Here is a 72,089-nt window from a genome sequence, read left to right as displayed (position 1 = left end):
TTATTTTCTGGAATTAGGTGGGGGGAGAGGCAGGGGTGGTCCTGCCAGGATATTTTTTCTTATTTATTTATTTTGACATTTTTCAGGGGTTTTGCTTTTCGGTCATTCTCTCTTTTTTCCATCCTTGTGAATTACTTAATATTTTCTTTGAACAAATCCCTATACTGGTAGAAATGAACAATTTGTTTGATTCTTTTATATGTGTATATGTACATATTTATATGCATATACATGCATATATACATATTTATGAAAGCCAGAATATATATTACATATATATGTAAATGTATACACACACAAATACATACATAACGTAGCTTTCCTTCTGCTATTGAAGAAATAACACAATTCTAATGAGTGCCTTTTCTCAGAATGTTGTGTGTTTCACTGTCATCTCTGATTTGGCACCCGTTGCTTAGGTTTGAATGATGACTGGTTCCTAAAACTTTGTTGACATGGCATTAGTAGTAGATTTGGAAATAAAATATTACCTCACTGGTAGAATTCATTGAAAAGGACAGCAAAGCAAGTGTTTAATCGACATTAGTTCTCAGGAATCACCTCCCTCGAGAGCACCTTGGAGCCTAAATGTGCATGAGAATCCTGCTCAGTAGTGGTTCAGTAAAGCACATTCATGTCCTTAATACCTTCACATATTATAATAATTTTGAAAGCTTCAACACATGTCTTCTAATGGTGTCACTCTATATAATGAGATATGCAAATTAGAATGTTATAGAGAGTCTTAATTGCATTATATCATTCAGAGTTGTAAATGTTCCCTTAGTTACTGCCCAGGTAGAGCAATCAGAAAAAAAAAAAGAAAGAAAGAAAGAAAAGAAAAGATGGAAATATTCTTTTGGCTGTTTGACCTGAAAATGAAATAGATTTCTATTACTAATAGGCATATTAATATGCTTCTCAGACATATATAGCAACCAGCAGGTTAACAGAGATGGACCCAAGAGAGGCATCAGTTTTTCCTTATAAATGCTTTATGAATGCTGGCTTCAGTGTTTTGGGGTCCCTAGGCTCTATTTCATATATTGTTTTAAAGCTTATTATAGACCCCAAGGATAAAAAAAAAAAACTTAGATCAAATATAGTTTGGCAAGTAAAGGGCATTGTAGAAACTGCATTAAGTATTCCTGCTAAAGGGAAAATGTATTCCCTTTCAATGCAGCCAAATTCCTCTCCATAATCATACTTATCTCAGAGTTTAAATCGGTTCATGTTTCAGAGAGATGCTGATATTAAGCATCAGAATCACTTGCCACCCCAAAGAAAGTGAGTCCATCCATGTTTCATCAACTTCCAAGAGAGAGAAAATCTGTGACTCTGTATCGGCTACAAAGACTGTTACATCATGCCAATCCATTCTCATCTCTCATGCTCTGCTATGCTTTACTGCTACTGCATGCAAGACCAGAAGCAAAAGCAGCAGACTAATGGGAAAAAAAATAATAATATATCACTGGAATACATTCTTCATGTTAAACCTCACCATCTTTGCCTCCTTATTTACCTTCTCCACAAACCATTATGCTGGGCCCAAGCATTTCTTTTCAGTCAGCTTTGCCTTCTGTCACTTACTGCTCAGTTTCATGACTCCTGTCTGGGACCTTCTGACTCTGAAGTCACACAGACTGGAGTGTATATGAGAGTGAGGACAACAAAGCAAATAGATCTCTGGACTTGGCATCAAGAAGACCAAGGTTCTAATACGACCTCAGAAACATATAACTGTGTGGCCATGGACAAGCCATTCAAGCATTTTCAGCTTCACGTTGCCCACTTGTAAACTGGGACTAATCATACTAGCACCTACCTTGCAGGGAGGCTGTAAGGAAGAGATGAAATGATAAAATGGGACACACCTAGAAATGTCATATCTTTCATAAAAGTTTGCCAATATGGCATTTTGACTAATACAAAGCCCTCTTCTCTTTTTTACTTCCTCAAAGAATTCACCTATTCTCATAGTGTACGCTATCACCTCTGTCCTGTAATGTCTCAACAGAAGTTCCAGCTGTCTATTTGATCCTTCTGCTTGGAACATAGTCCACTAAAACTCTCATACCCACAAGTCACTTTTCTTTCCAGCCTCCCTTACCCAGGGCAATTCAATTAATCTCCTTGCATCTCAATTTCCTTATCTGTAAAAGAGAGGGATTGGTTCCATTGGCCTCTAAGGCCCCTTCAATCTCTAGACCTCTGATCCTATGATCCTAGGAAATGAAGTAATTCATCCGTGGTTATATAACCAAAATGTATCAAAAGTAGGACTTGAACTCAGGTCTTTTGTTGTTGTTCAGTCGTTTCAGTCATATCCGATTCTCCATGACCTCACTTGGGGTTTTCTTGGCAAAGATACTGGAATGGTATGCCATTTCCCTTCTCCATCTCATTTTACAGATAAGGAAACTAACACAGAGTTAAGTGACTTGCCCAGGATCACACAGCTAATACCTGTCTGAGGCCAGATTTGAACTCAGTAGGATGAATCTTCCCAGCCCCAGGCCCAGCACTCTATCCACTGCACCATCTAACTGCCCACATCTTACTAACCCTAAACTTAGCCCTCCATCTGCTACACTGGGCTACCTTTAAAGAACCTATTGCTAAAATAATCTTTGTCAGCCATCATTGCTTACTATTCAATTCCCCTACTTAACAACTAATTATAATTCCTCACTACCTATCACTACCAAAATAAATCTGGCTGCTAAAGCCAATACATTTATAGGTAATTATGGATAGTTTAAAAAAAATGAAGGAGAATTGCCAACAAAATCACATTAGTCTGAGGCCATTTAGTGTAGGGGGAAAGAGCTCAATACACTTCAATAACAACGTCCCTCAAGGACAACAAATACTATAGCACAATACAATAATAAATACTTACAATGATGACCTGAGTTACCATAAAAGTTAATTGTGTTCATGCTGTATTTCTATTGTCAAGGAAATATATGATATACTTTAGGAAGATTTTTTTCAACAATCAGCAAAGTAATCTTTTAAAGGGTTAAGCTTCAATTATTGAGAAAACTCATTGATCCAGATTTTATCAATCCTTGACCCTGACCAATAATTGAAATGTCAATTAAAGTACTTAATGGATTTATTATCTCCTTAATTCAGGTCATCTCTTCATATATATGAAATATATAAATGAAATCACTTACAACTTCTGACCCTGTTAAAAAATTTAACCCCATACCACTTCATACCTATTAGATTGGCTAATATGAGAGAAAAGGAAAAGGACAAATGTTGGAGGGGATGTAGAAAAATTGGGACACTAATGTAGTGTTGGTGAAGTTGTGAATTGACCCAACTATTCTGGAGAGCAATTTGGAACTATGCCAAAAGGGCTATAAAACTGTCCACATTCTTTAACTCAGCAATAGCACTATTAGGCCTATATCCCAAAGAGATCAAAGAAAAATGAAAAGGACCTATACATACAAAAATATTTATAGCCACTCTTTTTGTGGTGGCAAAGGATTGGACATTAAGGGGATGCCCATCAATTGGGGAATGGCTAAACAAGTTGTGGTATATTAATGTGATGGGATACTATTGTGCTATAAGAAATGACAAGCAGGATGCTTTCAGAAAAACCTGGGAAGACTTACATAAACTAACAGAAATTGAAATGAACAGAACCAAGAGAACATTGTACATAGTAACAGCAATATTATGTGATAATCAACTATGAATGATTTAACTATTCTCAGTAATACATGATCCAAAACAATTTCAAAGCACTTATGATGAAAAAATACTATCTTCAGAGAAGGAACTGATGGTGTACAAATGCAGATTGAAGTATGCTTTTTCATTTTCTTTATTATTCTTGGTTTTTTGGTCTGTTTTCTTTTGCAATATGATTAATATGGAAATGTTTTACATACTACACATTTGTAATCTATATCAAATCACTTGCCTTCTTAAGGAGAGGGGAGGGGGAAAAGGGAGAGATTTCAGAACTCAAATTTTTTAAAAAATGTTAAAAATTATTATTTACATGTAATTGAGGAAAAATAAAATAAAAGCTAAATGAAAAATGTTAACCATAGTACCTCAACCTCCAACCTCCCCAGAAAGCATCACATACTCTATATGAGCTCAAACTCTGTGAAGTCCTTGTCCACATCTTTTCAAATGAACTCCATCAGGCTCTAACCAACATTCTAGAAGTTTTCTTGTGGTTTCATAACAAGAAATGGGTACCAGTGCAGGAGTCAGGCTGTCCATCTCCTATACTCTGCTCTTGTTATAGGACCAGCCCACTCCTTTTTCAGTTAAGTATAACTCAATAACATCTTTGAAATGAATTCTTGCACACCAGCCATCACTGTTAAATGTGTTGCAGCCTATATACACCCTGCACACATCTCTTCATTGGCCTTTGGGTGACCCTCTATTTCAGTTCCCCAGAGATTGAAGGATTTCACTATTCATAGCCACTTAACTTCTCTGAAAGAATGTTGCTGATAAATATGGGATTTTGTTTGAAGAAGAAGCTTGGAATCACTGAAAGTGATATGTAATTTTCCAAATGCAATCCAACTTGTTCTCTTCCTCCTGTTCAATTCTGTTATGATGTATTACTTAGTGTGTGTTAATTTGTTCTTCAGGCATGCCCATTAAGGGGGGATAGGAAGGGTATAAGCATTTATGTAGCAGCTACCATGTGTCAGACACTGTGATAAGCATTTTGCAAATATCCTATTTCATCCTCACAACAACCTTGCAGGGTAAATGCTATTTTTTTAAAGTTGAAGAAACTAGGGCTAACAGAGGTTAAGTGATTTGATATGGGTCACACAGGTAGTTAGTGTCTGAGGCCAAATCTGAATTCAGGTCTTCCTGATTCCAGGGCCATTAACAAAAAAAGTGATCACTGCCCATGGGTGATAAGATCTCTATCTACTGGGGTTCCCAGCCACCCAACCACAATCCCCATATAAATTACATTACTTCTTTTGTTCTACGGAAGGGGAGCTGTTCTCAAGATTTGATTGGTTCTAGGGGCGGAGGCAAACCCAAGGCTTAACATGGTTTCATGGTGACCTCTGGCCATATTGGCATGGCTTCTTTGTCATGTAAAGGTATAAAAAAAACTGGCTCATGGATTTGAGGCCTTTCAGATTTGGAAAAAAGAAGCCCCAAATCTTAGTAAATTATCACATTCTGCCCTGCTGGTGAGAAACATTTCCATATGATGGCAAGCAGGTGGGGGGAAGGAAGAGAAACGAGGGCATCTACTCAAACTAAAATATCCTTGTTGAATATACTTTCTATGCTATAGATAAGTAAACCTTCTTTTGTTAATTGTGGAGAATCCTATGAGAGTCTTATTCCATTCTAACACCAAAACTAAACCAAGAGGGGATCAGCCTGAATCTGGCCCACCAATCACACCCTGATGTCATCATCGAGTGTGAACAACATGCAATCTAAATTTCAATTTTCTAGGCAAAAAGATAGAAATAGTGGCACAAAAAAAAATAATAGACAGTTTTTTTTAAAATTGCACTGGCTTTGAAATCTATCTTATGATTATTTGTATTTGTATCAGATTTCCCTTCTTAATTACTTTTTGCAGAGGATAATCTTAAAGTTGGTTGGCACCCTCTGATGCAGCTGATGGCTCATCAGCTGCCAGGGAAACATCCAAGAACTATGGTGCATGATAGGAAGGAAAAATGGACTGCAGATTCTATGCAAAGTGGACAACTCACATAGGGATAACAGAGTTAAAATGAAACTATACAACATATTAGTTTATACATATATATATATAGATATATATAAGTGTGTGTTATATATAATATGTATTTGTGTATGTATATGTATATGTAAATATATAACTATATATGTATATATTGTATATGTGTGTTTCCTTTATGTTTGAGTGCCCCTCCTCCAAGGTACATTTCATGAATACAGGAACTATGTTTTCAACATCTCCTTATGTTGCTTAGAATACAATATCCTCAATAAATTTGCTTTGTTGACTGGCTAACCAGATGCTTTGAAAGTGAAAAGGATCTTGATTCTAACTAGCAAAATTGTATAGCTCACGTGGTATTTATGACTATTCAAAAAAGTTTCTAGGTGACAAATTCTTTATCCTTTGATAATAATGAGAGAATGCAGGTTACTCTAACAAGGTCTTCCACAACAGCCCCTTTCCGTTTGATTTTTTGATTGTTAATTTCTAAACATGATATTATCTTGTACTTGAATTATAATTTATTTTGATTAGAGATTGATTCTTCTTTAGTAAATATTTATAACCTTGAAAGAGAAACTTGAGTAGCTACACAAATACATAAATTTTTACAGAGGACAAAACATTTGTCTTCATCATAAAGCTTTATAAAGTGTAAAATGCCTGATTTTTCTAGAAGTATTTCCCTTCTTTCTAGAGTTGTAAGGTTTATAAAGTACCTAAAAATGGTTGTCAATGCTTAGCAAATTTTTAAGATAAGATCCTTTACTTTGTCTAATATTTTGAAAGCAAATAATTTAAATGAAATATATATTCAGATGCATGTGTTTATATACTTCTCCCCCCTACATGAAAGGATCATACTGCATTTATGTGTCACACACAAATACACACCACACACACACACATCTTTTTCCTCCAGAGCATCTTTTTTCTTTAAAAGAGATTAATAATTTGCACTATCACTATTTAAAAGTACGAATTTTTTGAAGTTTATATAAAAAGCTTTGGAAATGAACATGATTTTTCCTTTTTTTTCTTTCTCCTTCTCACTCACTCCACAGCTTTGCTTGCCTTCACAGGTACTACCACAATGTACAAAAATAAAGAAAGGCTAGATATCACAAACACATATGTTTCTACCAGGGCACCAGAGTACCACTGATGTACAAGTAGCCTGATGCTTTAAAATGTGACCTGGACGTATGAAAGCTGTCTTATTAAAACATAGCTCATCATCACTTTCTGCTCCGGGTGCTACTTTTGCAGAAGGTTTTGCCAGCTATGAGATAGATAACAAACATGAGTATTAATTCACAGCAGCTGAGGACTGGTGGGTGACACCAGGGAAACTGAATGAGGTTTTTCTTTAGAGACAAGTGAGGACAGACAAGATGAGAAAGTTTCCAAAAAGTGAAATGTGATTGACATTGTTGCTGTGCTGGAATGACTTCACATATGCCTACTAAAGAAAAAAAAATTTAATGTCCATCTAGGACTCTCTATTGAATTTCATTTTTGCTATTATATTTTATTTGTTTCGTGCCTAGATCTTAGAAACCTTCACTTGACCCTGTCATCCTCTGGAGTATCCTTGTTCCTTCTTGCCATCAAAATCCTAGAAAGAGGCATCTATAATCACCTTCTCCACTTCCATAACAGCCACTCATTTCCCAGCCCCTTCCAATCTGACTTCCAGCTCCAGCACTGAACCTAAACTGCTCTCTCCAAAGTTACTAATAATTTTTGTTAAGTTACTTGATAAATAGATTTTTCAGTTGCATATTTTTTTCTTCCTATGTGTGTATTTGAGCTCCACAACTAGAAGGTGCTTTCCTTGAAGATAGGAGCTGTGTTTTGGGTATTAATTACAATGGCATATCAGTCCTCATCCTACGTGACCTTTCTGCAACCTTTGACACCGTTGATGCCTGTTTCTTCCTGTTAACTCTTCCTTCTCTTGGTTTCCCTTAGATATAGTTTTATCCTGGTTTTCCTCCTACCTTTGATTACATTATCTCCTTCAGTAACCTCAATAGTTTCCAGGGGTTCGATTATCATCTCTATGAAAATAACTTCCAGGGGCAGCGAGGTGGTGCAGTGGATAGAGCACCAGCCCTGGAGTCAGGAGGACCTGAGTTCAAATCCAGTCTCAGACCAGACACTTGACACTTACTACCTGTGTGACACTGGGCAAGTCATTTAACCCCAATTGCCTCAGAAAGAAAGAAAGAAAGAAAGAAAGAAAGAAAGAAAGAAAGAAAGAAAGAAAGAAAGAAAGAAAGAAAGAAAGAAAGAAAGAAAGAAAATAACTTCCAAATCTCCATATCCAACCTTACTGTCTTTCCAGTTCTTCATTCATTACCCTCACTTGGACATAAGCACCTGGATGTCCCATCAGTATCCCCAACTCCGTGTATCCAAAATGGAATACATCATTTCCCCCCACAACTTACCTCTCCTCCAAACTTTATTATTTCTGGTAAGGAAACAGTGACTCTTCCAAGTAACCAGGTTCATGACCTCCAAGTCACCCTTAACTTTTCCCTCTCTTTCATCCCTTTTGTTGTTGTTGTTGCACCATTTTTCAGTTGTGGCTGACTCTATATGACCCCATTTGGAGCTTTCTTGGCAAAAATACTAGAATGTTTTGTCATTCCTCTTCTCCAGCTCATTCTACAGATTAGGAAACTGAGGCAACAGGTTTAAGTGATTTGCCAAGGGTCACACAGCTAGTAAGTGTCTGAAGCCACATTTGAACTCAGGAAGATGAGTCTTCCTGATTCCAGGCCCAACACTCTACCCACTATGCCACCTAGCTGCCCCTTCATGCCTTAGATTCAAACAATTGCCTGTCACCACATCTATTACATCTTCTCTCCTCTTACCCAGCCATAACTCCAGTTCATACCTCATTACTTCTTGCCTATAATAATATCATTTGTTAACATTTACATAGCACTTTAAGGTTTGCAAAGTACTTTATATAAATTGTCTTTTGATCCTTAAACCCCTGTACGGTATGTGCTATTATTGTCTCCATTTATAAGTGAGGTAACTGAGGCTGAGACCTCCTAACTGGTATCAATCTCCAGTTTCCCTCTATCTCCAAACCACATTCCATACAGCTACCATAATAATGTTCATAAAGCATAAGTCTAACCATGTCACTCTTGTATTTAAAAGCCTTCAATGACTCCCTATTGTATTAGGATAAACCATAAATTCCTCAACCTGTCATTTATGACCCTGTATGATAAGGATAAAACAGCTAGAAACTTACTAGCTGTGTGACCCTAGGCAGTCACTTAACCCTGTCTGCCTTAGTTTCCTCATCTACAAAACGAGCTGAAGAAGGAAATGGCGAACCACTCCACTCCCTTTGCCAAGAAAACACCAAACGGGATCACAAAGATTCAGACATGACTGAAAAATGGCTAAACAACAAATAAATTATATGGATCCAATCTGTATTTCCAGCCTTATTTTACATTATTCCCATTTATAACATTACATATTGGCCAAAATGAACTAACTGTTCCTTTAACTTCCTGACATTCTATCTCCCACCTCTACATCAGAATAGGCTATCTCCCTCCCAATCCTAACATATTCTTTATGCCCACTTCTCAGAATTTTTATCTTCTTTCAAGGCTCAGTATCATCTTCATAAAGCTGGAGAGGGGGCAGTCATAAATATCCATCTCCCATTACTGCTAATGTCTCTTTTCTCAAATTGCCATGCATTAATGTATGAACATATATTCACTAAGCTAGATACAATACAGAGAAACTATAATATGGAAAGAATAGCTGTGGAGACACCCTGAAGATCACAGAAAACAAAATCCACAAAGAATCAGTAGTAAAAAACCTTGACTTCAATATCTATATACGAATTCATAAAATTTGAGAAATGAAAAAGATGGAGTAGAGATCACAACATAAGAAGACAAATTTAATGGCATGGAGATCTCGGAGATTCTACAAGATTAGATCAATGACAGGAGCATTACTCTAATTAGGCATACTCATTCAAGTGTTGGGGAAAAGGAGAGAATAGGTATATACCCCATACAAAAACCGGTATGGGGAAGCATGATGGAAAACATTTGAGTGAAGGTCTATGAAGAGAAAAACTAATATGATTTCTGTCATTGTAGTATCCTACAGAATCCTGAGACAAAAGGAACAAATAAATTAGTTCAGGAAACAGACTAAAACAGACATAGAGGCATTATATGGTGGTGATGGGAGACCTTAATGTGAAAATCTTAAGAATGAAATCCTGAATATACAAAGGGAATCAATTCTAATGGAAACAAAAAATGGGAATTATGTGAAGAGAGGAGTGTTGATTCACAGAAAACACCAGCCAAATCAGATTTTTAAAAATTTTGTACAAAAAAAATGAAGCAAGGGAAAGTAACAGAAGATGAATTCAAAAGTATAGCATAATACTGTACTAGTGTCAGGGGAGATAAATTTCCATATGAGCTAAAGCTGACCAGAAAAGCTAAAAACAACAAAAAGAAGGAGAGTTAGCTATTCTTGGGGTAGATAAGGCAATGGTAATTGACAACAGAGAGACAACAGAACTTTTACTTTTTTATTTTACTTGTGTCTTCTTTGCCAAGGAAATTGATTAACAGACTAGAAAGAATACAACAAAAAAAATGGCTAATAAGGAATTGATACCCTTAATAAATAAGCAGATACTTAGAAAGTACTTAACAGCTCTAAATGAGTTAAGTCACCTGGCCCAGGTGAATTATATCCTCATCTGCTGCAAGAACTGGCATGTGTGATGATCAAAACACTGTCAATATTTGAAAGGTCATAAAAAACAAGAGAGGTAACATAGGAATGAATAAGGGCAAATTTCCCAATTTTCAAAATACTGGAAAAACATATGCATCAAAATATAAACCAATGAACTTCACTTCAACTCATGGGAAAAAAATTTAGGACATATTATAAAAATGATGGCTAGCAAGCACCTAGACAAAGAAGAAGAGATCACGAAGAACCCATCATGGCTTCAACTTGAACATCAGGTCATGCCAGACTATCCTCTCTTTTTGACTGAATTACTAAATAAGGAGAATGCTACAAAGTTTACCTAGATCTTAGAAAAGCATTGATAATTTGCCTCATACTATTCTTATGGAAAAGAGACAAATTAAACAATGGTACAATTAGATGGATGTTGAACTGGTTGAATGGAAAGACTCAGAGTAAACATAAACAGTTCAATGTCACCTTGGAAGAAGATGTCCAGTGGAGTGAGCCAGGTGTCCTTAATCACACTCTCTCAAACATTTTATCAGTGCCATGTATAAAGGCATAAATGGTCTGTTCATCAAATTTGTAAATAACACAAAACTGGGAAGAAAACCCCAACACATTGGACTCAGAGCCAGAATCCAAAAACACCTTGAGAAGCCAGCAAACTGTGATGAATTAATAAAACAAAACTTAATCAGGATAAATTTAAAGTTTTCTTTTTGTCCGGAAAATCAACTTCATAACTGTGAGATTTAGAGTGAAGGCCTGGTTAAGTAACGATTTGTCTGAAGAAGCTCAGGGGATTTTAGTGGAGATAAAGCTAAATATGAGTCAACTTTATGCCATTGAAGCCCAGATAATGAATGGTATCTTGGGCTTCAGTAAGAAATGCATAGGATCCAGGATTAGGGAGGTAAGAACCCTGCTATACTTAACAATGGTCAGATGACATCTGTAGTATTTTGTCCAGTTCTGGGCACCACATATTTGGAAGGACATTAATAGGCTAAAGAGCATCCAGAGCATCCAAAGCAACTAGGATGGTGAGGTGTCTCAGGTGTGTTCTATATGAGAATCAGCTTAAGGAAGTAGAGATACTTAACTTGGGTAAGAGGAGACTCAGGGAAACATGATATTTGTCTTCAAGTACTCAAAAGACTTTCTTGTGGACAAAGAATTGAACCTGTTCTGTTTGACCCCTACAAGGCAGAACAAGGAGCAATGGTAAGCCTTGCTGGAAGGACAAACTTCCTTCCAGTAAGAACAATCCTAAGGCAGGATGGGTTGCTCTAGAAGGTAACCAGTTCCTTCTCATTGGATGTCTTCAAACAAAGACTAAATGGCCACTTGTCAGTTGTTTTAAAGGACATTCTTTTTCTGTTATACATTGGATTATATAATCCCTGACACTTCTGCAATTCTGAAATCTTCTGATTTTGTAACTCCAGGATAGAGGGTAGGGAATAGCTCATTTCTACCATAAATAAACTGTGTGAATGTGGCCTAGTTACTTGGCTACTTTATGGTTCTATTCGTATAATTATGACAATGATAATGTTCAACTCCCTTCCTCATAAATATGGTATGGAACATTATCATATGTTTATAAAACCTGTATGACCTTGGGATAAAAGACATATAAATGTAGAGTTTTGTTAGTGGTGATTTGGGTAGCATAATAGACAGAATAAAAGAGTAAATAAATGAGTAGATTTGGAGTCAGGCAGACTTGGGTTCAAATCCTGACTTTGATACTTACTAATTTTGTGACACTGGGCAAGTAATTTAACCTCTCTTTTCCTCAGGGGACTCCCTAAGATTTATCTAGTCAACCATCATCAAAGGGTGTTTTCACATTGAATTTCCTTAAGGGCTGCACATAGAGAGTACTGAGTTCATTTGTTACGATATAAGTAGCATAAATGTGAAATCATTCTGAGGCATCAGATTCTTCGGTCTGAGTAATTCTGATACTCTCAGTTCTCTACCTCACTATGCCTGAGTAGGCTCTGCCTTTTCTTAATACTTTGGAACTTCATAACAATGCCTCCAGGGTCCTTACTGGGAGATAGTCATAAAAAAATAGCTTTTGCATTTCAGCAGCTCTTTGCTCCTCCTCTCTACTCCTTGAATGGCATCCAAAATAGGTCCCATGCAATACTGAGTTCTCCTCTGGCAGGACAGTCTTATAGTGAGGTTCTTCCAGTGCAAACCCTGTGTACAGGAAATTGGCAGGGAAGGATTTTATATCTACTACATTTTTATTTTTAACACTTCGTGGCAAAGGTGAGACAAACAAACACACTCTCAGTCTTTGGTCTTAATGGACCTACCTATTCAAACATTTACACTGAATTATCTGGTTAAGTGATAGAAACGTCCATCATGATTGACTTAATAAATTAAATTAAAAATTCATTCAGTGAATGAATGGTTGTTTGGCTAAATTAATGGGCTCTTTTGCCATCACATGGACATAGCCATAAAAAGAGCAAGTCAATATTTTTTCCAAACGTCAAAGCTTAAAAAGATCTCTCATACTTGTGAAACCTGCCAAAGAATCTTATAGAAGCATGCAAGATCTCAGAATTTAAGGTCTAATTTGAAAGGCTTTCATTCAATAGCCCTTGCTGATTACCCCACATTTATAAGATAAAGAGTTGACTTGATCATGCTAAGATCAGAACCTACAGTTGGAAGAAACTTTCAAAGTTCTGTCCATGGCAGTCTTCATGTTACAAGGGTGTAAACATTCAAATAAAATACTTTTAATTAATCTCAGGAAAGACTTTGTATATTAAAGATAAAATAGTTTCCTATTATATTGAGTTTTTTTTTCCCAAATAAAATGTGAACTTCTTGTAGGAAAGGGTCATTTTTCTTGTTATTGTGATATCCTCAAAGCCTAACATAGTGCCTTGCATAACCTAAGTGCTTCCTAATGAAGTCTTTACATTGTATCATCCTTGTTATTTTCTTGTTACAATGAAAATTATCCATTAGTAAGTTTCAGTTCAAATCCCTCATATGTTCTCAATGGATATTGTATCTGACCCATTCCACTTGCCTTATAATCACAGCTAACTTTGGAAGACGGTGACAGTTCTGCAGCGAAAAATTACATACCTCATCTTTCAAATGAGGCTTATTTAAAGAGGAAAAAACACAGCAACCACAACAAGGGGAAATCAGATTTCCAGGTTTACTGTGTTATCTATGCAAGCTGCGGAAAGAGAAAGAAAAAAAAACAGAAAAAAATACAGAAACTTCCTTCAACAGAATTGTCTACCACAGACTAACTAAAGGAGATCATTTGATTCATGGAAGGGTTCATTTGATTCACAGAAAAGAATGGCACCGATAAGTCAATTTAACCTATTTATAAGGTAGACTGCTCATTTTTACACCTATTAAGAGCAAAAGTTTCAATAGTTTTGGCAAAAATGGTTAAATTTTCCAAATAGTAGAATATCTTAATTACTGCTAAAAGAACTACTTAAATTTTTTAATTAAAAATCATTATCAGAAACAATAAGATAAACATATAAAGCAAGGGTTTGCAAAAATCTTCCCCCAAACTCTCAGCCTTTAACAAGGCAGAACTAAATGGATTAACAAAAACAAACAAGTAAAGATAATATTTTTGATTTGTGTTCATTTCCAGATCTACCAGAAATTCCACCACCATTGGCTGTTTTCCCTATGAAGTAGGCCACCAGAACATTTGGTGTTATTACTTGTTGTGAACTTTTGGGAAGAAGTAGAGAAGAGGCATTGATAGGCTGAAATCTGTATGACTAGAGGAAATTCCTACATTGCTGATATTCATTTGATTATCTAAGTATAGTCATTATGCTCAATATATATAGTTCTTTTTCTGCTGATTTTGCTTTGCATGAAAACATATAGAATATTCCATATTTCCTTTTATGCTTCATAATTATTGTCTTTGTAGTACTGTGAAATTATATTATGTTGATATACCATAATACATATAAACAAATTTTTAATATGGTCATTAATGTATATAACTCAGGATTGCTGTTGCGTTTTTAACTTGTTTCACTTTACAAAGTTTGAATCACTTAACAATCACAGTAAATAATGCTAACAGCAAAACTGATCATTATCTCAAAACTATTTTCATGATACTCTATTAAAAGACTTCTCTCCAATCCAATAACCATTTATTAAGTACATACTATTTGTAAAGTATAGTGATAGAAACTGGGGATACAAAAACAAAAGTAAAAAATAGTCCCTGCCCTCAAGTAGCTTGTATTCTACTGAAGAGATACAATTCATTCATTCATTCATTCTGAAGTAAATGCCAAATGTATATACAACCTAGATATGAAAAAAATCACCTTATTTTAAAAATGAGAGAATAGAAAGAAGTACCTACACAACTACGGGTAGGGGAGGGGGGATTTCTTAATTAAATAAAGAATAAATGACTTTAAAAATAAAATAGACAATTTTGAATAAATATATTTTTGAAACTTTTGCACAAATAAAATCAGTGCAGCTATGATAAATAAAATTGTCAGTTTGGGGAAAAAAACTTAGAGCAAATATATCTGATGAAAGTCTAATATTCAAGATATATAGAGAATTGGTACAAATATATAACAAGATCCAGTTCCTAATACATAGGTGGGCAAAGGACATGTATGGGTGGTTCTCAAAAGGAAAAATTCAAATTATCAACAACCATATTAAAGAATGCTCCAAATCATTAATTATAAAAGAAATGCACATCAAAGCAGCCCTAAGGCTTCATCTCATGCCTTTCAATTTGACAAAAATAACAAAAAATAAAATGGCGTAAAAGATAGGCATAGTCATCTCACCACTCTTGGGAGAGCTGTGAATTAGTGACACCATTTTATAGTATAATTTAGAATTATATGAGAAAAGTCACTAACCCTTTGACCCAGTGATAGCATATACCACAAGGGGGTCAAAAAAAGAGGGAGAGGTCTCCAATATTCAAGAATATTCATAACACTACCTTTTCATGGTAGCAAGGAATTGGAAGCAAAGTGCAAACCCATCAATTGGGGAACTAGCATTTCACCATATGAAACAACAAATATAAAGAATTCAGGGTAATTTGGAAATACTTATGCAGAATGACACAGAGCAAAGTAAGCAGAACCAGGAAAACAATTTGAACAATGACTACAATGATGGGAAATAAAACAACACTGGAAAATTTTAGAGCTCTGATCAATGCAGTCACCATTCATGATTATTGGACTGTTTATATTTTGGAGAATTGCCATTCCCACCTTGTTATTCTGATGGCTTTCATTTTCTTAGTTGACCTTAATTTTATCTCTTTTGAGTAGGGCCTAGAATAAGTTATATCCCTGGAAGATCTAAATCCAGAAATCTCTCTCCTTGGGCCCCTATAACCCTGAGGCACTCATGATTTCAGAGGTCTCTGTCTAGAAAGGCTAGCCTGAGTGGAATCTTTGGTAGGCACCAAGGAGGTGGCCAGGATAAGTAATGGTGTTTTTGGACCTGCAAGTTCCCCAAAGTTACCATTCCATAAACATATCATATGCTATGTCTGAAAAGGTAGTCAGTGAAACATGTCTTCCTCATCTCAGAAGAAAGGTGGATTATAACGTATGAAATAAGGTACACCTTGTCAGATAGAGCCCACGTGTAGATTCATTTTGAATAACTGTGCTCCTTTGTTATAAGAAACAGGTCTATAGGGAAGGGGAGTCATTGAAGAGTACAATGATGTTTAGAAAGAGCAAAAATAAAATATTTATTTTTTACTGAAAAAGAAAGAAAAATAAAGTGAAGGGATTGGACAAAAGAAATAATCAAAAAAAATGTCAACTAAATTCTATAATATTCTGCCATTATGGTACAATAACCATAAGGAAAGTTTGCCTTCCCTAGAACGTGCCCAAGAAACTCATTCCTGAGACATTCCTCTTGCATACAAAAGTGTTAATACACTATGGAAATAAAATATTTGCTTACCTAATGTGCTTCATTTTGCCTTAATATTTCAGTGAGTCATTTATATCATCCACATGAGTATTTCTTCCAACAGCACACATCACAATTTATCTATACTTTCTAATTCTATGTGATTCTTGTCCTTGTCCTACCATAAATCTTCTGATGAGAAGAATTTGATGTGTCAGGGCCTTCCTGTAGGTCTCTGAACACCTCATGAGTACCAGTACAGTACCCTCATATTCCTGGCTATATGACTGTCCCACTTCCTTTCCCAATCACACATTTCTTGAATAATATATGCTGATTTCATGTGGGTTATCAGACATAAAGGATGTGTCAGTTCCCCTTTGCTTAACACTACTTCTTTGTTACAAGATAGAGTTCTATTGGGGGTAGGGGAGCAGAAGGGATAGTATTAGATTGTACAGTCCTGTTCTCTCCAAACTTCAAACTGTTTGGCCAACCCCAGGACTGATACACAGGAATCAATAGAGATGAAGATTTTCTCAATCAAATCCTTCAAGGCTCTCTCACATGCAGGTCATGCAACCCAGTGGGAGGACTTGTCAGGACCCGCATTCTTTAAGATAGTCCCTATTACTGTATGAGTGACTCCTGAAGTCCATCTGGCAAAGTAACATTCATCAGGAACCAGGTTTTTGTAGATGGGAGTCCATCGGGCTAATGGAGGAGACAGGGTTTCCAGGCCCTAAACTAGAGGCCACAGTTTCTAGCAGAGATGAAACTTATTTATGAAGAGTACTAACACCTGATGGACCTGGACAATTCTGGATGTGTCGTTTCCATTTAATGCATAGATCCTACCCATCTTGTTAGAAGGGCCATCTAAATCATCCATTTCATTATAGGTAACTCTGGAAGAAGGGCTACTGTCTGACCCTTTCCCTTTGCCATCTATTCAATAACAACTAGGGCCCAGTAAAAAGTAAGGAACAGCTTTTCAGACATAGCATATGATATGTTTATGGAATGGTAACTTTGGGGAACTTGCAGGTCCAAAAACACCATTACTTATCCTGGCCACCTCCTTGGTGCCTACCAAAGATTCCACTCAGACTAGCCTTTCTAGACAGAGACCTCTGAAATCATGAGTGCCTCAGGGTTATAGGGGCCCAAGGAGAGAGATTTCTGGATTTAGATCTTCCAGGGATATAACTTATTCTAGGCCCTACTCAAAAGAGATAAAATTAAGGTCAACTAAGAAAATGAAAGCCATCAGAATAACAAGGCGGGAATGGCAATTCTCCAAAATATAAACAGTCCAATAAGCCTCTGTACTTTCTTCTTACATTGTGGGAAAGTGAATATCATTAGCTTATTTTTTAACTATGCCCTGAATCCTCTGGGTTTTCACTATCCACTGTATTTCTCAAAACTTGACTGAGTGGTCAAGACACCCTAGATTTTCCTAGGGCTGATTTTCCAACTCTTGTCTCCAATATGGATCACCATCTGATCTAGAGCCCCTGCCACCATGGCCTCATCCAGCCCAGTCAACATTATGATATCAATGTCCCCAGAAAGGGAAGCTTTTGCAGGTCTCTTAACAGCAGAATATAACACCAGAATATACGCAATTAAACATCTGTCCCAAACTAGTTTAAGCCACAAGAATGGAGAAAAAAAAAAGCATTGGTGAGGTTAATAATCCCATACCAGTCACCCTGAGTCTGGCCTGCTTGGTCTACAACATTGACGAGGTGGGTCAGGAACATCCATAGTGATGAGTAAGATGACTTTGTTCAGCTACCTATGGAAAAAAAGGAAACAAGCCCCTACCATGCAAGCACTATGCTACGCACTTTACAAGTATTAACTCACAAAAACCCTGGAAAGCAGATGCTATTATTATCCCCATTTTAAAATTGAGGAAACTGAAGCAGAGAGGTTAAGAGACTTATCTGGGGTCACAGAACTAGTAAGTGTGTAAGGCCAGATTTTCACTCTAAAATTTCCAGATGCCATCTTTCTTCCTCATAGGCCACACAGGATTTTGTAAAGGGAGCTGGTGTAACAAAATATTCCAGCTTCCTTCATTTCCACATTTCCATTGCTTTCAAATCTTCTCCTCCACCCCTGCCTACGGACCCCATATTGTTTGTTATTATTATGGTTTTTATGCACAGAATGGTTCAGGGAATTCCAAGGGTTTCCACTAGAACATAACCACAATAGAGATTGCCAAAAAAAAAGGTGTCCACAGGTAGTGACTCCCAAGAGCTCATGATACCCTTTCCATCCATGTTCTATAATAGATAGATAAATGGGACAGAGCTTTAGGAGATTCCTTAGATTTGGATGGAGCTAAATGTCTCCTACTGCTCTAGTGCTGAATTTCACAGCATGGTTTTATTAACACCTCCATAGACTAGACTTCCTATCAACCTCATGTTTCAGGCCATAGTTCCCTCCAGAAGAGAGAATTATTACCCTCTGCCCACCCAGAAGGAAAGTGGTCTCTATGCCTCCTCCCCCTATCCTCAGAGCATCCATTTATATTTTGACAGCAATGATTTCCCAGGCCACAGCTGTCCCAATCTCCTGCCCAACTTTCACTAGTTAATTAGCCTGCACCTGTATAGTTGTAGGTAAGGGAGAACCATAGCTAAATTCTGAAGCCATTCCAGTGGGACTCTGCCCAGAAGACATTGCCTAATTGCCTCTATATAAATCCAATCTATCTAACTCATTTCTTTTAGGAACTTCATCCCCTCACTTGAAGACTCCATTGGAAAGAGGGCTGCAATGGGGATTCATCTTTTGGGGGCTTTGTATGTATAACTCCTCTTCTTAGCCACTTAAAAAGGGACAAAGGGCAGTCTCCCTGGAGACCATATAGCTAATTCAACTAGCCCTGAAATAGGACTCCCCAAGCCTATGGAACACTGCTATGGAGAGTTGCTCTGTATTGGTTCCGTTGGACTATGGCTTCAGCAGTCACTGCTCAACTGACTCATCACAGGTTGCTATCTGAAAGTCTCTTGCAACCTCCATGGTTGCTTGGTGCTGAAAGCCTTCCCACACCTGTTCCTTCAGTGACAGAAATTGCTCTCTAGGGAGCAGTAATAGAATAAACCCAATGTTTTCTTGCCACAGGTCCCCAATTCTCCTCCTAACTCCTGCTTTCAATCGCCAATCTTATGGCTCTGATCTTAGAGCCATGCAATTAAACATCTGTGTTGAAAACTGTATCCGTTATTCCCATCTTCAGCCTGTAGCCACCCCTCTCCCATCAGCAGAGACCCTTTCACTTGTGCTGTGGCATGGTCCATTAGCTGCCTGTCAGCTTTCATAACACTATCCTTAAAAGCCAAGAGTTCTGTCACTAGTTGCTGAATGTGCTGGGCCAGTTTACTTTCAGTCACATTATGCTGGCAGTCCAACTTCTTCAGGACAATCAACCCACAACCAGAGAATACTAGAGCTAACACTTTCTTTACCACCCCTGGAAGCCTTCTCCAGAACCCACTGAACTAATTGTTCTGTGCCAGTGGAGGCTTGATTCATAAACTACCAGAAGGGTCTTTGCCACAGTGCCATATCTAATCATCCAAACACCTCATTCCCTGCATTTGCATCACCCTTTCCCTACTTCAATCATGAGTTGAGCCACCATGCCATCTAATTCCAATTACTAGCTATGTCATATGTTAGGAAGCAGGCCTGACTCAAAGCAGTCCCATGGTAGTTAACATTTGGTGTTGGAATAAATTCAGACACTCATAGGTGATTGGGTGGTTAACAAAATGGGATATACTTATTTATAACAAAGGAAAAATATTCAACAAGTATACTGAAGCACTTAGTTTGGGTAGACATGGCCACCCTCACCTCCATACAGAAACTCATTTGGTCATCATGGCTTGTGAGCCCTTGATCCATCTCCCAGCTCCATATGGATGCAACATTTTTTGCCCTTGGATGAACAAGAAGCAACATAGCCAGAGGCTACCAATGTAACTTAATACTTATTTCCTGAGCTAACCAAGTCCTAAGGACAGGTTTGTCAACTTCTAGAGAAAAACTAGCCTAACCTATATTGGGGGGGGGGGGAGTGGGAGGAACCTTGGTATATCATGGTCCTATCCCACTCACTAGGCCTGAGAAGTAATAAATAGTTCAGCCTTTACCTAAAGATCTCCGAGGAAGGAAACTCATCATCTCTCGAGACAAGCTGTTCCACTTTTGCACAGTTCTGATTGTTAGGAAGTTTCTCCTGACTGTATCTAAATTTGCCTTCTTTATAACTTCCACTCATTCCTGCTGGTTCTACCTCTTGAGGCCAAGAAGAGAAAGTTCAATCTCTTCTCTACCTCTCAGCCCTTCAAACACTTGAAGACAATTAAAATGATTCCCCTGAGACTACTGACTTCTCTAAGCTAAGTATCCCCGGTTCCTTTGATTGATCCTCATGTGTCATCACCTTGATTTCCCTCCTCTGGACACTCTCTACCTTATTAATGTCTTTCTTAACCCTTAATATCCAGAACTGAACACAACAACTCTAGATGAGGCCTTGCAAGGGCAGAATCCAGTTATCATCTGAAAGCTTGTAACAGGTCAAGAAATCTTTAGGGTTTTTTTGGCTGACATATGACATGGCTGTCTCATATTGAGTTTGAAGTCCCCTGACCCCACCCTAGGTCTTTTTCATAGAAACTGATATCTATCCATGCCTCCCCCATCTTATACTTATGAATTTGATTTCTTATACTCATTTGCAAGACTCTACATTTATCCACGTTGAACTTTATCTTATTAGATTCAACTCAAAGCTCTTCCCTGTCAAGATCCCTTGGGATCCTAACTCTGTTATCCACTATGTCAGTCATCCCTTCCAGCTTTGTGAGATCATAACATTTGAGGATCAAACCAGCTCTCTATCCACTGCACCACATAATTCTAAAGATAATAGATCAATTCTGTACTCATCCAGTCTATACAAGGTAGAAAGAAATTTAAAATATCTCAAATTCAATCTACCCACAAGATAACTGTTGTTATAGACATTTTACAAATTACACCAAAGTAAGTCATAAAAGCATAGAAAAGTTTCCCTTGTCAAAGAAAATTCAGGAATTATTTTGCTGCATGGTCAATTTTAAGGAACTAGACAGAATTAACATGGTTATTTTGCACAAATTTCTGCCTCTCTACTTTAATCACTCATTTCTGGTCAGATTTGCTCAATAGTTCCCACAAAAGAATAGAAATAAATCTGCAGAAAGAAGAGAGAGAGAGAGACAGAGAGAGACAGAGAGACAGACAGAGAGAGAAAGAGAGAAAGAGAGAGAGAGAGAGAGAGAGAGAGAGAGAGAGAGAGAGAGAGAGAGAGAGAGAGAGTCAGAAATTTTGGTTTTAACACCAAAAGGTGTCTTAAAATTATCTTAATCTTTAGGCTGAATAAAAGACTTTACATTTCATTTTAAGAAAGCTACAATACCATGCTGGTCATTACAAAGCTTAAAGAAAAGATGTTTGTCTCATTTTTTTTAAAGCACATCAATGTGATTTGCAAAGAGTGGGTTTCCTGTTTATTAACTAAAACTGAAATAATACAGACTTGTCTATTAAACTCTACTAGAATTTACTTATAAACAACTTAGTATCATAATATAAAACCCCAACTCTGAATTCAATGATGCAGAAGAGTTGACTACATATTAAATAAATTAATCACAGGGCTAAAAACAAAACTCATCCTCTCTTAAAAGTGATTTTTTTTTAATTTACCAATTACTATATGCAGAAACTAGTGTTCCCTGAAAGAAGAATGTTACTGTTAGAAAAGTTTGTTATTTATTATAAGAATAAACATTAGGAATAGAAGCTTCATTTACCTTAATTAAGTTTCCCTTTTTAAGAAAAATAAGGTCTTTTTATCATAAATAACAAAAATAGAAACCAAAATTTAAACAACAGAGTTTATGTAATTTATTAAATAGCAAAAGCTTGCAAATGATCTATAAGTAAAGCTTTCATTGCTGATTTTAAGATGAAACAATATATACATACATATATATGTGTGTGTGTGTATATATATATATATATATATATATATATATATACTTTTAAAACCCATTATGACTTGTAAACACGAAGACTATTTGGTACTTTTATTATCCACTCCATGTAGAATAAAACTGTATAAAAAATGGTTTTCATGAATTTTGATCAAGGTAAAATGTTTTCATTATCAATGCATCTTTTAAAACTAATTATTGGGTGTGACCCTTGAAACAAAGAAACACATGTGGCAGATCAAGAAAAGGTAATAAGAAACAATTGCTAATTTATCTTACAATGAAAATTACTCATTTCCATGTAAGTTATTATCTATCAGCAACAAGACAGTTTTGTTTTATTTTAGATATAGAGCAGATTGAGCCATCTGCAGAATCTGCTTTGCTACAAACTATCTCTTTTGTGTACTCACTGTAAACAACAATAACACCACCAAAAAGTTTAAAATGCAGAGTTTTCCTTTCTTCCAGTCAAGACAGTAAATCATTCGGAGTTAGGAATCAACTTGCAGAATCATAAATTAAGAGAAAATATCTGTTTGTTCCCCCAATATGACACCTCACTGTTGGAAGCTTAAATAATATGTGCAAGAAATTTCAGCTCAAGTAAAGACAGAAATATAATTCAGTATTATCATTGAATCATAGGGGCCCAAACAGAAATAATTATACACAGCCTTCTGCAGCATACAAGCCCTGAAAAGCTGCATATGTTGGCTTCTCAGCAGTCTGACAGCAGGCAGTTTCAAAGTGCACAGGGAGTGGAGAGCTCATGCTAATGAGATTCTGCTCCAGCACCCCCACGAACTCCCATACTGAAACTTCTGATGGAGAGCCCAGTCCTTGGCCTCCTGCTGAAACTTGCTACACAGCCTATGAAAGTTACTGCAGTCCTAATATTGGTAGTATGGGAGACACCAGTGGGCCTCAAGTCGTTCTGTTTACATATTTTATTTTATCATTAATATTTTAAAATCCACTAATCTTCAGTGTGGTCATTGGAGGGGGGCCTTTTCTTTTGCCTGGCTTCTAGAGTAAGGTGACTTGTGATCTCCTTTTCATCATTCTGAGGTTGTTAATTGCTATTTAAGATAGCCTTCAAGTCCCATTGGGTCCTTCTCTTCACTCTGAGCCAAGTTTGAGCATGGCATGACAGAGAGATGTCAACAAAAGGCTGAATTAGTTCTTTTATTCCTCCTAAAATTATTAAAGTAAAACATGATGATGATGAGAATGATGAAGATTTTTGTCACCTGGAGAAAATCTGCAGAACATTATATATGAAAGGACAATTACAGGATAGTGACTTTTCCAAGGACTATTTCTTTCTGCAATCCATCAGAAAAGATGCAAAGAGTGAGACAGAAATAATAGTAATAACTGATATTTATGTAGTGCTTAAAAGTATGGAAAGTGCTTTATAGACATCTTCCCATTTGACTCAGTGTTAAAAGCAACTCTGTGAGTTAGGTACCAGAGTTATTATCCCAATTTGGCAGATGAATCAATGGAGACAAAGAGAAGTGATGTCATTTGTTCAAGGTCATACAGCTAACAAGTGTCAATGGTTTTCCTAACTCCAAATCTAGCACTGTCTCAGATTTTGCCATCATGCTTTACTTCCCTTCTCCCTCTTCCTCTATGGTGTCTTTCTCCCATTGCTGAGCTCCTCCTAGAATTTCCATTTTGAGGAATAACTAAGAACAACCATCCCTCATTCTTCAGACTTTGCCACCATGTTTCCACCATAAGGCAAGGGTACCTTCCTCCTACCTTTTCAGCTTCTTTTCTTATGTTTAATTCACCTGCCAGAATGTAGTTCCTTGGAGCAAGGATTGACTTACTTCATGCTTGCACTAGTATCCTAAGCATTTACTATTGTGCTTAGATCTTAAGTGCTTAATAAATGCTTGTTGATTTGATTTACTGATGCTACTCACTAGATCACACTGTCTAGTGCCTATATTGATCATGCCCTTTTTGTATAATTGCCTTTTTAATAATTACATATTATTATATAGAATAATAATTATGGCCTGGACAATTCAGGGTGCATCCTAACTAAAGAAAGAATATGCCTTCTCCCATACATTGACCAAGTAAGCCTGCCAACCAAGAAGATAAGCAGTTGACCAGTATAACTTTCAATGAAAGGATCTTTTTGAAGTGTTGTGATTCACCATGGTCCCTCTCCTGTGGAAACAAGAGTAGTAAAAAGATTTATTGTTGTTTTTAATTAATAAAAAAAAAACACCCTTTCTCTTCCTCCCACCATCTCTTCAATCAAAAAAGAAAAAGAAACCTTTAAACAGAATTGGCATGGTCATACAAAACAAATGCTTTTATTGGTCACATCTAAAATACTGTATTATTCTGTATCTTGAGTCTACAACCTTTCTGTCTGGATATGGGTAACAAAGTTCGTCATCAGTCCACTGGAATCATGGTTGGCTGTTTTCTTAAGACTTTCAAAGTTGTTTGTCTTTATAACATTGGTTATTACATAAATTCATGTCTTTCAAGGTTTTTCTGAAACTGTCCCTTTCATTGTTCTTATGGGACAATAATATTCCATTATATTCAAATACCATATTTTGTTTAGCCATTTCCCAATTGATGTGCACCCTTCTCCATTTCCATTTCTTTGTTGCTACTGCTACCAAAAAAAAAAAGCCACTAAAAATATTTTTGCATGTATGATTCCTTTCATTCTTTCACTTATCTCTTTAGAGAAGGGGTACAGGTTCTAAGCAAGCCCTTCAATTTTCCTTCTTCGAAGATGTGCTACAATAAAGTTCTTCACATTTCAAATAGAAGAGAACTATCAAATGTTCTTTATTCTCCTCCTTTGCATTCCAAGACACTTCTGATTTCCACTGAATATTATTGTCATAGTCAGAAAATCTTAACTTTAGAGGTTGGAGAGGATTTGAGGGGTTCTAAACTACTGATGGTTCTTAACTTGGGCCCATAAACCTGCTTTTAAGTGGTTTTGAATAGCTGTATTTCAATATAATTGGTTTTCTTTATGATCAGATGTATTTAATTTGTGCTTTTAAAAACATCATTCTGAAGAAGGGTTCATGTGCTTTGCCAGACTGCTAACAGGGTTCCTGACACAGACAAAATTATGAACTCATACCTTAGAGATCATCTAATGTAAATCCCTTATTTTCCAAATGAGAAAACTGAAGCCTAGAGAAATGAAATGACTTGCCTAAGATTATACAGAGAAGTAAGTGACAGAACAGTACTTGAACTCAAGTCTTTTGACTACAAAGCCAGTCCTATTTCCACCCCACCATACTGCCTCTAATTTTAATCCCAGTTTTAAATAATAAAGCAATAGTGCTTCCAACAATTCCCTTAGAAGTTATTCCACAATTTCACCGATTTGATCATTGGAAATTCTTTTCCTGATAGTCAGACAAATTTCCCCATGCTCATTTTCTTGGCCTTACTCCCAGTATATTGCCACCTTGGACAAATCTAAACAATTCATCTCCTTCCTCGGTATTTACACTCTTCAAATAATCATACATGATTTTCTTGTCCTTCCTCCCCCTCTGCTACTCATCTTGTTTGGGTAAGCAATACATAATTGGTTCTTTTAATCTTTCCTCATAAGTCAATTTCTCCAGCACCTTAATCATTTTTGTTGCTGTTCTCTGAATTCTGTCCAATTTGTCAACATCTCTCCGGTACTGAGCAGCCCAGTATTGCATGCAGTATTCCAGGTGCAGCCTCATCATTGCTTCGTATGGAAAAGGATTAGCACCTCCCCTGTCCACAATGTGATGCCTCTGTGCATGCAGCTTAAAAGTCACATAAGCTTTTTCTCCATGATTTTCTACTGCAAATTCAAATCCAATCTGTAATTCAGTATTCATTCTAGGACTTTCTAGCATGAGTATTTTCCGCATATCCCCTCTCAGATTCATTGTCTGATTTTCTGTTTTGTTTTGCTGGAATGAGCACTATCTGTATTTGCTCTTATTTTCCCAGTATTGTTTTATTTTCTTCATGTGTGCCTGACCTCCCTAGATCTCTTTGTACTGCTGCATTTCTCTAGTCTCACTAAATTATGCAGCAACCTTCCAATTCAGCATCATTTGTGAATGCAATTAATATGACCATTGCTCCTTATAGAGTTTACTAATAAAGAGGTTAAATGAAAAACACACCTAATTCTGATCTGGGCAGCATCCCCTTTAGATTCCTCTATACAAGTCAGCATATTACAGTATAATATTTCCTATTATTTATGATCTTTCAGCCAATTTTCAGCTCATACTGCAGTGCCCAACTCAATCTGAATAAGATTTCAAATGATATTTTGTGAGAGTGTATCATAGGCTTTACTTTGCCTTCAGTCACTCATTTTGTAATTTGATCAAAGGGTTGTTAAGTTTGACTGCTATGGTTTATTCTTCAGATTTTGAAGTTACAGTGGGGGGTGGGGTAGGAAGATTATGCTGTTTATGGTACTGGAAGATTTATTTCTCTCACTGAAATCCAAAGTAACATGGACTTTTTAAAAAATAATAAATTTTCACTTTAAACACATGTAAGTTTGATATTACTCCTGGTCTCCATGTTCGTGGTATATTTCACTATCTCCCAAATTAATGAGCATATCTGAATGATGGAAATATTTATATTTTCCCAGTTACTAATTTAAAACAAAAATCCACAAGCATGGAGCTCTTTGCCTTTCCATAACACAGTTGCTATTTGCAGGCATAATAAATAAATAACGTAATTGCCATCCCATATATTCCTATAATTATCAAATTTCATGAATTAGTTTTGCTATTCTACTTTGAAAAACTAATTTTGAATCCTTGTTATAAATTCAATGAAAGACTAGCATTGAGTCCATATTTCTTGTTGTTGAATGATGGACAGTCCAGAAGTAAAATGTATTAATCAATAAATATTTATGCACAAAAAAAGCACAGAGTATCCAAAATACTTTAAATTTAGTGAAATAGTAATATTTAATGAACTCTTAACATTATTTAAAAGATCATATCCTGTTACTACCAAGATATTATATGCATAATTTTAAAATATGCATTTTAAGAAGACTTTTTACTTTTTTGGAGCTTTTTTGTAAAGTCTGGAAGTATGCAACATTATCCATCTTTAAAGTGCTTTAAACAAAGAAGTTTGTTAGGTACAAAAAATTATGAAGATATCCTCTATACTGGATATCCTTTACAAACTGATTTTCTGATGTCATTGGTATTGTAAGCACACATTCAGTTAAATGCCTTTACTTACTAAAAAATGTATTTGTAATTCTCTACCAACCCCAGCCCAGGAAAGCTGTGTGTGTCATGGTGGTGATATGCTGAGACTACAGGGAGAGACCACATAAGTCTTCCCCTACTGAAAAAAAAAGTGGCCTTGACATCATAGACAGAGAAAGTTGCTCATCAGTCCTCTTACCTTGAGGTAAAGGACTGTCCTAGAATCTAACAGCAAATAAGTGGAAATTAAAAAAAAAACAGGAGAAATATCTAGGGCAAAAAAAAATGTCAAGCCTTCCTTACAGTCAGGGACAATTATAAAAAGAACAAAATGTAAAAGAATGCTGCAGTATTACCAACATTAGCATTAAGATGGATGGAGAGTAATTAGCAATGCATTAGTTGGGAATTATCTGCAGAACTTCCTGCCATGTCTATCAGACAAGTCTGAATGCACAATAAAAGACATATTGATCATGTAAGTTAAAAAAAAAAGTAACTCTAAACACATTGTAATCAATTTTTGTTGTGTGTTCTGAAATTCAAGTGCCAAATCCCAATTTTTCCAGTGATGTTGAACTCCTAAATTTGAAAAATATTCCTTTGAATTTCAATTAAAACATCTGATTATTTGGGATACATGCAGATATATATATATATACATATGCATATGAGATTACCACCTTGCTATAGAAACAACAGTATCTGTTTTCTATATAAGATGTCACAGTAGAACAATGAAGGCATCATACTTACCTATCACTCAGAGTATTCTGTATAACTCTAGAATTCTCCATTACTTTGGGTGTATATTATCTTTAAATATACTTACCATAAGTTCACCCAGATTTTTCAGTGCAACTTGCAACCCAGTCCCTTTCCTCTTATCCTTTCCAAAAGCAGTGGATCAAGTCAGACTCTGAATGCTTCTCAATTTCAAAATCACCATTCACTTCCTCAGATTCTCATGCTTGCATACCTTGGTTTTATGAGCATAATCAACACAGAGACACATAGCAACTATTTACTTGATATTCCGGCACTGTGGCAAGTTTGAGATATGTGGTTTGTATTTGGTTTCTTTGCCATGTGTGGCTTTCTTGAGAAACCTAGGTACAAATCCTATCTTCCCCCCTCCAAAAAGAAATGCTCTGTTTTGATCATAACACGTAAAGAGGCAATCATCACATTATTTAATTAAAACAGCATTCTGATACATAACTGCAAAGCATCAGTCCAATAAGCAGGCTTACAGACCCCTACAATGAACACTGAAAGCTACATTTTACTAAGAAAATATGCAATATTGGGGGGGGGTCAAGACAGACAGAGCAGCACACCATACATAAAATGTCAAACATGTCAAAACATTCATGAATACCAACATCTCCCACCACACCACGACCAATTTTAAAGGTTATTTAGGGCTAACACATCTGCAAGTGCAGATTTTACAGCAGCAGTCTTTATTTTTCTCAGATATATTAAAAATAAGTCACTGGAGTGTCAAATGTTTTCTGATATTGTTTCCACGTTATATGGCCAGGATTTCCTCCACGAGCACTGCTGAGAGGATGAAAATTACACAGAATACAGACTTCCTTGTCTTCCCATATGTTAATTATGAATGTCTAGTATATTATTTTTAAGGATATCAATTCAGCATTCTATGAAGATAATTAAGCAAAGGACCAAGAAAGTAAATGCAGCTATCCACATTCTTCAACTAATAAAAACTCCCGTAAGTACCTTATGCTTACAATAATTTAACTTTTCAACACTTCGCTTCAGAAAGGCATTTGCAGAGCATGAGACAAAGACTTCTAGTCCCTAAGTCACTGATCATGAATTATCTCCAAATAACTGCAGACAAGTACAGTTTTACAGCACAGAAAGCAAAACACATGCAGAGGATTCTTATACTATTCGGGCCCTCAGAAAAATGGAGCTTAAATTAAGTGTCAAAGATGAACACAGTCTACTGTATAAGCAAACACCTGACCTAAATCCACTATATTTTGTTTGTTGAATGTGTAAATCCTAATAAATTTTGTAAAATAATAAGAGAATGTTGCCAACCTTGTGACCCTCCCAAGTTAGACACAGATGAATGTTCAATAGTCTTCTGAAGAAAAATAGCAATCTATTTAACATCTTCCCCTCCCCTCAGCCCCAAACTCTGTCTTTGTTAGACTGTAAGATGTAGCTGTTAAGGAAATACTAATTTTTTAAAATGAGTGTGGTGAATAGTATATAGTAGGAAAATAAAGGAAATCCTTTCAGCCAGGTTTTGTAAACTATGATCTGGTTTGATATGTGAAGGGTTTGCAACTAATATTATCACAGTCAAGGGCAAATGGGCAAATGCAATATGAACCATAGGAACTAGCTGAAAAGGAAATGTCCAATTTAAAGTTATGAAGTTATAAAGAAAAAAAATCCCCTCCCTTACTCCATACTTTAAATTGGGCATTGTCAATGACATAAATACCTGGGCAAGCATTCTCTTTTCTCCCCTTAAGCCAGAAAAGTAGGATGAAATTGATTTTTTTTTCATTTCTGTATTATCCTCAGTGCTTGGCACATAGTAGGCCATGGTGATTGATGGATTTTTCAGTCACTGACCTCCCGTTCTCAAAGAACTGCCTCGCCACTCCTCGCCACTAGGTGGTGGCTACTTTTTGCAAGAGAGATTTTGTCTTCCTGTCATTCTCACCTACTCTATTAGAACAAGATTTCTTTTTAAGAGCCATCTCTCTAGCCTAAGAGGCAAGAAAGCCTAGTGAATAGAGAGCTACCCTTGAAGTCTGGAAGGCCTGAGTTCTGGACTACTGTGTCACCTAAGGCAAATCACTTAATTTTTCAGGGCTCTGGGCAACTTTTAAGCTGTAGAAAAGGTACTGACCTACATGTGTAAAGGGAATTTCCAATATCAATGAAATCACTGTTTCAGTCTCTATCTTTTCTACAATAGGAGTTCTTAACCCTTTTTGTATTCTGGATCCCTTTGGTAGTCTGGTAAGGCCTATGAATCCCTTCTCAGAAGAATGTCTTAAAATATAAAATAAAATGTTATAAGATTACGAAGGAAATGGATTGTATTTAAATAGTCATCAAAATATTTTATAAAAAAAAAAGTTAATTGGTTCCAGGTTAAGAACACCTGCTTTAGAGTCTATCTTTTTTTTCCTTCACATACTTAAAATTATGGTACCTTCCAGAACTCTTAACACTCTCGGAAATCTCTACAAGAAAAAGACTGCACAATCTGTTATTCCAGAAACTACATTTGTAGCTTGGTGTTCTATGCGCCGTATTTTAGGACTATTGACAAACTAAGAGATGGTGTGGCATAGTGGATAGTGTACTATTCTCAGAGTGAGGAAGACATACTCAAGTCCTGCCTTTGACACATATGGGCTGTGACCCTGGCTAAGTCACAATCTCTCAGTGCCCCCAGACAACTACCAAACACCTTAAGTTGTATATAAGGTATCAATTGACATTGGTAGAGGAAGTTTCTCAGGAACCTGGAATTCCTTATAGCAATGATATCACACAGGTCAAGTCCCAAAAAAATTGACAAGCTGCAGAGAAAAGGGAACCACCTATGGAGAGGAGACTCAAAAGTAATTCAAATAAGGCTTTCTTGAAGGAAGTTGGTAGAGGTAGACTTTAGAGAAGACTTGGAGGAGAGGGAGACATGGGAAATATGCTCATTCTCTTCAAGTATTTTAGGAACTTCTTGACCCCAGGGGGTAGAAATACAAGAAAATGGTAGAAATTGTAGAGAAGCAGATGTTGCCTCAAAATAAAGGAACACTTCTTAATATTAGCCTGCCCTAGAGGCAGCTAGATGATTCAGTGGATAGAGCACTGGCCCTGAAGTCAGGAGGACCTAAGTTCAAATCCGGCCTCAGATCAAACACTTGATACTTACTAGCTGTGTGACCCTGGGCCAATCACTTAACCCCCATTGACTAAAAAAGTAATAATATTAATAACAATTAGCCTGGCCTAAAATTAAACAGGCCTAAAGGGGAATAGATGGTGAATCCTCCACAACTGGAGGCAGCTAAGCAAAGGGGAATGCCCATATGTTGTGGAATGGGATTCCTCCCCAGGTATGAGTTAAATGACATTAGTGGAAAGGTCCATTCCAACTCTGAAATTCTGATGAGAAGAAACATATCAATTACTTTTTGTAGGGGAATTGTACCCTTGGTTTGGTATTACTGTCCACTTTCTTCCACATTCCTAAAAAGAAATAGCCCATCATGCCTGCCTACCAAGAATAGCACCAGTGGCAAAATTAGGTCATCTTTTCACCACTTCCTCAAGAACTTCCCAACTTTTCCCTTCCTCTACTTCCTAAAAGAGTCCTATGTTCTTTTTCCTTACACCTGGCTTCAAGCATCTCCTCAGTTACTACCTTCATCTCTCATACTTTCCTATCTAAACCATCCTGATGGCTTCTTCTTCCCCTTCAGTTGTTTCTTTCCTTCTTTTAAACCTTTCCAAGGTATCTTCTGGCATTTGCATTTCTTCCCCCTTTCCAAGGTCTGTTTTTCCTTCATTTTCAACATTCTGACTAAAGCTTCCCATATCACATTATGTTTACTAGTTGATGTCCATGCTACCCTATAGATTCACTCACCTTTCCTTTCTTTATCTAGTTCAATCAACAACTCATTTTTCTCTCTTCATCCTTTCCTTTTTATTTTCCCCTTTACTCTAATTCCCAGTTATGGTCCTTTACATTTTCCTTCATTCTCTCTTCCTTTACCAGGTTTCCAGGATTTTATTCTTTGCCCTCCTCTCCCATTGCCTAGTTTCCAAAGCCTCAGAAAGAGCTAGATTGAGGTTACGGAAAGACATTACAAAGACGTGTACAGGTCCCCCGGGCGTTGCCCTCTGGCAGCCCAGCTGCTGACCAGCTGGGCTCAGAGGAAATGGCAGTCTCTCCCCAAACTGATGAGATTTTGTTCAATGAGAAGGACCAAGTGAGGGAAAGGGAGGAGGGGAGGAGGCAGACAGACACTTTTGTAATGCCGTAGAACTGGGGTGAAGATCCAAACAGTCTCCAAGTTCTCTGACTAGTACTGCCAAGAGCCTGTAGTATCTGCCGCCACCCAATCCCAATCAAATCACTAACTCGACATTCAAAGGGGCATTCTCTCCAGGGCCGAAAATAGCAGCCCCATTTTTTAGACGGATTTGTGATCTCAAGATACAGAGAATTTTTTTTTTCCCTCCCGAAAGTGTCACTTGATTCAGTACTCGCGGAGGACCACACCCAGTAATTCCTCTGGACCAAGTCGTGCCAGGGTACTCCACATGTCACACACTCGTCCTTCACGCTCTCTTTGGGGTGGCGATTGGGAGAGGTTGCAAACAAACAAATGTTTCCAAATGCCCAGGACTGCTCCCTACTCTGAGAAACCTCTGCATTTTCCTCCACCTGTGTGTGCCACGGTGAACTGAGCAATGTAGCTCAAAGGATGAGTGGAAGCCGGTCTGTGACCTCTCGTATCCCTAAGCATTTGCAGAAGCAAAGGCTGAAGTAGGGAAAGACTGAAATTGGCCACGGCGCGCGTGCCTGCTAAACGCGGTGCAAAGAATACCCGCACCCAGCGCCCCAGGCTGAGCTGGGGCTAAGTGGCAAGGAGGATAGGGGGCGGGCCAGGGAGGAGCAGGAGAGGGAGGGGGAGGAGAAGAAGATGATTTTTTAATGACTCGAGGGCCCCCTCCTCCAGCCACTCTTTATGCGACACTTCATTGGAGACTTGACGAGACTTCCGCACGGGTAGAGAGGGTTCATTAAATGTGTTGGGGAAATAATTGATAGTAGGACCGAGACTGACCGTAATCTTTCACGCCGTGGTGTGTGTGTGTGTGTGTGTGTGTGTGTGTGTGTGTTGTGAGACAGCTTTCTAGAACGCTCAGGTCCCTCTCCTAGGTGCAAAAAACACAGCTACCCACAGGGAACCCTCATTGCGCCCCCAACCCCAGTCCACTTATGGGAACTCCCCAGTCCTGCGGTTCCTCGTTTTTCCTTGGACTCTTTTTTCCCTTTGGAGGGTAAGGTTCCAGTGGCGAGAATACTTAAAAGACTGCTGGTACCTCTTTACACTCCCTTCCCTAGGATCTGGTATGGACCTCAGAAACACCAAGGCTCTAGTTCCAAGGTGAAGTTCGATTACCTACTCTGAGTCTGCTATTGATGGACTGACTGATAACTTGGAGGTAATCAGACCTACTTAACCAATAGCCGGGCACAAGCAGATTGCTAAGTGCCTGGAGATCACTGAGTCTTTAAATAATTGGAGATGAGAGACGAGGTCGAAATTGAGGAAAGGAGAGACTGAAGGGAAGAGAACTGAAGTAGATGAAGCCTTTTCGAGTTACGCCCAAATTAATCTTTGGCTCAAGAAAGCCAAATGGTCAACGAGAGAAGTCAACCGTCCCTGTCCGAGCACTGACCAAAAGACCATTTTTCCCTAACCGAGTGGGTCAAATCAGGGCTTCTCGGTCTTCCATGTCAAAGGGAGGAAAAAAGCAAATAATGATAGTCTAGTTCCTAAACTCCTAATGTTACTCACCCACAGAGAAGTAAAGTTAAAGTCCAAGTAAAGGTTCTGCTCACCTCTGCAGCTGAGGGGATGGGGAACTATTGGGACCCTGCGGGTGGGCAGCGAGGGCGGCCTCTGGCGTTGGCAGGTGGAGAGGAGGCCGAAAAATCCTCCTAGTTGCGGACTGTTTAGAGAAATACCAGTGCCAATATAGGAAGAGGATGGACCAAAAAAGTGATTTTCAAGAAAGAATGACAAAATCAAGGAGGCCATGTGGTCCAGTGATCTGACCGAGACAAATAGATGTGCTGTAAGAGACTGAAAGAAAAGAAAGATGGCTAAATAAAAATAACTGACTCACCATCTTAAAATGGTTATAAATGTAATTAATTCCCTAATTTGGGGCTTCTTACCCTATCCTCAACAAATAGCCTGCAGGCTTGTTAATTTCTTTATTATGTAAATTTTAACTTTCGGACTTAAAATGGATATCATAATTGGAATTCAGCTGTTCTTTTAGACTTAGCTGATAATTATGCCATATTGGGTCAAGCTTGATCAATAAGTTTAAGTCCTCCTTGTTTGAAAAAAAAATAGGCTTTGTAATAGACTGTAATTTTATGGGGAGGGTAAGACATTCCACTTTTTGGCCATCTGGGTGAGCTTCCTTTAACCCCAAAAGGACACACTTCGTGTGAAGTGTGCATCCCTGCATCACTAACAAAACCTCTCCAGCCACAGGCACATAAAATTGAAGTCGTGGCCAAACTGGAAGGCTTGTACTAGACTAGAGGGAAGGTCCTAGGAGCCCATGTTTTAATTCAAAGAACAACAAAACCGTTCATTTTCACCCTATTTTAGAGAGGCATAGCTAGTACACACAGCACCACCCCCATCTCCTACCTAGCCCCAACCCGCCCCTCCCCCCCCAAAAAAAAGCATTATAATAGCTGTGAGGAAGAATAAAACTTTTCTGTCTTTCTAGTTTTGTTGGCTTCTCGGGCTCAGAAATTTTAATTCTCTCTGGAAAATCATTGGTACCCAAAGTCCTGCAGGCCACTCTCTTCTAGGCAGAAGAGTGTGTGTAAGCAACCTCTACCCCCAGGGATCTTCCTATTCAGCATATTTTCACAGAGCAGATAAGAATATGAGCTCTGGATTAAGGAATGAGAGTGGAGAAAGTGATCATAGTAAAGAGGGGCATGCAGAAAGGGAAAAGGAGCACTTAAATAAGAGAGTGCCTGAGAGAATAGCTCTGGGGCACCATCCCTGAGGAGAATTAGGGAGCGGAAGTGGCATTCCTCTTTCTAAGACGTGTCTATGGGAAAAGGTTCAAATGCATCTTCCTCTTAACAAACACGCTTGTCTCATCGAAATGTTGCTCTAGTAAGAAGCTACTTTTTTAAAATATGCATACATAATTATAAATTCACATAGAAAATGTATGCCTGCAGCGATCCATGGGTCAAGTGCCATACTTAAGTTTTCCATTCAAGTGGTACACTTAAATTTTACGTGCATTTCCACACGGATAATACTCAACCCCCAAGTCGTGTTTCTTGCACACCTGGCTTTCATGGCACAAGAGTTGCCTAGTCAGATAAAGCTTGGAAGCCTCTGAAGACCTGTTTAAAAAATAAGAGGAAGAACAATTCCAGACTCTTCAGGGAAAGAGCCAGTTACCAAAAATTATACAGGATAAGACCTCAAGGTGCAGAACGATGTCATCAGTCACCAGTGCTGAGTTCCTCTAATTAGAGGATGGGCTTTCTAAGCATATTACCAATAAAAACGAAGGTAATAGCAGACGGGCTTGTAACACGGGAGAGGAGGGTGGAATAGATGGATGCCCCCCCCCACCTAGCCAGAAAGGCAGAAGAAGGCGAGGACTGTGCAAAGGATAGGCTCACTAATGATTTTTTTCCTCTCAAACTGGGTGCTCCATCAATTCAGTGCTTTCTAGAAAAGTTACCTGGAACATGGGCATCGATTACCTTTATGGGAAAATAGAACCATTTCTGGAAACTCATGTCTCTATACATCAGTTTACTAGAGGATGTCCTGACCAATTGCAGGTTAGAATTGAGGAAAATCTGGGTGTCGAGGTGTATGAGGAAAAGGCAGTAAAAGAAAGGAGGGGGGAAGCTCTCTGGAACAAAGTTTTTCCTGCCTCTAAGGGAGTTTGAATTAACATTACTGGACTTTCTCAGAGTGCAGACCATTGTGCTTTGTGTAAGGGTTATTTTCCTATGCTTTGGTTTTAAAAAATAAAAATGAGGGGACAGGAAAAGATCCTCGATGCGCCAACCTGAGGGGGTAGCCAAGGGAAAAGGGCGGTGAGTTTTCTCTGCACAGCCTGACATTCCACTGAGCATCCAGAGCAGAGCTCAGAGTTTGAGAGAAACAGAAGCTGAAGTTGAAAAAGGACAAAGAGCTCTAACTAGTTTCCTCCTAAAGGTTCAGTTAAATTTGTATGCCGAGCCTGTTCAATGTGCCCTCAGCTGTTGGAGAAGCTCCCGCCTCCCATCTTTCACCCCCAAATTCCCCAGAGATTCAAAGATCCGAGATCCCGTTAGCCTTGGTTAGTTTGCTGTCCCTCCTTAGGGAGGAGAGCAATTGAGTTCGTTTCTTAGTCTGGGTCTCAGGGAAATCAAGACAAGAATTTGAGCTTGAATTCAACTGGCAAGGGGAGGCTTGCACCTGGGAGAAAAGATTAGGTTGGAGAAAGAACGACTGCACATTTCGCAAAATACTTTCCTTTTATCCACCCTTCTTTGCCTAGCAATGGTGGGTCCATTGGTAAAATCTTGCAATTCAACACAGATGCTCCGACTTCTTCACTTCAGAGAACTCTAGCTTAGTTAGTTTCTGGTTCTGATTGTCCTAACGCTTTGAAAATATAAGGAAATAGACTTACCTTTTAAAAAAATCCGGAAAATGGGACATTTCAGTTTTCTACTTCAAAAAAAAATTATCCACCCATCCTCTTATTCTAATTAATATATGTGTAAAGAAACATCAAAGAAGAAATCTCCTTAAACTACATCCAAGATGCACATTCTTTATCCATTTTTATTTTCGTATCCTAACATAGCTTTTTTTTTTTTAAGGAAAAACAAAAAAGCAAAGGTAGGAAGTAATAACCTGAAAGATAACCTGCTAATTAGTTTTTTCCAACTCAGAATCTCTGAAATAATAATGCCTGGTCTGCATTCTTATTCCAGTAAACAGGTGGTCATTTGAAATTTGCAGTGACATTATTTGATTATCACTAACTTATACTCTTTCGCTTCACGGCAGTGACATGACATTGTATCTCATCCATTCACTCAGAAAAACAGGAAATGTAGAAGGTGGTCTGAGTAGTTACACAGGCTTCTGTATCTGTAGCTTTATTTGGTAAAAGTTACTGCTGGGTAGACTCTACCAGACTGTGTCATAACTTATTTATGCCCCAGTCAGATCATGGCAAATAAGTCTTGTATTATTTATCTGAAAAACTTCCGGGCTGGAAATATTATTCTAAGGCTAAGCCACTCGTTACCTTTCCATACCCTATCCTTTGGTGGGAGGGAAGGGGAACGGCGGGGAAGAGGAGAAAGACTTTAAAAAGAATCCAAATATTGTATGTATGTTAGAATTGACCAAAAACCTAAACTATTTGTAATGCTTTTCAGCTCCTCAAAAGCATTTTCTCAATACATCTCCCTAGCAAATCAGTATGGATTTGTGAAAAGCAAAGTTGTTAGCTTTTGAAAAGTAATATATAATGCCATAAATCCATAATGATGGCTAATGCCATAAAAGTTGCTTAAACTCTCTGCAAGACAGAAACTTGACTCAGATTATCAACTGCAAAAGTCCAAGTACTTTCAGTCTCTGGAATCCTCTTCTGTCTCTATTCAGGCAAAATTGAAAAACTCTTCAGCGATTTTGATAATTGTAAATCTTTAATTGGGATAATTCAGGGTTTTTGAGAATTTTTTTTAAAAATCTTTTTTTAATTCTTAATGTATTGAGTTTGAACCTTATGGGATCCCAGTTGACTAGTAAGTTTAGATTCCAAACCAGTCACCCTCCCCTTATTGTTCTCCACTCTGCCTATTATTACATGTCAGTATTTTAGTATTTCTCCTGACACAAAAAGAAGACAAAATTATATTCGTTTACATGGTTTATTGTTGTAAACATTAAAATTGTCTTTCTCAAAGAAAGAATTTATCAAGAAAAAAAATTCAGCGTCTCTAACTGTCATACACCATAGAAAAAAAGGCAGTGACTTGTATCATGTGCCATACTGGAAATATACAAAGAAAAATACTACAGAATGTGGCAATATCAAAAATCTTACTCAAACATAAAATAATATATTAACTGACAATTTTAGACATTAAAAAAAAACAAAAAAATTCAAAGTGCTCAGTAATTTCCAGGGAGTTATGTATATTATAAGCACTCTGGAAACAGTCAAAAGCTGCTGCATGCAAGTTTTGTTTAGCTTTAGACAACAAAATAATCAAGATATAAACTTTCTTTTGTCAACATCAACAGTACATACAACACTTACAAACAAGGAATGTTGGACGGTGTTACAAACACTATGTGTCCCTTTGTCAGGATTTTCAGTTTTGTAATACTTGTGCCCACCTATTTTACAATTGAGAAAATGTTTAAGCTCAGATAACTACCAATCTTTATAAAATCTAACAGACTACATAGTGTCTGAAATACTATTTATATAATATAGACATTACTGAAATAGCAAGTGCCTATAACATTTTCGACCTAGAATCAACATGCTGTCCCTTTTTGTGTAGTAATTTATTCCTTTTTTGCAAACACATTTATCTTTTAGAATTTTTAATATTTATTCATAAATAGGCACAAAATAATTTAAAAAGCCAAACTGCATTGGATAAATTTACAAGCCTTTGCCTTCTTTAATTCATGCCACCCACGCAACATTAAGTTTTACTATATATTACAGCTTTCTTTTACAGCAGAAAACTTCGTCTTTAAAAGGGCGATACTTTGTGGGTCACCTTAATACTTTTGTGTGTGTATTCAATCTGTCTTAGCTGCAGCACCCGGCGTGATCAGACATTTTTCATCTTACAATAGGAGTCATTCTTCTGAACAATAAATTCTTTTTTTAAGCCGATATTAAAAAGTTTATACCACTGTATTGTGTGTAGTCCATATTCTAAATCCAGGATGCCCCAGAGCCAAAATGCCCTTTCACGTTCTGCCTGCAGGTTAGGAAATAGCAACAGTTTTGTTTTGGGTGGGGGGAGACGTGGGGGCAGGAGGTTGAGGGATGGGTTAGGAAGTTGGGAAGGGGAGGGAGATGGAGCAGAGGCACCCCAGAGGTGCTTTTGTGCACGTGGGAATTCCCACCCTCAGACAGTTCACGTTCCTTTCAAGTTCGTTTGAAGAAGGCTGGAGAAAGTCTTAAAAAGGTAATGTGTCCAGGAAAAGTTTGTCGATTATTGCTGGAGGTGGTACCAAGTCTTCCAGTTTCAGGTAGAAAATGCGCTGTAGCCCCTGTGTACACAGGGTGCGAAGTTCTGGGAGCTTCCCCAACAGTTTGGACAAATAGTTGGGGCGGTTCAAACCCCCATTATTGAAAGTCACGTGGTCTTTGAGACAATTTACAATCTTGCTCTGCAGTTCCTCCACTCTCTTGGGTTCCTTGAGTCCGTGTCTCTCTGGGGTGGGGAGAGGGGGGAATGGAGTAACAAGAATGCAAAAAAAGGCAGTTAGCGATTTGACAAGATTAGAAATACCCCCCACCCCCCACCCCCCCGGTAAAGGGAAATCCAGTAACAGCACCCAGAGCAGGACTGAAGATGGGAAAGTGATAAGAGGACTGACCTGTAACCATCGCCAGGGCAGCAATGCACGAGAAGGCAGAAATGTCAATGTTCATATTCTGCAAGTTGGAGGAGAATTCAACAATGGAATCAATCCATTCCCCAAAGCCACGAACGCATTGCAACCTGTGCAAGACCACCCCATTGCAAAAGATGAGTTTACCCTCCACTGGGTTGGACCTGCAATTAATACCAAAGAGAGAGAAAAGAAAAAAAAAAGAAAAAGAAAAGCTAAACAACTAATTACTTGAAGAGCAATAAATGGGGGATTTAAAAGGCACCTAATTACCGAGGAGTTAATAAAATGTAGATCAGTGGACCTTGAAAGGGTTTGATTTCATAACAATCAAGAACGCCCCCTACCCCATCTCCACCCCCTTCTTTCTTTTCTTTTTCTTTATCTTTACTTAATTTTTCCTTCCTTTTGCTTCTCCCTTGTTCTTTCCTACAATAAATTCCCATTATTGTCCTTTTGTTTCCTTCTTTCATTCTTTTTCCTATCTTTCCTTTCCCTGTTTTCTCCTCTTTCCTCTCTTCCTTATTTTCTTCTTCCCTTTTCCGTCTTGTCTTTCTTCCCTTCGTTCCTCATTACCTGTATGCTAATCGCAGGACAAACAGTTCCAAGAAAGCAGATTCGAAAAGTAGATCTTGGTCTGGTTTGGGAAGATCAGTGAAGCCTGGGATTTTTTCTGCCCATCCTCTGATGATCTCCATGGAGCCGGTCAAGAGATCATAGAACTGCTGAATATGCTGAGTGTCATCTCCACTCATTTGATAGTCAGGGTTAGCCTGGAACTGGAATTTCATTTTAAAAAGCACTTAATGAGGTTCTCTAAAATATATAACCCGTGAAATTGCTAACCCCGTTTCTAGTAGGGGAGCCAGGTTTTTATAACAATTAAACCTCTCTCTGACCAGTAAGGAAATTAGATGTTCCAGGGCAATTAATTCAATTAGGGATGGTGCTATGAGGTCGCTGCTTTAAATATGTAAATTGCCATTTCTATACAGACTAAATACAGTGCCATCCAGCATGGGGAAATGTTGACTCTTATCTCCACAAAACAATTGACACGTTAGTATTCATGCCAGTCCCGGAGTTAGTCTCGTGAAAAGCCACCGTTTGCAGATCCTTTAATAAAAAATTTTCAGAAGCCTATATGCTTCATCATATACTTCTACCAATTAAAGCGGGTATATTTCTCACAGCTGGAATAAAATAGATGATTCTGGCTACTTATCCCCACCCCCAACCCACATTTCTCCTTTCCTTTCCCTCCTCCCTCCAACCACATGCCATTTATGATCCTTCTAGTATTTCACAACCGATGTTGGGATTATTTTTTATGGTCACCCACATCGCAATTGGGATGATTATCGAACCAGATGCATGTTAAATATAACTTAGCTAGAAAAATATTGGGTAAAGGTTGTTGGGGGTGGGAGGGAAGAAAACATTTTATACAAGTGAGGCTTTTTACAAACTTTTTGAAAAGAATGTATCAGTTCAGCCCTGCAAATTCGAGCAAGGTTGTGTGTGTGTGTGTGTGTGTGTGTGTGTGTGTGTGTGTGTGTGTTTTCCTGCGAGCCAGCACCCTTCTTACTAGGAAGAGTAGAGAGTGAAAAGATTCGGTCAGTATCATTTGTTCTCTGTGAATCCTTATCCCCACCTTTCTGTCTTGATTTCTTACTGTCTTACCTAGTCTTTGACTTGGCCTGTACATACATTTTCGCATTTCCAACTCCTATCCTACGTCTTTGAAGCTGTTTTTCTCCTCTGTGGGCTCATGTGGTGGGGATGGGGTGTGTGTGAAGCCCTACTAGTCTGTATATTAATATTATCTCCAGCTTACCCTGGAATAGTCCAGGCTGGTCATAGCCGGGTTGGAGTCGACATGGGCTCTCACCAGGGCACTGATCAGACTCACCGGGGGAGAGGGGGGAGAGGGCTCCTGGGGACTCTTCGGTTTCGACGGTAAACGACCTCTCCGACCTTTTAAACTGTCTGTACGAACCACTGAAAGGGAAAAAGACCTTCACATTTTCTAACCTTCCCTCCCCCTGACGCCCAGTACCCAATTGCCCAGCATCGCAACCCCCCCACCCCCAACAAGAGATGCAAGTTCAAGAAGGGAGTCGGGTAACAAGTGTAGACACCCGGAACTTGTAAAGCATTTTACAGTGGAGAAGCATTAAAATATGGGTTCATTTTATTTCTTCCTTCCAATGGATCATAACAGTTAAATGAAGAAAATTCTGACGCCTCTCTGAGAGAGATCAACAGCCCGCTTAGAATACAAAGCCTTTGTGGGCTTACAGGGCATGTGGGGAGGTAGAAGTTAGATGAGAAGGAAGGGACTTGGGAAAGACAATGAGAGAAGGAAGGAAAGGTAGAAGGAGATGGGCTTTCAGGGAGGAGAGGTAGGAAGACACTTCCTGAGTCCTACCTTCTTTAACCATCCCAACAGCAAGGCACTTCTGAAATCGGCAATACTGACAGCGATTTCGGCGCCGCTTGTCAACCGGGCAGTTTTTGTTTGCTAAACAAACGTATTTCGCATTTTTCTGGACCGTGCGCTGCAAAGAGAGAGAGGAAGAGAGAGACATTATAGACTGAGAACTAATTTCGTTTATAAATCCAGCAATCGAAAGAATCAAAAAAGCATCTCCGAACTGCTGGGACGTTCTCCCTCCCCTTTTCCTTCTTTTTCTTTTCTTTTCTTTCTTCCTCTTTTTTTTTCCAGGGCATTTAACAGAAGAAAATTGATAGCGTTAACATTTGAGCTAACCTTGCAGCTCCTTGCTGTGTTTTATATGCCAAGAGAAGAAGAAGGAGACGCTCAGTAAATACAAATCCGTGGGCATTCATATTATTTACATTCCTTGGAGACCTTCTCTATTTAAAATGATAAGATTATTCAATCAGGATGGTGAAATAAAGAGATCACTTAATTTTACCACAGGGAATTCTGTTCCACTTGGTTAGCTTAGACACGGTTCTCTGTCCTAACCAATTTCAATCTGAAGAGGAAAGGCAGCTCCTAGCACATGCAAATGTCCCTCTTCCAACTCAGGCTCCTGCAACTTCTGCCCAAGGACCTGTAAGCCATTTCAAGGCCAGGGCCTGGTCTTGCAAGCAGTCCTAGCTCCCTTTCCCTGAGTGGAGCCCCTGCTAGTGTCAGCTCCTGAAAAGCAATTCTCCATTCCCCATCCCGAACCCCAGCACCCCAAGGAAATTCCTGTGGGGATCATGGGTACAGTTTTCCGCCTAAGTAAGCAGTTGGGGGAGGGGGAACCTGATTTTCCGCTCTTCTTTCCCACAACGCAATGCTAAAGACTGAAGTTTAACCAAACTCTTTGGGGGGCCTATTCACCCCAACTCACCTTAAAGAAACCTTTGCAACCCTCGCAAGTGCGCACGCCGTAGTGCTGGCAAGCTGCGTTGTCCCCACAAACAGCACACAGCCCTTCGTTGGACGGGGATCCCCGGGAAGGAGGAGAGGGTACCTGTGTGTCCAGCAGCTGCGAGGCGTGACCAATCTGCAACCCTGGGAAACCCATGGCCGCTTGCTTGCGGATGGGATTGGGCACAGCGAAGGTCTGCCCGTCCACCACGTGGTGGGTACCTGCCGGCTCCGGGTTCATGGGCACGTGGAGGGGCCCGTCAAAGCGCATCTGGCAGCTGGACACTGGGGTACCCGGGGGCGATTGCTTAAAGGAGAAGAGAGAGAGGCGAGACACCGGCGTTTTCCTCTGCTCTATCATGTGGGTGGTGGCCACGTAGTTCTGGTGGAAGTTATGGAGAGAGCCTGGGTCATCCCACATTGGGCTGTGCTGCACCTGGAAGCCGGGAGTAGAGGGCGTCGGGGGCGACGAGGGCTTGTAATAAACGGAGCCTGAGTGCGGCATCATCTCCTCGGACTGTGGGGGCAGGTGGTTGTGTTGCTGGTAGCTGTGCATCTGAATGTCTTCCACTTTAATGGAGGACTGCTGTCCGGAGAGGGGCATTTGATACAAGCAAGGTGGCTTGACGTCGTAGCCTGTGCTGTAGTTGTCCATAAAGGTACTGAAGCTGGGGAGAGAAGTGGTGGCAGTGATTTCAGTGTTGGTGAGGTCCATGCTAAACTTGACAAACTCTGGAGTTAAGAAATCGGAGCTGTATTCTCCCGAAGAGTGGTAACTGTAGCTCTGGGAAGCTGGGCTGGCTCCTTGAGGCGATGACCCATACTGAGCCTGAACACAGGGCATGGCTGGAAATGAAACAGGGTGATATACACTCAGCCTGGTCAAGTGAATACTTTCTCCCCTGCTTTTGTACACCTTTTGCACACCTGGATCAACCATACGGCGGTTCCGTATTAAGTAAACTGTACGCAGCACTGCAATTTTGGAGATGGAAAGGGAGAGTAAAGAGGGGAAAGACAATCCGTGTTGCAGTCGCTGACCTTCAAAAAAAAGGGGGAGAGAATCTAAAAGAAGAAAGACAGGTAGGATATAAAGGATCATGAAACACCCCTATTTCCATTAAGTCTCCTTTTCAACCCCACCCACCCACCCAATAGCCTCTTATTTAATATCTGTTCAGGTCGCTTGTTCTGGAGCAACCTGAGGAATTTGGGATTTGCCAGGTGATAAATTATTCTGAAGGCGGCATTCGGTAATAGGACTGGCTTGCTGAGTGCAATGACTTTGCTTTGGGGCGGGGGGGGGGTCTTGAAGGAGTTTTAGAGAGAGAAGAATGTGAAAACTGAAAAACAAATTCACTAACCTTCAGCCGAGTTACAGGAGTTTTCGAGGAAATTAAAGGTGGACAGTGTCGTAATTCAATGGAGGACAAAGTTCCCAAGATATTAGAAAATAAGTGAATAGTCCAGTCTGTCCAGCCTGTTCCCTGAAATACAGATATGATATGTTCAGATTACTGTGGAGGGATTTATTGGACACAAGCAACTACACTAACCTGCATATTTCACTGAAATACATAGTATGGCCTTTAAATAAATAAAACACATAACATATGAATGCATAAGACATATAATTAAAATCAATGAAAATGTTTCTCCCATAACAATCTGGCATATAATTACAAAGGTTTTTCTTTTTTTTTTCTTTTATGAAGGAAAAAAAAACTTATGGCAAGTTGTCATTTAACCCTTACAATGTCATGAATTGACACAACCACCACCACCACCACCACCACCCCTTGTTCTAAGTAAAAGAGAATGAGTTGTCTCTGTCATTATTTTAATCAGACATTGGGTAAAATGAAGACCAGAGTTTTGTAGAAAGGTCACTTTGGAACCTTCAAGTAAGAGGTTTTCACTAGGCAAATTTAAGTGTAATAATAAGTCAACCAAAGAAAAAGAATATAAAAATATGAAAAACCATTCCGACCTCCTAGTCTCCACTTCTTCTTCAAAGTTACAAAGTATGCTACAGGCCTACATTGTGAGAATGCAATTGGAAAAGGGCTAATAATCCATCTAAATATATAAAAATGACTAATCTTCTATTTGAAGACATAGGCTACTTCCTTTTCACATTTCTAAGAAACTTCTTGTGCATATTTTGAAATGTACATTTATGAGAGGAAAGCCTATTTTTACAGAAAGAATGCAGGCAAAGAGCAACACAGTAAAGACAGTCCTTGACTCATTTGGATGCACTTAAACATATGGCAAGATGACCCCTTTAGTACTACCATCTTGAGCTGTTTCCCTCTTTAATAAAACAAGACATAACAGTCCTGGTAACTTTCAGACGTTCCCATTTTTAAGGCATCTGAGAGTACAAGCATGTCAATGAAAAAAAAAAAGCTAGATATCCTTTCCTGTTCAGTTTTAGCTATCTTGCTTCTGACTTCGTATTTCACAACTGGAAGGCCAAGAGACTAGATTCCAGGAGGGGGAGTGCAATTTCCTCCACCAAAAGGTAATATAACTATCTTTGTTAACACCAGATTTGCAAATTCACTCAGGAAGTGATCTTAATCTCTCTATCCCTCTTCTTCCCTTCTTCTTCTCTTGCCCTCCATTCTATCCTTCTCTCCTCCCTTCCTTCCCCTCTCACTGATAAACCACATATGTCAGAATACAGAAATTTGGGGAAACTAAGAGGATATTGTACTAACAGCACCCATACTGAAACAACAGCCTTCTAAACACCAGCACGTTTGCTAACCATGGTGATACAGTTCCCAAGCAACACATAAACTGAAGTTTTCCTCCTGTCACTTATCCCTGAGCGTTCAAGCCTTACTATACACACGACCTTTGAGATTCAGTGTCTAAACGACCAATTCACATCTGCTCTAAGGAAAAACGATATGGAGGAAGACTGAGTAGAAATTTCAAAGTCGAAGTTGGGAAGACAGCAGCTCCTAGGACTGTAAAAAGTATTCCTTCCGCGTTTCCCAATTAGCAGACTAGAAGCCGCTACCGAGAATGTACTGTTCCTAGCACCAGACGTGTAGTTAGGAAAAACGCCTTCTGGAGCAATTCACAAAACTTCCCTTTCATCACCCTTCAGGAACTCCTTTCCCTTCTTCACTTCTTTTTCTGAACGCACAATTCGCAGACCCCATACTCATACCCACAGGAGAGAAAGAGAGAGAGAGAGAGAGAGAGAGAGAGAGAGAGAGAGAGAGAGAGAGAGAGAGAGAGAGAGAGAGACTTACTTAATGGTTCTCCACGTCTCTTTTCATTCATTCAACTGTCTTGAAGTGCAGTTTCCTTTAGGAGGTGGGGTGGCGGGGGGATAGGGGAGGGGGTGGGTTAGATCGGTGAAAAGAAAAAAAAAAAACAATCGGTCCAGAGAAGTTGCTAGTTACAAGCGCTGCTGGGGAAGTGCGGTACTCATGTAGCAGAGTGAAAGCAGCCGGACAGACTGGCCCTTCCCTCCAATGTGCCTTTGTTTATGTGGGCTCCGTATTCCACAGCCAACATGCACCTAGTCTCCAAGCGTCAGCACACGTCAGTGCAGGCGGCCCAATCCCAGCTCCTTAGGGCTGTTTCTCCCCATACAGTTGGCCAGCTCTCGCTTTGGTAAATTTCCGACCTGACGTCACAAGCAGGGCAGATTTTAAGGTGGGAACCGTTCTGGGTTCACCTTGTTAGACGAGTTGGGCTTTTTTTCTTTTCATTTCTTCCTTTTCTTTTTTTTTTCTTTCCGAAAAAGGTGAAACCTACTCACCCTTGCCCCTAAAGCAAGTAAAGCTCACTTTACCCTACCTTCTCCAAAACTCCCAATTCACAGATAGTTTTGGCAGCCCAGAAGTGTAAGAGTACCAACAAAAGCGAAGATGGGATATGGGGGTGGGCGAGATTAAGAAAGGGAGTGAAAGGATGACTGAGAAGGGTTGCATGTGCCAGGTAACCCGCACCTGTAGGCGCACAAAATTGGGCAATACGTACTTTCATTGCTCTAACTCCCCCCTCTCCTCACCCTACCCCCGCCCGCTCTACACCCCTGCTCTCATCCCCAGGTGCTGAACCATGCATTGTAGCCTATTGCACGGGACTGCTAAATCGGGGTTTCCCTTTCTCAGTGCTTCCCTTCCCCCTCCCATATTTTCCACTCTTGCAGAAAAAAAAGCCGTTACATTTTGTTTGATGCCCTCTTCCCTCATACCCACGTGTAGGAGGGAGGACGTGGTGACTGTGGTATGGAAGAGGGGGTTGGGATAAAGGAGACAAGATGGTACTGGACCAAATCTCCTCTTATCAAATTAGAATCTCTTTAAGAAATATCGCTCCCCCTCTCCTGACAATGCAGCAGAGTTTCATGCAACAGGTGTGCATTACCCAGAGAAAGGTGATTTTATTTCCATCTTGAGTTAATTCTTTTCAACTTCAAAGCTGCGCTCTCCCCAAGTATTCTTTAACTACATTTCTCTAGATACATAGAACCCCAAGTAAACCCTGCATTGCTCCTGAACTTCCCCCCAAAAAAATCGAGTTAACACACAATTTTCCTCAGAACCCCTTGGTGTAATCAACATGAGTCTCGAGAGTATTCATGTCAGTGTGTGTTGGGCTCGGCGCGTTACTGCTCCTAGAGCAACCCCAGAAAGCTGTCACAGCCTGAGCTCTGCTTTGCATGCTAATCTGTTGGACTGGTGCTGATGATAGAGACAGCACCTTGCACCAGTGAGGGGGGGAGGACACAGAATGCTTTCTAGTAAAGGAAATGCTGGAGTTTTCAAGAGAAGAGAAAAACAGCGGTTCGGGTCCCAAAGCCCACGGAGGTCTACGTGTTGAAGAAGTCTGTTTGTCCCAAACTAGAATGGGATCCCTAGCCCAAACCATTTCGCGCGGGCTCTGAATGAGCTGCGAATAAAATTTGGGAGTATCTGTATAATCTGTATCCACTTCTGAACGACTGCTTTCAACTCTCATTCCTTTTGTCCAGCAGCAAGGTTTCGGGCTTGCTACCGTAATCCATTTGTACCCTCCCCATTCCTACGTGTTATTTGTATTTTCATTATTAGAAAAAGGCACAGTCAGGATTAACCCAGTATCGCTTTCCTTCAGCCCTAAACTGCACCCCAGCCTTCACCTTTTCACCCTACCCTCCCCGCCCTCTCCGAGGCTGTGAGCTTCCGTCCCAAGCCTGCGCGCAGTCTGGGAAAGCCGCTGGTGCTGCTACCCCGCCGCCCAGGGGAAACCTACGTGACCACCTTAAGTTTCCCCAGATGCGGTAGCGGCGGCTTGTTGCTGCTGCTGCCGCCGCTGCCGCCGCCGCCGCTGCAGCGCCGTGGTGCCTTAGCAGGCGCGAGAAAAAAAATAAGGCGGGGAGGAGTGAGGGGGAGTGAGGGGGAGCAGTGGCGGCTGTAGGGAAGGGGAGGGGAAGGAGGAGGGGGAGAGGGGTAGGTCGGGGAAGAATAGCTCATTAGCATGAGCTCAGTAGCGTCAGCCACCCTGTGGGCTGGAGAGATTCAATTCGAACGAAAGGGAAAAAGTGAGAGTTTGGAAGGGAGGGGGGAGGGGGTGGCCGTGACGCAGAGGCGCAGTCATTGACGCACCGAGCCGGGCGCGGCCAAAAATAGCAGCCACAGCCGAGCCAGCGGCGTGCTCCCCAGCTCCCTTTCCCCTGGTGCAAGGGGGCAGGGCAGGGTGAGGAGGGGAACTCTCATTGATCCCGGCTGTGGGCAGGGCTAGCACCAGCTATTTTAAGGCCATCGGAAACTAGCGCGGCCACGTTGGAGACTTGGTGGCAAACTATTATTTTTTTTAATCCAGCCCCAGGAAAGCGGGGACTCGGAGTCTTTTAAGGTTGCAGACACACACCACACCACTCAGACACGCACATCCAAACGGATAGCTTAGTTTTCTCCATTAACATCACAAAATACCCTCCAGGATGTTTAAGAACCTTAACCAAAGCCTCCTCTACTCTCAAGTTAGTGAAAGTCTTCGGTTAGGGAAGTGAATTTCATAGTAAGAGTTTGAAAGTTGCATGGAGTCCCTTATGTCACGGTCCAAGAAAGTTAAACATAACAGTAGTATCCAAAATTATTAAACTTCATTTTGTGGTTTCTGACTTCTTGATGACAGCCTTTGACCGAGTTAAGCAAATTTTCACAGTATCCTTTACGATGATGATGATTTTTAAAAGGAAGTAGGGAGCAATTTTTCTTCTACTCTTAACTGAGTTTTAGTTACTGCTTCAAATCTCTGGATTTTCCTGTAGGTCGAGGTATTCATTAAAAGCACAATTTAAGAAAGCTGAAGTAAAGTTAACAAACGTTTATTAAATAAACTCATTATTAGTCAGGCTGGTTGGCCTCTACTTGATGGGGCTCTATAGTGGTCACAAAGGAAATATTCTACCATAGATTCATTCAGACTGCAATCGGACCTGGAGCTGGAACTGGAGCTGAAACCCAATAAACTTAAATTTTTTCCTCAGCACAGATAATTTGAGTATTGAATTGATAAGAGAAAGTCCAATCAGTACCGACAATCTCTGTAATTGACTGATCCTGTCAGTAGGGGGCCTGAAGCCACAAACTTTTTTTTTTAAAGCATTAAAAGCTACATAAAATTCAAGGGTTTCATACCAGGCCCAAACACATAACTTCTGCGCTGCTCAAAAACTGAAATTCATAAACACCTACACATATTAGTGTCCTCTATTTTTATAGAGGGAGCAGCTTCTGATACACATTGAATTGGATTTACAATGCATTTCCCCATCATGCTCATGTTTAGTTCACCGTGTATTTGGTAAATGCTAGCTAGTAATAAACTCATTTTATCACCAAGCAGTTCAAATTGGCATATAGTTTGGAAAAATGAAAGCATGTTTTAAAATCCTATGATTACATGTTTAAATAAATTACAGTTCAGATGAGGATTCCTGTGGGTGTATTTGCTGGTATATAAGAATGCTTTTGTGTGCAGAGGTTTAATTACACATTTATAATGGAGTCAAAATGCAGGACTGAACAACCTTTTAGAAAACGTTAAAACTATGCTTTAGGCTAAATGGAACTGAACTTCTGCATTTAAATGACTGCAGCCCTTCAAGACTGTTGAACATAAACATCACAAAGTATTCTGACTCACTCAATTAAAAATGACAATTTTGAGACTGAGTCCAGCATCAGACTTACCTTTAAACTGACACATGAAAATGAGAAATTCATCAAATAATTTTCAACATGTTTAAATATTGCTAAGTCAAAGAATTTCGTAGTAAAATAAATGAATGAAAATGGATTGTCTGTATATTTAAGTCAACTAAAGACTTCTTTTGAGATTAACTGGAAAAGCATTACAAAATTATTACCTTTTCAAGAATACTTTTCAGAAAAAAAAATACAGAAAAGTGACTTTCCTGGATTATCCTCTATATTCCTGACCATATGTTAAAAGAGGACATATGGCATGTAAATAAAAACTATAAAATTTTATTTTAAAAAGGAAAGAATTGCTATAGATCACATATACACTTACAGATAAAATATTGTTTTATTTTATGCAAGCTTAAACACTGAGTTTAATAAAATACACCTTTCTTTAATACAGAAAGCAAACCTGAATTAAATCCTAAAAATTTTTCTTTTTCAATGCAAGCTGATGGAGTCTTTAGGTATTTCTATATGATCCCCAAATACAATATAGGAACTACTACACAAAACACTTTAAAGAACAGGAGTGGGGGCAGAGAGTTATTGAAAAATACAACTGTTGTGTCCCAAGAATAAATAAACTTTAAAGCATCTTCCCTAGTTGTCAATTTCAAATATGGTATGTTCTTTAAGTGGATATTGACAGCTAGGTACCAATGGAAACAGTTGGTCAGAAGTGAGCTTTATATTTGGAGTAAAGCAAAATGAACTTTCAAACTCTGAACAGGTTTGGTGGGGGTGGGGAGGGAGGTACTGCATTTCCCTTTTAAGATTGCTTTTCTGCCATTATTTTGTTGCTCTCCTATACAAATCAACTGCTTGGTTTATTTTTATTCATATTTTTAAAAGTCTAACACACTTTTCAGCCCATTTCTACCTAGAAATTATCCTTTAAAATAAAACAAATCTTTCTTATTTTGATTTGCAACACAGACAGATATATGTAAAGAAAGAGAGGCTGTGATGGAGAAAACATTTTTCTTCTAGATGTACCCATTTTAAAAACTATAAATGTAAAACTGAAAATATGATGAAAAAAATTTAATATTTTTAAATTGTTTGCTAAAAATTTACATCTTTTGAGTCATACACACACACACACACACACACATAAGAGCAAGCAGAGACAAAGTAAAATTTAATTGAACAGTTTAACACTTTCAAATTTAGAAAATCTTTTAACCCAAAGAATAGTGACCTTGGTTTCAGGTTTTTTTGTTAATATTCAGTAAACAATTGTCTCATTAAAACAGGGACTTTTTTAAAAAGTTATATAATGCTCTTGCAAATGAGCCACTATATGCCAAAATTACTTCAGGGTGACTTGGAATTCTGGAAGTAACTAATGATGTTTACAATTCTGTTGTACTATACAGCATTCCTCCAGAAAGGTGAAATAAACACAATCACTTTCTAAAGTCTCCTTCTACGACCTGTTTAGGAGGAAAATTCCTCAATTTAACATAAAAATGTGACAAAGTACTGTTACGAAGACAAAGTCATATATAGATATAGATATCTCTGACAAGGGTATATATCTCTATAGGTATATAGAGATATATACTTCCCTTCATCATAATTCTGTGATTAAGAAGCCTATAATTTTCACGCTACAAAAGTAACTTATAGCAAAGACCCTTATAGTGATAAGTAATAAATCTAATTACCATATCCTTTGAATAGATGCAATATAAATTTCATTGCTCACTTAAAAGTTCTAAAGTTAACAGCATAAATTTGAAGTTGAGTAATTAAGTAATCCTTATATAGACACTTATTAAAGTATTTATACATATTATCTTAAATCTACATCTATCATTTTGCCAATTAAAATTAGGACTTTAATTGCAATTAAGTAATTTAATTGCCAATTGAACAGCAAAATTGCTAAGTGACTAATTTTAATGCCTATTTTAATTACCAATCATGACTGGGGAGGGAGCTAATCAAGTTACATCAAGCAGTACCAGAGTAATGATGTGGAAAAAAAAATGTAGAACAAACATTCAAGGCTACATGCTTTTAAAAAGAATTCTAAATTAAATAAATGCAAACACAATCTTATAAAGGTAGTGAAATACTATATTTCAATTTCTAAATACAGGAACACCAAAAGAAAGTACATGTTTAATTAAACAAGTCACTGTCAATCTTAAGTTAAAGTATATAAAAGCAAGGTAGAATTTTTATGTGATTTTTTATATGGTAATCATGCTAACAAGATAAACAGAAAATTGCAAATAGCAGAGCAGCTTACTGCTTGACAGGTGAAATATTTGTAGATTAACAGTGGTTCTTATTCTTTACAAATAAAATCAGATGCTGTAAAAATGAGGAATAAGTTTTTCAGCTATTCACACAATGATAGGCTAGCTCAAGCTCAGAAAAGAAGAAAAAAGGAAGATTAGTGTAACTATCATTCTACTACCCTCATGGACATCCTTTCCAACCCCATGAAAATTAAAATAGTTTCAACAGAGGCCTTCTGTCTATGTCAATAGCATGCCACTTATTAGATCACAAGCATGAATCAGGTTTATGCTACAGACAATATGTGTAGGTATACAGATAAGATATACTATATATGAGATAGATAGATAGATAGATAGATAGATAGATAGATAGATAGATAGATAGATAGATAGATAGATAGATAGATAGATACAGACATACATACATACTAGGGTGGGACAAAAGAGGCAAGCAGCTGTGCCTGCATTGCAATTAAAATAATGAATTACAGGATGAGAAATCCAAATTGTGCTACAATTCTTTCAGATCTTCCTGCCTTCCAGACGAAGTAAACCTTCCAGATCTTTATTAAAAAAAATTTAATTTTTTTTTTACCGCCTGCAAGACAGCAGAAAAGGACAATCTACAAATATAGATAATACACTTACTGACTATCATAAATCAATGTTCAAAAAAGCCCCAGTATCCAAACTGATTTTCAGAAACCAGTATGGGAGGAGTTTCGCTCCAGGAAGGATGTGGAATAAAAGCTACTACAGATAGAATGTGATTTCCTCCCAGATGACATGACAGAGAATAATTTCAGTTCTTTTCCTCTACTGGGGGCAGACGAATACTTTATTTAAAACAAATAGGAATTATGATCTTTATTTTAAAAAAAACAAAAACAAGGAATTTGCTGCCTAATTGTGATTAGCACTGAGTATTGTATGTATGTGTATTATGTGTCACACACATACATAGTCAGCTTATCTCTGTAGAAAGCTTTACACCTTCTACCAAAGACCTGAAATTATTCATGAAATTTATGCAATGTTGTATGTAACTAGAGAAAAAGCAAACAGGTTTGCAGCTGGGTTTGGATTGTTATTTACAGATAGACCTGAATTTTGAAGTGAAGCACACAGCAGGAAGGATTCTCTCCCTGCATTTTGAATGGAATTGTACATTAATAAAAAAACAGGGCTTAACAAAGACTTTCAATATATTTTTATAACAGTTTTAGAAGTTTTATGTAATTGATTAAAGCAAAATAATTCTAACACTTGCTACCTACTTAGAAATCAGAGAGATGGAATCATTACTAATATGTCATTGAAAAAAGATTATTTTGCTATGCTCACTACTAAGTAAAAAAAATTAATTCCACCATCTTGGGACAATGCAATATTGAAAGGGGATTTTAGCCCTTTCATTTCTTTTCCTAAAAAGTTGCATTGATTGTGATTTATTTCAATTTTTATTCATTTTAATTTTCCTTTCACATGCTTCCATACAAGGCCCTTATATTCTAAATTTGAAAATTAATTGGAGTTGTAGCATATTAAATTTTGGGTTACATGAAAAAAGATAAAAACAACTTTTTATATCATCAAAAACTTTCAATGTTAAATATTGACATTTTCTGAGACACTCCATATGCAATTATTTTTGGGTCACTTTGGTACCATGTTTTAGAATATAACATTCTAATAGTCCACATAAACTCATTAAGTTTAATGCTGATGATAGAATTTAAGGGAAAAAATTGCATCTCTGACCAATGAACACTTTCCCACAAGAAACAAACAAAAATACTGATACATGAAAAAATATAAATTATGTGTAATTTTTTTACTATTAAACTATTATTTTCTTCAATTAAGGTCAATCTTCACTGTTAAAGGAAAAGTGAGGAATGATCCTTTGTATTACATCTTTTGAACTTAATGGTGATGAGTTCAACTATTACACTAGGTCTTTGGAATATTTATAAATAATTCCTGCGAAGTATTACAGAATCATTCCATTAGAGTCTGGAGAAGTGACCTCAATAAGCTGTCACAGATACTGGGGAAAAACAAACCACCAACATAAGACATGGTTTGAAGTTACTGTTAGTTACAGGTATTTCACATGAGGGCATGTTTTTAAAATAACTTTATAATCTGAAAATACTATGAATACATATTTCTATGATGATTACTTTTTAACAATTTTAACTTCTAAAAACAAAAAGATTTTATCATGCATACTTAAGTCATTTTTAAAAAAACTAAACTATAAGGAAGAGCTAAATTACATATTTAAGGGATGATTTTAAAGTACCCCGAGATAACATTTTTATTAGTGTAACTTTAACTTTGAACTCAGAAGTATGCTGTTCCTATGGTCCTTTCTTTCCCTTTGGTCCTCACAATGTCAAGTATCTTACTCTGTACAATTATATCGGAGCTGCTGGAAATCTGTGTTCCTGTTTTTCAGTGCACCTCTGTACAGTATTTAATGGTTTCATTGGAAGTTTCTGAGTTAAGAGTTTTAGTGAAGTTTGCATCATCCCCAGGTGTTGGTGAGTGTGGTGCTGGAAAAGGGAGGGGTCGCCAGGACATATTTCACAGCCAGAATGATCTAACAGCTGTTAAGATCTTCAAATCTAAATAGATGTTACAATATTTTTAGTCAATTTACACTAAAAAAAAATGAGATCCTATAGTCCTGTTGTTATAAAGTATCAGGTCAAGAGATATAAATCGTACCAAGCAATTCATCTTGCCTCTCAGAGAGTCATTACATTTCTCCTAGAATATATCTGATTGATACTCTTGGAGGTGAAAGGCTAAAGGGACCATATGGCAACATGTTGCATTCCGTATGTTATCTGCCCATCCGTGCTTAAGCTGCCATTAGCAACATCTGCACCCAACGGAAATCCAGCTGTGCAGTAGACTACTGACGAAATTGTACTGGGGGTGGGAGGGAGAGAAGAGAGAGAACCTTGCTTAAACTCCATTAACTCTAGACATGTAGTCTGCCTACCAGGACGGATGGAAGCTTTCACAATTAGAGAAGACGAGACAAACGCTTTATTAAAGTTTAATTTTGAACTCCCAATTAGCGAAACTGCTTTATAAATCGATTGCAATTTCCTAGAAGGCACAGCAAGTCCCCTGCCTGCCATGTGTGCAGGCACCAAAAAAGCTCCCCCTCCTGCCGACTCAACAGGATTGTTCAGAGCCGGTCTCAGCATCAGGAGTCTCTAAAGTCCTCGCAAGCCCCTCCTCCTGCAGGGGGGCTCAGACAACCTTAACAAGGAATGGGAAGAGGCTGCATCCTCCACTTGTTTGGCGGGAGGGGGGGTGAGGGGGTGGGGGGGAGGACTAAATTGGAGAAGGAGGAGGAGTGGCCGAGGGAGGGAGGGGAAGGGGGAGGACAGCAGGAGGATCTGTATTAATCTGTTCGTCTCTGGAGGAGATTCGATTCAGTCTCAGAAGTTTCTTTCTTCACACTAGTGGCGGGTGGCAGGTTCAAATGGGGGAGAGGGGGAGAGACCGGGAATGGGGACTGCCCTCCCATCTACCATACCCAGATACTCTTCCCTCTGCACCCCCCCACAAGATACATTACCTGCCAGGGCCTCCCACCCGCCCCGATGCTCGGTCGTCTCCTCTTCCTCCGCCGCTGCCGCCGCCGCCGCCGCCGCCGCGCTCCCTCTCGCAGCCGCATCCCCAGATGTGCGCCAGATGTGCGGGTCACGCTCCCTGGTTCGCACAAAGAGGTCGCCCCCATCCGGAAAAGGAAGTAGGCCGGGATTCCCCTTCTCTCTTAGCTGTAAGGGGAGTGAGCGGGGGAAGGAGTGGGGAAAGTGAGGGGAAGGTGGAGGTAATGACTAGAGGGATAGGGTGGGACAGGGGTCTAGGGGAGCAAAGGGAGTTTATTTTAAAACAAACCAGAAGGAAACAAAGGCAAAAAAAAAGGCCAAGGCAGGGGCCAAGGTGGGCGGGGAGGCGTGCGCGGCCGCTCGCTTCCACGCCCGTTACTTTTGGAAGAGGGGAGGGGGGTCTTGGCTAGGGAGGAAGTTAAGGGGAGATGGGGGTGGTGCTCCTCCTACTTTCCCTCCCCGGGTCCCCGCGGGAGGCGGCGGCGGCGGCAGCTGCACACACATACACAGAAGCCCCATTGTAGCCGCCGCCGCCCAACGCGCAGCCCCGCAGCGGCTACAGCCTCGCCAGCCAAGAGCGTCAGCGGCCCGTCAGCGGCGCGAGGCTCCGTGACGTGAGCACGGCGGCGGCGGCAGCTATAAATAGCCGGGGCCCAGCGCGCGCAGTTTTTTTTTTTCCATTGACGCGGAGGGAGTAGAGGAGGAGGAGGAGGAAGAGAAGGAGGAGGAGGGGCGGGGAAGGTGAAAGGAAACAATAAACTTGCTATACCGCTCCACCTCCTCCCTCCCTCCCCCTCCGCCCCAGGGCTTCCCCGCATCCCACCCGCGTAAGAAAGTAACCACCCAGACTCCATTCCATTCTGGGGCCCGGCAAATACTAGGAGCCCGGCCCTCCCTCCCAAGAGCTGGAGGAGCCTGACCGGAAGGGGCCTGGAGGAGGGGAGCGAGGCTTGAGAGCCTCCTGTGCGTTCCCATCCCAACTAGTTTGTTTTAGCAAAGCTTCGGATGTTTTCTGCCGAACTCACAAAAGATTTTTTTTTAGAGGGGAAGGCGGTTGTTTATTAAATTCCAGTTTAAAACATGCACACACTAAAACCCTGGATTTTTTTTTCTATTTAGCGTATTTTAAAGTTTTTGAAGTGTATTGTGGGCACCGTGAGGGTATAAACTCTTAGAAGTTGGAGGGGGTACAAAAAGGACTTTATTTTGGGTCACAGGAAGAGTGGGGGAATCGAGGAATTACTTAATCCATGAGTTCTTTATCGGGGGTCTGTGGATAGATTTTGGGGGCTATGTAATTTTTACTAACTTCTAACTGAAATTTGGCATTTCCTTCGATTAATTAAAAAAAAAGTTATTCTGAGATCCAGTTCATAGGCTTCACCAGTCCGACAAAGGGGTCCATGTCACAAAAAGTTAAAACTCCCAAAGTCCCAGTTTCAGATCAGTATGTTTATTTGATGATTTCGACTGTGTTACTTGATTTAGGGTAGTCTTAAGACAGCAAAGAATCCTTCTGGGAACAGTGAAAACTACATTGCTTGGAGTCATTGGATTTGAGTTCAAAATTCCAGATATGCCATGTACTGCCCATGTAACATTGGACAAGTTACAACTTTTCTGGGCCTCAGTTTCTTCTCCTGTAAAAGGAGTGGCTTGGATTAGTTGACTTTCAAGGGCCCCTGCAGCTTTACATCGGTTTGGTCCTAAAGCTCATACCCCACTCCCCAAGCATAGAGTCTTATCTCATACTCTTTTCAGGAACATTACTGACCTTCTCACCCCTATTGTCCATAACATCCTAATTAAGATTGCCTGACACAGTTCCTTCAGAAATTCTGTCCTACCTTTCTTTTCCACACTGCTCCTTTCTATCACAACACCTAACTTTACAATTATTCCAGCAATTATCCATGTAAGCTAAAGAACATGCCTTCCTTCATGTCCCTCTTTGGTCCCCCTCCAAAAAATAAATAAATAAATTCATAGAATCCTAGAACATCAGAATTGAGGAGACATCAGAAGTTATCTAGTATAATAAATATCTATCTGAACAAGAGTTTACTTTAAAACATCTCTGAGAAGTGTTCATAGAGACATTTTGAAATACTGAACTGATAAGATTTCAAAGATTAGAAAGAAGTGTCTGCAAGACCGATAGAAGAATAAGGAGTGTCAAATGAGTTAAAGGTAGTCATTCCTTGTATTTCAATTCCTTTGAAAAGAATATTGTAGTTTTCATCTATAAAGGCTAATCATATTAATATAAGCTCAAACATCAAAGAGGTGAAAGGGTTTCATTGAATTGAGAGACCTTAAATAGCCTGAGAATTCATTTTGTTTTACAGATTCTCCAGAAAGGAATTAATTAAACCAGATAATTTAGAAATATCCAGTGAGAGAATAACTTTGATCTTAAGGTCTATCCACAGGACCATAGATAAACATTTCCACAAGTAATTAAAAAAAAAGATGTAGTTAGTGATGTTTTTAAAGCTGACCATTTCTTCACAGGGTGAACTGTTGCCAGTATATTGAGTTTTACAGAAAATAAACAGTTGTCTACCCAAAAATGAGTTACTTCTAGTAATTTTCATTAGAGAGAGTCTTCTGATTATCTGTATCTCACAATGATGAGTCAGGGCTAACCCTTGTCTAAATCTGACACTGTCTCCAGAAATATGAAGACATAATACAGAAAGAAATTTGAAACCAAAAATATTTTGCTTTTAACAGTCACTTTTGTGACTTTTTTGTGACTTTATCTGAGCTTATGGTCAAATAGGTAATGAATATGCTTCCTTTTTCAAGTTCATCACAGCCTCTTACTTCCCTAAACCCTGAGCATTTTCTCATTTCAATTCAATATTCAGTTCAACAAACACTTATTAGACACTAACTTTCATGTATGTTCTTTTCCTGGTGGCCGCACTGTTACACGAAACTATTATTTTTTTGTTTTCTTCTGGGTTTTTTTTCTTCTAGTAGTATATTTCCAAGTCTTAGACTTGTTCTGTATCAAGGGGCTAAATTTCCAAGAAAAATGATGTCTTCATTGCATTACTGCCAGATCTAATGGCTTTTACTCAGTCCTCATCCTTCTTGACTTCTCTGCAGCCTCAGTGATCGTTATATAGCAGGCACTTAATAAATGCTTACTCTGTGCCAGGCACTTTACAAATATCTTGTATCTTTTACCTCATACCTCAACCCTACGAGGTAGGTACTAGTATTAGAGTTAAGGAAATTGAGACAAATGGAAGCTAAATGATTTGTCTAGGGTCCCACAGCTAGTAAGGATCTGAGATAAAACCTGAACTCAGGTCTTCCTGAGTATATATCCACTGTTCCATCTACTGTCCCACCTAGCTGTCACAGAAAGGAAAGTGGGTAGATAATTTCATTTCATGGTAAGTTCATTTCTTCTTCTGAATTCCTTTTGAAGTATTTTTCCTATCCTTCCATTATCCTGAAATATTGTTCTTCCATATCTTGCACATCTAAAAAAGGCTTGCCAAAAAAAAAGCTTTCATGTATCTTTGTCACATTTCTCTTTTTTCAAACTGCCAGTTTCATTCTTTCTTATTTTTCATTGTTTCAAAATTAAAATGTTGGGTTTCCATATCCACTGATTAATTTAGATAACCAACCCAAGCTCTACTTAAGAAGTAGGTTTTTTTTATTATTATATTGTTATCATATTATAGTTCCAGATCAGCTTAAATACATACCCTGAAGTAACAGGGTCCTTGAAGCAAATGCAAAGGCAACTATGCTGAAATGGTGAAATAAAAGACTGCGAACATATGAAATCTATGATTTTAAATTCCCTCTGATATTTTAGGGCATCCTACAATTTCTAAATACAGTAAATGTTTTAGAATGTGGACATTTTCCAATACCTCCAGAAGTTTCTGTCTACCTAAGGTTAAATCCTTTGAAAAGACCACAGTACAGTTACTGTATTGAAGGAATTATTAGAGAAACTGCTGTGTACTCTTGACTTATTACTCAGTTAATCCTGATCTATATTTAGATAGTGATGCCAGCCCAGTTGAGGCTTCAAAGGAATGAGCACAAATATTTGCCATCTCCTGTACAGTACTTTTTTGGTGATTGAAAATTCATATTGGAAAATATCATTGAAGTTATAGTATAAACAAAGCTCAGCAACCTTCCAATGTATAAACTTGCCAGGAAAAGATCCTAGGATTCTCAGAATTCTAAAAGGAAGGTTATTTAGGAAAGTACAACCCAGGTTAGGACCTATATAGCTTTCTGCATGAAAAAGCTAAGAGAGTGAGAAGGAAGAGAATAATTATAGCTCATATTTGTACAGCACTTGTTTTCTTCTCAACAAACCTGTGAGATCAGTAAAACTAGTATTATTATCTCCATTTTTGCAAATGAGGAAGTAAAGCTCTCAGAAATTAAATGGTATATCCATGGTCATACCTCAACAAGAAATGCCAGAATGCCTGGCCATCTGACTCTAAGTTCAGTATTCTTTCCACTACACCGTTTTTGTTGTTATTCTGTCATTTTCAGTCTGACAATTCATAACCCCATTTGGGGTTTTCTTGACAAAGAAACTTGAGTAGTTTGCCATTTCCTTCTCCAGCTCATTTTATAGATGAGGAAACTGAGGCAAACAGGGTTAAGTGATTTATCCAGCATCACGCAGCTAGTAAGTGTCTGAGACCAGATTTGAACTCAGGAAGATAACTCTTCCTGACTCCAAGTCCAGCACTCTGATCCACTGGACTGCCTACCCTGTTATACCATGCTACCTCTTAATGTTTACTACAAGGATTGCTTCAATGCTAACTTAATGCTTACTTCAAGGATTCAGTACTTTAAGGATCAATGATTTTAATAGTGTTTGCTCTCCCTCTACCAAAATATATCACAGTACCTCTCTTATAGAATCATAAAATCTCAGCATTAGCAGGGACTTGAGAGGCCTAGTCTAATGCCTTCAGCAAAAATTCCACCTACAAGAAGATTCTCTAATAGATGGTTTCATGAATAGTTGTGATCCAAAACCAGAAGTATTCATCACCTGGTAACTAGCCTCATAGTGATGAGCAGCTCTGAATTTAGCTAGGCTGGTTTTGACATAACTGATACACTGTAATCCATGGGCCTATTACTGAAAACTTTTCAATTTTGGTAAAAACTCCATCAGGAGAGCTTCAAAAACCCAGAGGCACTTCAAAGAACCTCCAATTTAAAGTCAAAAGAAGCTAGGAAACAATTCTATAGCGGTAAAGTGACTTGCCAAAGTCCACACAAATAGTGAGTGGCAGAGCTGAGGGCTGAAGCCAGATCCTCTGAGAACAAACCCAATGTTCTTTCCGATGTACCAAAAAAGGACCAAATGGGTATAAGCTCATAAACCCTACCATTCAGCAAAGTATTGAAGAATCCCAGTCAAAAGAAGGGATCAAGTGCTCAGAGTTTAGTTTTCAGCTTTTCCTTATTTCTTGTTTTCTAGTTTACAAGATAATAGGATTGTCCACATTTTCTTTAGTTGATGGTGAATTCCTTGAATAGCAGGTAGTTGATCAACTTTTCTGCAGATGGTTAACAAGTTGAAAGAAGTGTATATGAAAAATAGAATTTTCTGTTGGTGGCTCCCCCAGAAGAAATAATGACACCTGCATTCATTTGTGAAGCATACTTTTCCTCTTCTAATCAACATGAGAATTATATTTATTAAGTGCTTCTAATGTCCAGATCCTGAGGATACAAGGATTCAAGGAAGGAGGCATCATTTCTGATGGAGGATCAAAAAAGACTTTCTGGAGGAGGTAGCACCTGAGCTGGGCCTTGCAGAAAGGGAAGTATTTCCACAGGCTGATTTGTAAAGGATATCCATGCATGGAGGATGGCAAATGCTGGGAGGTGGCCAAGTGAGATGAGGATGAGGCAGGAGAACAGCAAGTAATCCAGTTTGATTGAAGCATAGAGTGCATAAATGGGAGCTGTGGGAAATAAAGTTAGGAAGGTTGGAGAATAAATACTTCTGCTGCTATTTAGATGGATTTCCGATTATGTATGTATTCCTTCCACCCAGGCAGACTTCCACCCCCAATTATCTTCTAATTCCATGTGATTATCCATGCATATAACCCACAGATCTTTATATCTACCCTATCTTAGGGGCAGCTAGGTGGCACAGTGGATAGAGCACTGGCCCTGGAGTTAGGAGGACCTGAGACACTTAACACTCACTAGCTGTGTGACTCTGGGCAAATCACTTAACCCCAATTGCCTCATTTAAAAAAAAAAATGAAAAAAAAATATCTACCCTATCTTCTGAGCTTTAGTCCTGTATCATCAGCTTTCTACTTTACATTTCTAACTGGATGTTCTGGGGGCATCTCAAACTCAATATGTCCAAAACTCACTATCTTTTCCTCCAAACCCATTCCTCTTCTAAACTCCCCCATTTCTGTTGAAGACAGCATCACTCTTCTAGTCTCCCAGATTCATAATCGCAGTGTTATCCTATATTTCCTTAGGTCCTGCACTGAAAAATAAGACTTGAGAGTTCCATTCAGATTGGCAAGTAGGGAATAAAGATCACAGTAATAACAAACTCTAGGTAAGCCCCAAGGCAGCTTATGGCACCAATTAGAATACACAAGATTGTTCACGAGAGCCCTGGAAGGGACACCAGGAAGGGCCTGGGCCTGGGAGGACAGGCTTCATACTTAGGCAATAGGACAGCCAGACAAGGCATCTTGGGGGAGGTACTAAAAAGGTGGAGTGGTAGCAAATCTAATATTAACAGGGAAGGTAGAGAGGAGAAAAAGGAAGTTATTTGTTTAAAAAAAAGCACCAAGAACAAAACCTATTTCATAATTTTGCTCAGGGTTAATCCTGTATATACATACATAAGCATATCTTGTGTCGTTCTCTGAGTATCTACATGCAATACATAACCAGCAGAGGTGAGCTTCCCAATGAATGAAAATATTTCACCTTATGAGGATTCTTGTAGAATAACATTCTAAATATTTTCAGTTTTATGAATATAGTCCTATATTTGTTATTAAAATTTCTTCATCTTCCTTTTTTCTTAAAAAACTTTGAAGAATATTCTATTCCTTTTAAATATCTTATTTCTAAAGAATTCCTTTTTGATTGTACTCTAGACTTAAACATTTCATTCTCTTTCCCAAAAAAACCTACTTTTTATTTATTTTGGATATAGTTATATATGTACATGTTGCCTCTTCCAATAGAATATGAGTTCTTTGAGGACAGGGACAGTTTAATTTCTGTCTTCGTATCCCTGGCACCTAGCACAGTGCTTGGCATATAGTAGGTGTTTAATAAAGGATAACTGAATGATTGATTAGTTGTAATATTTTGTCAAGGCTTGAATGAAAGGCTATTTATCTTTATTTCAAATATGGTGAATGCACTAAATCTATAAACTCTTAGAAAAAAAAGTAAGACACCTAGCTATATTAGGAAATAGTCATTCCAATAGTGCTCCAGATATGACTGAGCCCACCTTGCTAAGGCAATAAAAGTGGGACTCTTTACTGATTTGAGATGCAGTCCTAAGCTCAGATGGCTTTTCTCCTTTTATACTACTAGTCTATCATGATCAATGAGTTAGTTATACCATAGACTATACCTTCAGATCTAAAAGTCCTAAACATTTTACAGAACAGTTCCTCACTGAAATCACTACAAGTATCATTGATGTTATAATGATCATTCTTAAACTCATATTGACACTCCAATATGCTCAGGCTCAGTATTTAGTTTCCATTCCTTTCATTTGAAAAGCTCTTCACCCAAAGCTGCCCACACTTACTGACAACTGTGTTTTGATCCCAGCAGGAGTAACAGATTTCATTTCTCGTGAATCGCAGAACTACAACCAGACCTCTATTATTAGATGAAGGATAATCATGCTGAGTTTGGGAGAGAAGAACAAGAATTCAGTATTAAAATAATAAAAGCTAATGAAAGGATTTCATGTGCACTTAGTACCCCTGTGTTTTACCTGAAGTCTTTATTTCTTATATGAGAGCTCCCAAATCATGAACATGTTCCAGAATTACCAGAATTCCAATGGATTTAGAATTTGGAATCATGTCACTTGAATTTGACACTTTTTCACATTAATTTTTACCCATAGAAATATGATTATGTCCAAAAATCAATCAGTCAATCAATCAAGTACACATAAAGCACCTCTTACCTGCTAGGCACTGGGGATACAAATACAAAACATGAAACAACCTCTGCTCTCAAGTAGTTTATGTTCTGATGGGAAAGATAGCAAATACACATATAAGTATATAGAATAGAAATAAAGAGAATAAATATAAATGAAAGAAATTAAATATGTGTGGAAAGAAAGACTAGGGGTTAAAGAAATCAGGAAAGGCTTCAAGTAGAAGCTAGTGCTTAAGCTGAGTTTTGAAAGAAAAAAAGCAATGCTAATATTAGTTAGAATTTAATAATAACAGTAGTTTGCAAAGGTCTTTACAAAGATTATCTCATCTCCAAAACAGTCCTGGGTGGTAGGTACTATTATCATCCCCATTTTTGCAAATGAAGAAACAGACAAAAGTTAAGTGACTTATCCAAGATTAAGTAGCTAGCAGTTGTCTGAGGCCAGATTTAAACTCACAACTTCCTGACTCCAGGCCCAATGCTCTATCTACTGTGCCACCTCTGTGAGGCAGAGGTGAGGAAGGATGCTTTTCGAGCATGGGGAAATAGCCAATAAAAAGGAGTGAAAATGGGAAATGGAGTGTAATATGTCAAGGAACCAAGAGCAGGCCAGTTTAGCCATATTTCAGAGTGCTGGAATGAATGGATACAATGACACTGGAAAGAGAGGTTGAGTCCATGTGAAAGACTTTAAAAACTTAACAGAGAAGTTTATATTTTATCCATGAGGCAATAAGAAGCTACTTGAGTTTATTGAGAAAGGTAACAGCATGGTCAGATCTACACTTAAGGAAAATCACTCTGACAGCAGTATGGAAGAATAGACTGGAGTGGGAAGAGACCTGAAGCAGGGAGATTCATAGGAAGGCTATTGCAATAATCTACACAAGAAGTGATAAAGTACTGAACCACCTATGAATGGAAACAAGGGATCAGATGCAAGAGATGTAAAAGTATAAATGGCAAGAGGCAGCTGATTGGATATATGGGATGAGAGAGAGTGAGGAATAGAGGATAACACTGAGATTATGAATCTGGAAGACTAGAAGAGTAGTGCTGCTTTCAACAGAAATGAGGAAGTTTAGAAGAGGAGTGGGTTTGAGGGAAGATAATGAGTTTCGGACATGTTGAAGCTGAGATGTCCCCAGAATATCTAGTTTGAAATGTATAATAGACAATTGGTGATGAAGGACTAGAGCTCATAAACTAGAGTAGATATAAAGATCTGTGGGTAATATGCTTGAATATAATTAAATTCATGGGAGAGAGAATGTTAGAGACAGTAGAAAAGAGGGCCCAGCACAGAGCCTTATCAAACATTCACATGTAGGGAATATGGTATAGATAATTAACCAAGAAAAAATGACTGAGGAGTGGCAAGACAGGTAGGAGGAAAACCAGTAAAAGTAGCTCCAGAAAAATCCAGAAAGGAGAAAGAAGCCAGAAGAGTGTGGTCAGAAGTATCAAATTCAGCAAATAGTGGGGGAAGAAAGGTATTATATAATCAGAAAGACATTGATTATTATCAATGGCCATTTTTCAAAAAGCTACCCTTTTGCAAACTCTCTATCCCATCAGTTCAAATTATGATGTCAAGTCATCTTGCAATAAGAAAGGATTAAAAGAATGGAATGTATTATTAAATTGCAGGCTTCTTTCCATGCCTATTGCTATTTCTTCATAATACAAAACGAAGGAGAGATCAGGCAATTGCCTGGTTTATTTAGTCGGCATAGCCTACCAACTCAAATAATCAAGGCACTGGAGTTTGGAATGTATACTTTACAAGAGAAATTAACAAAGCACTTCTTAAGTCTCCTTATTAAGTATAAGGTAAAATTTTGTAATACTTCTTCTTTGAAGGGGCTCATGTGAAAGCTACATTGTCATACTGTGCATTGAGAATTTAAACTATGAGGAATATTTGATGATATTATCATCATAATAATTTCTTCTCATTAATAGACTGTCTTGGATGGTCTTTTAAAAGAAGTTTCATGCTCTTTTCTCCAACGGGACTTGTAAATGATGAAATTAAAATGAGATTACAGTCACCAAAATTAATGGGGGAGGGGGAGAGGGCACCTGTTTATTACACAGATATATCTGTTCCCTCTGCTTCTTTTTAGTCATAGCTATTTAATTTCCTGAAACAAAAAACAAACAGATTTCTTACTAATGTCAGTACTGCAGAACTAGTATAGGAACAGAAGAGCCAGCTGTACTCTATTTTGTCTCATGCATCATCAACAAAATTGGCAGCTCAGTTCTGATTTCCAAGCCTTTACGGTGAATGATGATATACAAGCTGTGCCTGATTTTCCGATACCAGCCTGATCTTGCTGTGCTGACAGAAAAAAAATCTATTTTTGGTTTGTAAATTGAGCAAATTTTATGTGAAAGCTATTCATGTAGAATAAATGCAGAGCATAGAGATATCATTTTTAGACTTACTTTTCTGACCCTTAAACCACTTCAAATCATCATCACCATTGTCATCATCCAATATAAGATGGTTAGAACTAGTCAATTGAGTAAAACTGTAGGAGTATTGTGTGCATGATCTTTATATTGAAGTGTGTTATTCTCATTTTATACTCATGACTTTTAATACAACACATGGATTGTAATGTGGGTAATACAAGTGATTATCAGTTAATTATTTCACTGCCTGAGGCCCAAATGTAATGCTATTCAAGACCATATACTGTGGGTGTGACTACCTCTGGTGCAATAGGTAAGGTTCTCTGTAGGTTGGGAAAGAATAGTACAATACATAAATGTAAGAAGGTGAAAGAAGTTGTTTTTAACTAGAAGACTGCTATTGCTTCTTCAGGGCAGCTGTACCTAACCTAGGCAAAACCTGGAAGTAAGGGGAGTTTATTTTTGACACTTTGCTATCTTTTCCACTTTAAATGTAGTCTCCCATCCCTATCAAAGCACCATTACCATAAAGCTGCCCTTGACTACTTAGGATTTCCCCTTGCACTTCCCCATTCAAACCATTCCTCCCCATGCTCAGGATCTGTCTCTTCACCCAGCCCTCTATCAAACCTGTACCATCACTTTCTTTCTAAATATTGCTAAAAATGGTTTGCTAATTTCTGATAAATAAATTTACCCTTGATCTCATGCCCTATTTTATCTTCTCCAGCAGATTGCCCCCCACTATCATTCCAACTCTCATTAATCTTCAGTCTCTCCCCATCTGTAAGTTCCTTTCCAGCTGCTTACAAATACACTCATGTCTCCCTATCGTTAAAAAAAAAAGAACCTCATTAGATGCTACCATCCAGTCTAGCTATTATCCTATATATCTCTTTTCAGCTAAACTGGCACCTACCCCCAGTGCTTTTACTTCCTCTTCTCTCACTCTCTTTTAAACCGTTTTTAATTTGGCTTCTGACTTCATTATTTATCTAAATTTGCTCTCTTCAAATTACCAATGACGTCTTAATTGCCAAATTTATAGGCCTTTGTCTTAATCATCATCCTTCTTGATCTCTTTGTTTGAGGTCTTTGACACTTTTGATCACCCTCTTTTCCTATGTACAATAACCTCTCTGAGTTTTCATGACATTGCTACTCTCTCTTGATTATCTTATCTTTATTCTATTCTTTCTCAGTCTTCTTTGCTGGATTTTCATCCATGCCATGCCATGGATAGATTTCTCCCAAGGCTCAATCCTGAGCCCTTCTCTTTTTCTCTTTATACTATCTCGGTTGGTCATTTCATCAGTTCTCATGGATTCAATTATCTTCTCTAGACAGATGATCATATCCAGCCCTAGTCTGTCTCCTGAGCTCTACTCACACATCCCCAGCTTCCTATTAAGCATTTTAAACTGAATGTCCCATAGGCATCTCAAATTAAACATGTCCAAAACAAATCATTATCTTTTCCCCAAAACCCATCCCTCTTCCAAACTTCCCTGCTACTGTCAAGGGTACTACCATCTTCCAAGTCACCCAGGTTCACAATCTCAGTGTCAACTTTGACTCATTATTCTCAGCCCTTACATCCTAATGGTTGCCAAATGTTATATCTAATTCCACATCTCATATATATTCCCTTCTCTTCATTCACAGTCAATTGAGGTCAGGCCCTCAATACCTCTCAGCTGAACTAGTACAATTGCTTTCTAGTGGACCCCCCTCCTTAGATCTCCACTTTCTCCAACTCATCCTCCAATTCAGCTGCCAAATTGATTTTGCTAAAGTGTCAGTCTGACTGTGTCATCCTCCCCCCTCCGCATTCCACAAGCTCCAGTTGTCCCATGTTACCCTTCGTAATCTGGCCCCTTCCCACCTTTCTGGTTTTCTTACACAATACTTATCTCAATTCATTCTATAGCCCAGCCATACTGGCCCCTTGCTGTTCCTCTCACATGAAGCTTCATTTCCAATTTCCATCCCCCATGGGGGTGTGGGAGGGGAGAATGTCCTTCCTCCTCACCTTCACCTCTTTGAATCTCTGGCTTCCTTCAAGATCTAACTCATATCACCTTCAACAGGAGGCTATTCTTGGTCCCTCTAGCTGCTTTTTGCTCCAAAATTAATTTCCATCCACTCTCTACCCATGTTTGTATGTATAGCTTTATTTACATGCTGTATCCCCCATTCAAATGTAAGTTCCTTGAGGTCAGGGACTGGTTTTTTTTTTACAATTTTCCTTAATTTCCCTGGGGCTTAAGCATAGTGACTGACATACAGGAAAGCTCTTAATACATGCTTGTTGATTGATGTTCTAAGTATTAACCTTCCCCAAAGAGCACTCTTTGCATTTTCAAAAAACAAAAACAAAAACAAACAAACAAAAAAACCCAAACCCTGGGAAGCTTAGTGGCAATCCTGCCTACACTCAGTGGCAGAGAACTAACATTTTAACTTCTCTTGGCCTCTAATGGCTAGCTAGTTCCCTGTTGACTGAGCCCACCAGTAGTGCTGAACTTCTCATGGACACATTAAAGAACAGCCACTGCCTTTAATGACATGCTCTCTCCTGCTATGGGTAGACTGGTTTTTCATTGATAAAGAGCTGGTTCAGTACACTGTAATTAATTGAACAATTAATGAGAGTTTATTAAATACCTGCCATGTCAGGCACTATGTTGGGTACTGGAGATGCAAATACAAAAGTGAAACCATCCTTGTTCTCAAGGACCTTTTTATTCTACTAGAGGAGTTAAGTGATGTAAATTAAAAAAAAGTTACATAAAATAAATTAGTGCTTGGGAGAAAATCACCAATAACTGGAAGATCGGGAAAAGTCTCTTTCTTCAATCAATTAACAAGCTTTTATTAAGCCCCCACTTCTATGTGCCAGCCACTGGGTTATGTGCTGAGGATAAAAACACAAAGATTGAAACAATCCCTATGTACAAATATAATATGTTTTAATGGAGGGGGGGAGATGCACAAATACATATATAAGAACATACAACATAAAGTGAACAAATGTAAACAAAAAGTTAAATAGAAAGAAGTTTGGGAAAGAGGGAACTAGTACTTTGGGGATCAGGAAAACCTTCACGAAGAAGAGTATTGGATTCCAAGAGACAGAGGTAAGGAGAAAAATCAATCTAGGCATAACATGAGGGAAGGAATGAATGGGTTACTCATCTTGTTCCCCTAAAGGAGCCCCTAGCTCTAGACTAATGCACTTAGATGAGATTCAATCCTGGGGGAGCCTGGCCCTTAAAGAAAAGGGTCAGACTCTTTTCCTCTAATTCTCTGGCTGTTTATATTCCCCACCCCAGATCCTCAAGAAATCACTTAACCATTAAGGGTATCCCCAAAAGGAAGTAGAAATATACTTGATGTACAGTATTTATAAATTATAGGACAAACCATTCTGGATAGCAATTTGGAACTATGCCCAAAAAGCTGTTAAACTGTGCATACTTTTTTGACTGAGCAATACCACTACTAAGTCTACACCCCAAAGAAATGAAAGAAAGAGGAAAAGGACCCACATGGGCAAAAATATCTATAGCAGATCTTTTTGTGGTAGCAAAGAATTGAAAACTAAGGTGATGCTATCAATTAGGGAATGACTGAACAAATTATGGTATATAAATGTGGTGAAATATTATTATGCAGTAAGAAATGATGACAGGGATGGTTTCAGAAAAACCTGGGAAGATTTGTCTGAACTGATGCACAGTGAAGTAATCAGAACCAGGAGAACAATTTATACAGTAACAGAAGTATTGGAAGGACAGTCAACTTTAAAAGACTTGGGAACACTGCTCAACACAATGACCAGTCATAATTCTAAAGGACTTCTGATGAAAAATGCTACCTACCCCCAGATAAAGAAGTGATGAACTATTGTGCAGATTGAATTATATGTTCTTTTCCTTGTCTTTCTTTCTTTTTTGGACAAGGCTAATATGGAAATTTGTTTTGCATGACTATTCATATTTGTAATGTAATTTTCTTGCTTTCTCAATGGGTATGGGAAAGAGAAGGGGAAGGAGAGAATTTGGAACTAAAATAAAATTGAATTTTTAAGAATAATTTTAAATTAAAAGAAGGTATAGGACAGCCATTTATTTCCTCCACACAAAAATTTCCTCTATAACACAAAAAGGCTCAAAATCTCACGTTGACAAAGACTTTAAAGTTGTGCTGCAGCCTATAACTCCTATTATTTCTTCCTATAATGTTGATTCATTAAGATAAGGAACATTTTGGGGTACTAATGAATTGGTTTTTCACCTTCAACTCAGCAAAGGACTGAATGAACAGCTCTCTCAAAGTCTAAGAAGCCAGGCCAAGGGTTGAATCCCTCCTTCTGTCAGTGGTCTTTTCCAAAGAGAGTGTAGCTTCAGAAAACTCCTTCTGGTACCAGTCATCTTCTGTTGTGAGGATCCAGGAGCTTGTGAACTCTAGAGCTCACAAGGTTTCTGCTAAGTCTTAGAGTATTCATCTCAGTATTGATGTTTGGTCACCTGGACTCAAGCAAAGAAATAGAAAACAGAAAAAGATTGAGGGCCTTGAGATTCGGATTCTAGCTCTCATGGCTGAACACATGAGTTCTAGATGCAAGTTTTGAGCAGTCACCATTTCTTCAGGGCTCCAAGCCACACA

The 72,089-nt window shown here is 38.6% G+C and overlaps 2 protein-coding genes and 1 long non-coding RNA gene across 11 annotated transcripts; 1 reads left to right on the top strand and 2 right to left on the bottom strand.

The window, feature by feature from the left end:
* Positions 1–38,549: 38,549 nt before the first annotated feature.
* Positions 38,550–47,239, bottom strand: NR4A2 (nuclear receptor subfamily 4 group A member 2). Of its 5 annotated transcripts, none has more exons than XM_021004943.2 (8): positions 46,943–47,237; positions 45,035–45,157; positions 43,651–44,338; positions 42,714–42,843; positions 42,120–42,283; positions 40,859–41,061; positions 40,268–40,446; positions 38,550–40,101 (listed from the first exon to the last, which is right to left on the bottom strand). In XM_021004943.2, exons 3-8 carry the CDS (start codon positions 44,323–44,325, stop codon positions 39,845–39,847), a joined length of 1,608 nt encoding a protein of 535 aa, XP_020860602.1. In that variant the 5' UTR covers positions 44,326–44,338; positions 45,035–45,157; positions 46,943–47,237; the 3' UTR covers positions 38,550–39,844. The 5 variants fall into 5 exon arrangements, with proteins under 5 accessions (XP_020860602.1, XP_020860601.1, XP_020860600.1 ...); XM_021004942.2 differs by having other exon boundaries at positions 42,195–42,283; positions 43,651–44,516; positions 46,943–47,235; XM_021004941.2 differs by having other exon boundaries at positions 43,651–44,516; positions 46,943–47,234.
* Positions 47,240–52,020: 4,781 nt separating this feature from the next.
* Positions 52,021–57,622, bottom strand: LOC110220736 (uncharacterized). 5 transcript variants are annotated; one of them, XM_021004892.2, is made up of 3 exons: positions 57,296–57,622; positions 56,756–56,957; positions 52,021–56,094 (listed from the first exon to the last, which is right to left on the bottom strand). In XM_021004892.2, exons 1-3 carry the CDS (start codon positions 57,605–57,607, stop codon positions 56,078–56,080), a joined length of 531 nt encoding a protein of 176 aa, XP_020860551.2. In that variant the 5' UTR covers positions 57,608–57,622; the 3' UTR covers positions 52,021–56,077. The 5 variants fall into 5 exon arrangements, with proteins under 5 accessions (XP_020860551.2, XP_078003154.1, XP_020860550.2 ...); XM_078147028.1 differs by having other exon boundaries at positions 52,021–55,784; XM_021004891.2 differs by lacking the exon at positions 52,021–56,094 and adding an exon at positions 56,209–56,433.
* On the top strand, positions 56,856–64,786 carry LOC144454554 (uncharacterized). Its single transcript, XR_013483050.1, has 2 exons — positions 56,856–56,929; positions 64,653–64,786. It is a non-coding gene; the product is annotated as an uncharacterized LOC144454554 (long non-coding RNA).
* Positions 64,787–72,089: the final 7,303 nt, after the last annotated feature.

The sequence above is a fragment of the Phascolarctos cinereus genome, unplaced genomic scaffold, assembly GCF_003287225.1.
Source record: "Phascolarctos cinereus isolate Bilbo 61053 unplaced genomic scaffold, phaCin_HiC Scaffold_726;HRSCAF=1367, whole genome shotgun sequence".
NCBI classification, from domain to species: Eukaryota; Metazoa; Chordata; class Mammalia; order Diprotodontia; family Phascolarctidae; genus Phascolarctos; species Phascolarctos cinereus.
Note: the sequence above shows the minus strand (reverse complement) of the source record. Positions and strands in the feature narration are given on the sequence as shown.

Bases quoted from the DNA above. Each gene is read 5' to 3' on its own strand.
- NR4A2 (XM_078147029.1), bottom strand. From the start codon at position 44,772: ATGATCCTTTATATCCTACCTGTCTTTCTTCTTTTAGATTCTCTCCCC. The intron at 41,062-42,119 runs GTAAGCTGGAGA...ATGAAATTCCAG, and splicing joins CCAGCCTGGACTATTCCAGG to TTCCAGGCTAACCCTGACTA. The intron at 40,102-40,267 runs GTCAGTCCTCTT...TCCCCACCCCAG, and splicing joins TGCCCTGGCGATGGTTACAG to AGAGACACGGACTCAAGGAA.
- LOC110220736 (XM_078147027.1), bottom strand. From the start codon at position 57,607: ATGCGGGGAAGCCCTGGGGCGGAGGGGGAGGGAGGGAGGAGGTGGAGC. The intron at 56,958-57,295 runs GTATGTGTGTGC...CTCCCCTTACAG, and splicing joins GGCTACAATGGGGCTTCTGT to CTAAGAGAGAAGGGGAATCC.